Genomic DNA, 72089 nt, shown 5'->3' with positions numbered 1-72089 from the left:
ACAATTATGTTAAGTGGATTAGGCAGTTGGTAAGGCACTCACGAAAGAATCGCTTTAAAACTCGTAATGGGAAATTTATTAAAAATGGTGGAGCCGAGGGTACTCGAGTGACTTAAGAGAATCAGTAAGCGCAAAACGAGCATTAGAGTCTAATTTGGTTAAAGTATAGATTTACAAGTGACTTTGGTTTAATTCCAACTTACTTGTTTATAGGTTACCAGACTCGTCCCGAGCCATTGTAACCCCCAGTCGCTCAGGCAAGTTTTCTACCCGTTATACTGTTGTTGTGATGTATATATGTATATGCATTATCTTGTGATAGATGTATGTTGGTTAATTAGCAAATTTTGCGATATATTGAAGCATGCTGATATGGTATATATATGCATGTCTGTTTCGTAATCTTGACATATATCTGTTGATTCAGTTGATAATACATATGCTAGAGAATAGCGGTAATTTGCATATACCCTTAGTATAGGGACCCAAAGGTGAAAACATTTTCTAAAACCGGGAGTCGAGGATCCCGAGTAGATTATATATATATATATATATATTTATATATATATGGTTATAGTTTTCAAAACTATTAATCGAATAAGATTTATTCGATAACTTTATATTATTTAATGAATATTATTTCGAATATTCATTCGAGGGCTTATGACTCAGCTTATTTATTTATTGAATATTATTTCGAATATTCATTCGAGGGCTTATGACTCAGCTTATTTATTTATTGAATATTATTTCAAATATTCATTCGAGGGCTTATGACTCAGCTTATTTTATTTATTGAATATTATTTGAATATTCATTTGAGGATCTATGACTCCGATTATTTGCTGAGATATATTCTTTATTTTATTAAAGAGTAAGGTGTCGATAATCAAACTTATCTTTGATGATTCAATAAAGATAGTACTTTCGTATAAGTATATCTTTGGTTATTTAATACTCATTTCAAGTATAAGTTTTACAACATATACTTCAATTATTTTTATAAAGATTATTTTTTATGAGAATATTATTTAAATAATAATATTCAGATATTTCTTAATATATTTGGACTGATTTATTTTATTAAATCAGCATCACTCCAAACATTCTTAAAAATGTTTTGCGAGTCTTCAAAATAATTTTAAAAGTTAGAGCGGATCCCAAAACTCATTTTTATATTTAAGATCCTCCTTTCGAAGGGGATTTAAATACTCGCTCAAAACCTGAGGGATCCGGCTCTGTGGTGTATTGTATATTCGCAACAAGGTTGCTATTTTGATAAAAGAATTTTTGATTACTTACCCAACACTCGGGAAGTAAAATTCTTGGAACAAGTTAATCCATTAACAGGCATCACCTGGGAAATATCGGTGAGTTCTCCTTTCCAACTAGATATGACTTCTTGGTGGAGCCGTATCAACAAGTTTCTACTTGGGGAAAGGGGGAACGAGCTTTACGTTTCTGAGTCATGGATTTCATCTGAACTAGGCGTGGCGTAAGTGGTCGAGTGGCGTCGGCCCAGCCTTATTATATTGGCCCAAATGGCCCGGAAGTTCCGCTAAGACGGTCCATTCCTTAGGAGTCCAGTGTTCGGTTGATAAGTAAATCCGACAGGTTCTCCTCTACATGTAGAAAATGGTGGGGTTGCACTACTACGACTGATCATCGTAAGTGGTCTTCCTGGCGCGGCAAACTCCCGTAATGAGTTCATCATCCAATTGGATATTTCTGCAACACTACCCAGAGCACTTCGATAGAAAGGCTACGGTTGGGCGATTGTTGAGTGTTGGCAGGGTCAAGTTTTCAAAATGATGTTTGCATCAAATGAAGTTTCTCATAACTTCATTTTATTTTGATGATATTTTAAAGATTGAATCTATTCAAGTATTATCTTGTAGTCTCATCTATGTGATGAACTTTTGAAACTAATTATAACTTGAACGGTGGTAGTTCAAGTAGTATTTGGAAAAGATATAAGTATATTAGAGTATCTTGTAACTTCATCTTTTAAACTTATATCTAGTAAATGATTATCTTATGCATGACAAAGATTTTCAGAAAAATGTTGAGACAAGGTTAGATATATGAGATCACCTTGCAACGATATTTTTATACAGTTATACACTGGAACTCTGTGTGTATTATGCATGGAAGAGGGCTTCCAATATTTTGAAAAGTATATATGTATATATATATATACTGAATATTTTGCGACTTCATCGCATTAAGATATCAACTTGGTTCATTTCTTTTGACCAAGACTTTCATGAGTACTATGAGAAGGCTCATATATTGTTAATCATTATACATATTATTTTGGTGGGATTGCTGCTCACCCTTGCTTTCTTCTTTCATCACACAATAACAGATAGAAAAGATGAACAGGACCAAGCTCCCGATTCGCGAGCGGATAGGAAACGTTCCGCAGTTTCCTATAGGCGTTGATGTCGCTGTAGCTGAGGTAGGAACTACCAATAGGCTAGGCTTTCAACTTTCGATGTACCAGATTTATGTATATTTATGAATTGTAATAATGGCAAAGAAAATGTATATTTATTTAGAAAACCTTTTAAGGTGTATTGGCAGATAATTGTGGAATAAAATGACTTGTGATTATTTTTGGATGTTCATCTCTGAGACTATAACTTGTGGTGTGTGTGTTTATTGTGGGGTCACAGTACAGAGTAGTTGATTAATTATTAAGATTGGGTGTTATTAAGGGAAATGGAACTCGTGACAACCCGGATCCCCGAACCCGGATTTGGGGGTGTTACATCTGTTGTTGGTACAAAGTGGGTATTCAGAAACAAAACTGACAGTGATGGCATAATTACAAGGAATAAGGCAAGGCTGGTTGCAAAAGGATATTCTCAACAGGAGGAAATTGATTATGATGAAACATTTGCACCAGTTGCTAGGTTAGAAGCCATAAGGATATTTTTGGCTTATGTTGCTCACAAAAAGTTTACTGTCTTTCAAATGGATGTAAAAAGTGCTTTTCTCAATAGAGATTTGGAGGAGGAAGTATATGTTGAACAACCTCCAGGCTTTGTAGACTCCAAACATCCAGATTATGTCTACAGGCTTGATAAATCACTTTATGGACTTAAGCAAGCTCCTAGAGCATGGTATGAGACTTTAGCTCAGTTTCTTCTGGAAAGTGGATTCAACAGAGGAATAATAGACAAAACACTGTTCTACCTCAACCATGGAAAGGACTTACTTCTGGTCCAGATTTATGTTGATGATATCATTTTTGGGTCTACAAATGACAGACTTTGCAAGAAGTTTGCCAAACTGATGCAATCAAGGTATCAGATGAGTATGATGGGGGAACTTAGCTATTTTCTGGGCCTTCAAGTCAAGCAGAATGAAGAAGGCACTTTTATTTGTCAAACTAAGTACACCAGAAATTTGCTGAAGAAATTTGGAATGCAAGATTGTTCAAGTGCATCCACTCCCATGGCCATTGCAACAAAACTGGATAAGGATACTGGTAAATCAGTAGATATTACTGATTACATAGGTATGATTGGCTCTCTACTATATCTAACTTCTAGTAGACCTGATATCATGTATGCTACCTGTCTTTGTGCAAGATTTCAAGCAGATCCAAGAGAACCTCACTTAACAGCTGTGAAAAGAATTTTTAAGTATCTTAAAGGAACAGCTGATCTGGGATTGTGGTATCCTAGAGAATCAGATTTTAAACTAATAGGTTACTCAGATGCAGATTTTGCAGGTTGCAAAATTGATAGGAAAAGCACAAGTGGAAGCTGCCAATTTCTTGGAGGCAGATTGGTTTCTTGGTTCAGCAAGAAACAAAAGTCAATTTCCACATCAACTGCATAAGCAGAGTATATTGCTGCAGGAAGCTGTTGTGCACAGATTCTTTGGATGAAGAATCAGTTACTGGATTATGGGTTAACATATTTCAAAATCCCTATTTACTGTGATAATCAAAGTGCTATTGCTATGACAGGTAATCCAGTTCAACACTCTATGACAAAGCACATCAGCATCAGGTACCACTTCATAAGGGAACATGTGGATGAAGGTACAGTGGAATTGCACTTTGTTCCAACAGATCAACAACTAGCAGATATCTTCACAAAACCATTGTGTGAAGCCACTTTTACAAGATTGGTAAATGAACTTGGAATGGTTTCAGGTTCTTTCTCTAAATCTGCTTAGTCTTGTTCTGTTATATCATACTTTATGATCAGTATTTACAGAAATTAATCTCTTTGTGTATTCTGTGCTTAATTGATAAATGTGTTTAAGTACTGATTGTTGTCTGATATATGTTTCTAAACTCTGATAAGTGATATGTCTGTTTAAGTAACTATTCAATCCTATGAGGATAACTGTGCTAGATGTTGACCTAGTAGTCTTCAATAAACAAAGGATCCCATGTAAGAAGTAATTATTTCTGTGGACATTAAATGACACAAGCAAATTCTGATAATTGAGCTTAGTTAAGTTTACTTTGTCTATCTTATTACTAAGTCACAAACTAGAATAATGCTACTCATCTGTTCAGTTCTGATGCTAGTAAATCTGCTGAATGCACTAAGTGCTGATAAACCTCACTTATCAAAAGAAAAAGCAAAAGGATCAAAGAATAAAATCAGGTACTCCTTTGAGATCTAGAGTAAAAATGTGGAAGGGACGACCCAAGTGCATTGTTGGTATTAAGTAAATATGCATTAGAAAAGCAAAATATTTTCTTGGTGACTTTTCACACTCTATGATTACCGGAGAAATACTCTGATAATAGCATAAATTCTGATAAGCAGTCGTGACTCACTTACACTGAGAAGCCACTGTGTAATGGAATTTAAAAAGATACATAAAATTAGCACAAAATAGTTGAGGTGGACTCAAGCATGAACTCATTCAACAGTAGGTTTCAGAATAATGACAGCACTTTAGCAAAGTTTTAGTTATGCCTTATTTCTAAGATGTACTGAAGTGAATTAGACTTTACTCTTTATTTGACATTCAACTTAATGCACACACTAATCACTCCATATGAATGATGAAAATTACTGTGGTGATCTATGTTGTTTTAGATAAATAATCATTGTATCACATTACACAAATTCTGAGGACAAGTTCTGGTTGCATGCTCTGATGATTAAGTTCTGAAAAATATAACTCAGAACTTGTATGAGGACTTACTAAGATAGGCATTCCTTTTTTGAGTTAAGAAATTATGTTCTGATGACTGTTAAGTTCTGATATAAGTCTAAGTTCTGATATTACAGTCTAATTCTTTACTTGACTTATCTGTGGATAAAATTTGATAACAGTCTCGATTCAAACTAGAATATGTTGAAATGGAAGATTAATAGTCACTATGGTTAGGGTTAATGGTACTCGTACTTGAACAATCAACTTTTACTTGCTTCTTGTGCGCATTAAACCATGTTTTCTCTTTCCAATGAATGTTTTTCTTTTTCCAAGTCTGGGGAGACGAGGTAGAATTAATTCTACCTGTCAGCATTAAATTCCTTTGCGTCTCCTGGCATTCTCTTGCCTATATAAGCAACCACTTCACATCAGCCTTCCCATCAAATCTTTTCTCCCAACCTCACCTTACCTTCATACTTTTTCTTTCAAAAATACCATGGTCAGATACAACATGTTTTTGAACTACGAAACCTTCAATATGGAGCTAAGCTGTGCCGATTGGCAGCAGGAATGGCACGTCACTGCCATTCCTGATGAGATATGGGACTCTGTCCCACAGGAGGTACTCACCCACCTCCCGTTCTTCTATATAAACTACCATCGCCATCTGGAGCGATTGGAGGAGGAAAGGCTGGAAGCTCTCCGCCAGCAAGAGCGAATCATTCGACTCGCCATTCTGTTTGTCGAGAGTAGGAAGAAGAAATGATTTATTTTCTTCTTCCTGTTTTTCTTCATCATCAGCCTTGCCCTGCTTCTTGAGCTAGGACTAAGGCTGTTGATGTTAGGTTTAGCAGCTTAGGGAAATCTTGTATAAATTCTGATGTAATTTCAATTTCATGAATGTATTCTCTTGATATATTAATGAAATTTGTTTTTGTTTCAAGATTTTGTCTCTGAGATATTTTGTAATGCATTGATAAATCTAGATAAATTTTCTTATTCTGATGACCATATAAATTCTGTTTTAATTTAAGTTTTGATTTTCCTTTATCAGTACTTACTCATCTGATTTATCTTGGTCATTTTCACTTGATTTATTTTCAGAATATTAATGATGCAGTGAAAAATAATTAAATAAGTGGGAACGGTTTCAATTTTGAATTAAAACTGTTTCACCTTGATTAATGGAATATCTGGATAAGTGGAACGGTTTTTTCCTTGAAAAACGACAAGTGGGTAAGTAATGATTACTGTTTTCTCGAGCCCAGTAACTATCCGTTATTACTGCATGTCTGACAGGTTTCCAACGGTAACATTTTTTTCAGAGTATAAGTAAGAAAGAGGGAGGATTTTTTTTAATCTTTTATTTCCCTTCATATTTTTTTTCTCTCCTTGCTTTTACTCTCTTTCTTCTTCTCACGTTGGTTTTTCATACAGACATTTTACCAAACACCTAACAGGCACTCTTAAATCTCAATTTTGCACATGGCACCTAAGGATTTAATCATTGATGGAGCTAAATTTGTTCCAAACAACTATGCTGCAATTCTTGATCATGCTGAAGCTCCATCTAAATTGCATTTTGTGCAAGATCTTCTTGCACACAGTGAGATTGGGTATGCATTGACCCAGCCTTCAGTCTTTTCGAGCCAACAAGTTCTGACATTTTGGCGGACTGGGCACTTTGATAATGGTGGTACACATGACACTCCTAGTATTGTTTTTGAAGTGGGTGATTCTTCATATGCAGTTACTCCTGGTACAATACGCAGGGCTCTACATCTTCTAGAAGGATGTACCTTTTCAATTCCATAGGAATCAGCTCTTCAGGAGTTAATGGCCAATTTGGGGTATGAACAGAGTTTGGCAAAACTTGGGCAGTTGAAACGGGCTCATATCAGAAGAGAATGGAGCTTCTTCTTCGACTGCATCACTAAAGCTTTTGGAAACAAGTGTTCGAATTTTGATGTTATCCCAATTATGAGTCAGCACATCGGGTATGCTGTTATAAACCAAACTCATTTTGATTTTGCAACTGCAATAATTGGTTTTATTGGGGATAGGATGACAGAGGATAGGAATGTTGTTTACTTTGCTAGATTTTGTCAACTTATATATACTTTTTGTACTGATGAACCTCAATTAGTCAGTTCCTCAACTCCACCTTTTAAGGTTGCAAAACGCTACTTTAATGACCTGATAAATGCTGACACTAAGAAATCAGTGGTTAGACCTTTACAGATTCCTCAGTCTGTAAAACAGATCTTAGTAAATGCTGATCCTAATACTTATAGATCTGTTTATTCTGATGTTCAACCAACAACAACCTCCCAAACATCAGAACAACCATCAGCACCTACCACTCATTCTACTCAACCTACCCTCAGGAAATATCTCAAATCATATCTCTCCACTTCACAGACAGTTCAACCCTCATCCTCAGCACCTACTGCGAAGCCTTCATCTTCCACACCTAAGAGGACAAAGACTGTTCCTCAAACACTTCAGAAGAAAAGGAAGATTGCTTTGAGAGATGAATCTGATACTGAGGAATAGATTCCTTCTTCAGAACCTGTTGTTGATGAAGCTGAGAAAGAGACTTCTCAGAAGGATTCTGGAATTGGGGGATCTAGGCTTCTCAAGAGGCTTAGAAGAATGACAGTTCCTGAAACTCCCAAGGAATCCAAATCTACAAAGAGATACAAGAAACAGAGGGCAAATAGGCCAGTTTCAGATGATGAAGAGGAAGCAGCTAAGGAAGGGGATCAGGAATCTCTGATCTCACAAGAAAAGGAATTTGCTAAAGTTACTTCTTCTCCTTCAACTCCATCTAAGGAAGCTATTTCTGAAAAGGTCAACACACCATCTGTATCTCTTGTTGATCCAGGCATAAGTGCTGATATTGATGTTAAAAACTTGGTTGTGCCTGAAGTAATTCTCTTAGAAGCTCCAACAGCAACTAATCCTTCAACAACACCTGTTACTGATGCTGTTCAAACTCCAGAGTTATCTACAACACCTTCTCTGCATCTAGACACTGATGATCAGACTTTAGGTGAGCATCAGGATATGGCTGTTGATCAGAACTTAGAACCGGATCAGCAATTCGAGGATGCTGAAGCCTCCATTGCTACTCACACTGTTGTTTTATCAGAAGATACTAATTTTGTAAGTTCTGATGCTGCAAATGCTGGAGATACTGGTGATGCTGCTCCAAATGCAGATGCTGATGCAGCAGGTCCTTCAGGACATACTCCTCAACAAACTACTCTTAAGTCTGAACTTGTTAAGAAGTTTGTTATCAGAGAAGCACCAGTGCCTTGGAGTGAAACTCCTGCCGGACAGGAGTGGACTAAGGAATGGAATTCAGTTTCCTATGTTCCAACTGAAAAGCATCTTGCTGAGCACTTGACTAAAGCTGATGAAATGTTAAATTCTGATGATTTCAAAACCCATCTTAGAGTCACTGCATTGAGTACTAAACATCTACAAGGTCTTCATTCAACTACTCATGCAGAGCTACACAAGATTCAGGAAGCATTTATCAAACAGGAACACGTTCAAAAGATTGATAAGAAAAAGTTCTTCCAACCTACCTTTGACAGGATTGCTTATATTGAGAAGACTCAAGATAATCAACAAGCTCAGATTGATGATATTCTGAAAAATCAAGCTTCTCAGTAATCACAACTTAATGAAATCCAAGCCTCAGTGGAATTGCTTGTCTTTCTTCTACTACCTGCTGATGCTAAAAAGGGGGAGAAAGTAATTAAGTCCAAATGCAAGACTGACAAGACACTGAAAGGGAAGGATGATGAGAAGGATGATCTAGAAAACTCTGGAATGGGTAGAGGTCATAGTCCAGGTAGAGGTTTCACATCAAGAAAAGCTGAAATCACAAGTCACAGGACAAGTTCTGCTACTGGGAAAAGAATAAGTTCTGCTACTGGTAAAAGGATTAGTTCTGATGAACTTTTAGATCTTGATGAGGAAATGTCAAGACAGTTATTTCTTCAGGAAAATCCAGGAATGGACTTGGAGAGTTTAATGGAAGAAGAAGCCAGACTTAAATCAGAGAAAGTCACATCTAAATCTGAAGCTTCTGGTAAAAAGCCACTTCCAAAACTCAAAGGCATTGTGATCAAAGAAAGGACACTTACTGAAGCAACATTGGCTAAATCACAACCGCAGATAGATCCAAGATCCAAGGGTAAAGAAAAGGTTGGTGAACCTATCAAGGTTTATGTGCCTCCAGAGGATGAAGAAATTACTGATGAAAAGGATGATCTTGCTCTGACTTCAAGAAAAGTTCTTAAAACAACCTCTGATATGGCTCAAGTTGTTCAGAGTCAAGAAACTGTAAGTTCTGATATTCAGAAGAAGCAAGTAACCTCTGACATAGCTCAAGTTAACTTGATATCAGAAGATAGACCAAAGATACTCCTACCAGGATTCACTAAAGCAAAACAGACTCAACCTTTGAAGACTACTGCAAGTGGTTTTGAAGCTAGAGTAGTTACTGGAAAGGAAGCAAGAGATAAAACTGGATTGGGAAGTGCTGATGAAAGAAGAATACATAACACTACCAATGATCCAACTTCCTTGAATGAACCAGGTATTGGAGCAACTCCTGAGAGATTGAATCAACTGGAATCTGTACAAATGGTTTATCATACCTACTTGAAAGAATACATCTTGTTGTATTTCATGACAGATGGTAGGGTTTATCATATAAGGCAAAATGCCATTCCATTGAAGTATTTTGAAGAATTGAAGCATGTACTATTTGTACTTCAAGTGGATGACAGATTGACAGGAACTGCTGCAAACTATTTGAAGGATCAGATTCAGAGACAGAAAAGACTTTATTCTGTTAAGTCTGACAGCACATATGTTCCAAAGTACAGAGATCACAAGGGTGATATAGTTGAAATGAAGCCCAATTCTGCTCAAATTATAACTACCTTTCTAGGGTACAGGGCTGTGGAATTCAATCTTGAGTCTGATAAAGCTTATTTGATAAGACTGGATCAGGATATAAGAAAAGCAAAGATTAATGATCTCAGGGCTGCAATCTTTCAAATTGGTGAAGATACTGCAGAGCTTAAAGATGCCAAAAGGAGAATGATTGATGAACTTAGATATGCTGAGAGATGTTTGTTGAAGAACTATCTTAGAACAACTCCTGACATCAGAGAGATCAGAAGATGAAGCCAAGTCAAAGATCTACAACTGCTTAAATTCTGATATTTGTACAGACTGAAGTTGTTATCAGAAGTTAAATATTGGTAAAGCTTTAAGGACTGTAAGTTGTAGTTATCTAGTCTAATTCTCATGCATTTGTACTTAATGTTTTTGACATCATCAAATATCTGTTAAACTTGTATATTATGCTAATTTACAAGTTGGGGGAGATTGTTAGATATATTTGATAATGTCATGACTAATATGATTTATGTTTAGTTTTCAGATCTTACTTAACAGGACAAATCAGTACTTAACTGGGAATCGGTACTTATACTGGAAGTCAGGACTTAAGGATATCAGTACTTATATTATCAGGAGATAATCATCAGACGTTGGATATCAGAACTTAAGTGCTGAAGGACGATTAGATAAGGAAAGTAGCTGATTAAAGGAAAGAAGATCGAGATAAACATAAGAAGAGATATGCATGAAGAAGGAGTTCCGTGAAGAATGGAATACTTGGAAGAAAAGATATCTGATTGATATATTTTAGGAAGCAGAATTATATTCCATATCAATTAGCGATCATCTTGTAACTGTGTAGTATATAAACACAGACATAGGGTTTACACTATAAGTGTTATCATATTCGAGAAGATTATTTATTGTAACCCTAGCAGCTCTCGTGATATTTGTTCATCACTGAGAGGTAAAGTTCCATACTGTAACAGAGTTTATTGTTTCAATAAAGTTTATTTTCTGTTATTTAAGATATTAAAGTTCGATTTGATTGTATTATACACTGTATTCACCCCTCTACAGTGTGTGTGACCTAACATATAAGGAGAAAGTCAAGATGTGGCATGATAGGGGTCTAGTGCTTAAGTCATTTGTGTCGGGGCAACAGTTGAAGTCGAGATGGTCAGGGCCGTTTGTTGTCAAAACTGTGTTTCCACATGGAGCGGTGGAGATTTTTAAGAATGATCCAGGCCAAACATTCAAGGTGAATGGACATCGTTTGAAGCATTACTATGGAAATATGGCAAACCGTGAGGTGGTTAGTGTCGTTTTATTATCCACTTGATATCGGGATTTCACGTCAAGCTAACGACATAAACCAAGCACTTCGTGGGAGGCAACCCAAGTTTATGTATATTAGTAGAAGATAGAAGGAAGAAAAACCAGAAGAAGAAAAAAGAAAAACAGAAAAACAGGGTATTTTCTACAGAAGCACGGCACGCCCGCGCTGCCTGACGGGGCGGCCGCGCTAAAATTACAGAAACTGCATGCGCCCGCGCTGGGAAGCGGAGCGGCCGCGCTGAAACCCTGGACCCGAAAAAAATTTGAAAAAACCAAAAAAATCAAAACACAAAAAGAGTTCATCATCTGTTACTTTCCTCCCTTCATACCGGAATTCTACTCCTAAAAACACTTCCCATTATTCCCACTAATCCCATATTCATATCTCACTTCTATGCTAAAACAATTTCTAATTTCCTATATATACATACACTTGCATACATACATCTCCATCACTTTTCATATTCTCTCAAACCCTAATTCTCTATACACATCTTTCTTTTCTCACTTTATCAATTTCAATGGCAACAAGAGAGCTCGCACTCAAGTTAGCAGCAGCACTAACCCTTCCACTACTGATTATTCGAGTGTTGGTGGTACGAGGCCTAGGTTTGCTACTCCAGAGGCTGAAGCGGAGAACACAAGGCTGTTGACTAAGCAAATAGCGAAAGAGAGGGGTTTTCTACCTTTGGGTAAGGATGGTAAGCTTCTTGAGATGATTTTCGAGATGGGTTGGGTTTCTTTTTGTGAGGCACCCATTGCTGTGCCTATGAGTGTAGTTCGCGAGTTTTATGTGAATGCGAAGGCTGATAAGAATTGGTATACGGTGGTGCGGGGGTTGACGGTGGATTATTGCCCTGAGGCTATTCGTAGGGTTATCAACCAACCCGAGCGACAGCCAACTCAGGAGGAGTGGGTGAACAAGATGGGAGATAATTTTAACTTTGATTTAATTGTGGCTACGCTGTGTGTCCCGGATACACATTGGAAGTTCAAGAGGGGATCGAACGAGTATGCCACTTTCCCTGCCTCATGCATGAACAGGTTTGCTCGTGCTTAGAATGACTTTATTTGTGCGAACATAATGCCCTCTTCTCATTTGCATGATGTAACTGTAGATCATGCAAAGTTGTTATGGGGGATTTTGCAGAGAGATTATGTGGATCTCGATTCCATTATCTATCAGGGTATTTTGAGGTTTTTGTGTGGGAGCACTACAGGGTCTATTCCTTATGCCTCGATTGTGACCAAGCTTTGTATGGCGGTAAGAGTTTATTGGCCCGCACACGAGCAGCTTCAGTTATCGAGCGCCCCCATAGACAGTTCGACGATCTTGAGCATGCAGGAGTGGTATGGTGGGAAGGCTGATGAGAAGGGACTTGGCTACACCTATGACCATTTACCGGGTGGCCAGCCAGCCGATCAGACTTATGTCGGTGGTTCGACTCAGGCACGCAGAGCAGCGTGGAGACATCAGATGGGTGAGGCCGGTTCTTCGCAGCAGCAGGAGGTAGATGACAGTGCTGGTCTGGACTCGGCGCAATATAGGCGCTTGACGAGGTGAATGGATACGATGTATGACATCCATAGTAGGTTTGTACAGGATCTTACCCAAGCGTTGGGTACAGCTTTTAGAGCTAGAGGAGTTGACATTTAGTGGCCAGTTTTGGGAGAGGATTCTATGTACCCGCCTCCTGACACTCCACCCGCGGAGGGTGATGATCATTCTGAGTAGGTGTGCCTTGATTCCTTGATATTACCTTCACTGAGGACAGTGAAATTTTTAAGTTCGGGGGTGGTAGTTAAGGAATATTTGTGTTTGAGTCTATATAGATGCATATTTATGATAGTTTAGTTCATATAATTTGCATATTTATCATGTAGTTATTTATTTTGTTTTTGTTTTGTGTATTTGTTATCATGTTAATATGTTGCATTTAGTTGCATTTGCATTATATCATGATCCCTTAAGTTTGCTTTTTCGATTTATTTGTGATATTGATTTGAGTGTAGTGATGCAATATAGAGGAATGTTAAGTCCTAACGAATTGATTTGCATGCTAGAAACAAGAAAAAAAATTCACTAAGTCTTATAAGTTGCTTGAGTTCTAGATCATGATCATGACTTGTTTGTTTGTTGAGGTTTTATCACTTGCTTATGTCTAGAATTTATGATATTCTCTTAGTGGCGAAGTAACATGGATTTTTAAAATATGAGAAAAATATTGGATTTAAATGCTAGTTGTGGCTAGGCGTCAAATGGCTAGTAGCCGGCTCATATTTATATGAGTTGTCTAAGTTTGAGCGAGATGGAGCGAAACGCACTCGTTCAGAAATTGTGAAAAATAATAGAAAAAAAAGAGAAAAAATAATAGAAAAAAAAAGAAAAATATGTGTTATGCATAATTGATCACGAGTGGGCTCTTTAATACTTGAGTTATTAAGTTCTAGGGGACTTTGTGCCTAGTGACCTAAGGCTTTTATAGTCTGGGATCCACTAACCTAACGCTCGCTACATGGGTATTATTGCATAAGTCTTTTGTGGACCTCACTCATTACACGATCAGATAAGCATGTTTGTGTTTTGTTATGTGTTATCAATAAAAGCATGAATCCTTGTATAACTTCGATAAAATTGAAGTATTGTCAGTCATTTTGAGTTTATCGTTTGTTCAGTTTATAACCTTGTGATTGCCTTGGTGAGTGGTGAGTTATGATTATTTATCTAGTTCGAGAGTAAATTTGTTAAGCAATTGCACACACGCACATTTCTGGCTTGTGAGTTGATTTGTGGGATTTGATTGAACTTTGTGCGAATAATTGCATTCGTTGAGATGGTGCTCATTGGTTGGTTTAATTATTCTGAGGGGATCGTTGCATTCATGTTAGATGCATTCATGTATTTTTATTTCTTATTTTTAGTCTATTATGCTTGAGGATAAGCATCGATTCAAGTTTGGGGGTGTGTTAAGTGGCATTTATGTCCACTTAGAATGCTTCATAAAGGCTCAAATTGGTATTTTGTACTCAAGTTGTTTGTGTTTTTGTAGTGTTTTGCATTTCAGGGCATAATCGAAAGCAAAAATGATTTTACATTATTTTTATGCTAGAAGAGTGTTAGGATGGAGTCTCGGTTGATTGCGCGAAAGAAGTCAACAGTTGTAGTCAAGAAAAGAAGAAATTTCCAGTTTTTCCAGAAGCTCAGCGCGGCCGCGCTACACTTGGGAGCGGTCGCGCCATACTCAGAGCGGCTGCGCCGTATCCCAGGGCGGCCGTGCTAGGCCGATTTTGAAGAATCCTGAATCTATTGGAAGACTGATTTTCTGGACTTCTGATTGATTTTGGGCTGCTATTTAAAGACTCTTTAAAGACGTTTTTCAAATAGAGAGCAGGGAGAAGACAAAAAGAAGATATAATAGCACAAATTCAACGAAGGAGAAGAAGAACTTGTTTTACTTGTGATTCTTTGCTTAAGTTGTAATCTTGGATGCTCGTTTTCTTTGTTGTTGAACCTAATACTCTTGTTAACGTACTTTGATTATTTATTCAGTTTATAAGACTTAGTTTATTTACCATGCTTTCATCGGAACCCACAGTGATGATGAGTTCGGTTATGAACTAATCGTCATGGGGTTCTAACGGATTTACTTATGGATTTTAATGGTTAATTATTTTGATACCTAAGTGTGTGGTGATTGTATGATATCCTAGTATTGGTTGTGCTTATTTGTCTTATGAGCGTCGCGAAATTATAAGATAACGTGTTAATCTCTATTGAAGCGACATTGAATATAGAGGTTTAGAACTTGTCATGCTAGCATAGGTTCATGTAATTGTTATGCATGATTCGTAGGTAATTTTAACCATCTTACTTGTCCTATGTAATCACGATAAATAAATTGCACATTAAACCTTTATGTTGTCAAGTTCTATAGACATATAGGGTCTCAACATATTTAGTGTCTATTCAGCTTCTATCTCTTTTATGGATGTCTGGTAGTAGGGTATTCGTACAACGAAGGTTGGCGTTTACTAGTTTCGTGTTATCTGATTAATTGTCATCACCATTGCATGCTAAGGTTAAGAACAATGACTTTGAATGAAGTAGTAATGAAGTTGGAATCCCATGTTTGTCTCATATAAGTAATTTAACCTCAATTCTTTTAGTTAATGCTAGTTAGCATAATCTCTTAGTTTAATCAAAACCAATTTGTTATTGTCTTAGCATTGAGCGATAGCCATACCATTGTTGCATAAGTGCATAAATTGAACTTAACCTAAACCAGTCTCTGTGGGAATGAACTAGAAAGAATTCTATATTACTTGCGAACGCGTATACTTGCGTGTAATTTTAGCGCGTGTTTTCGTCCTAGCAGTACACTTGAGTTATCATTTGAGCAGTGAAAGGGTGAGGTAATGGCATAAAATGTGAGTATTTGCTTGATCTATCCACCACCACAAATATCACTTCTTTACCGTTAGATTTAGGTAGGCCAGTGATAAAATTCATAGAAATATCCACCCAAACCTCAGTTGGAACTGGTAAAGGCTGCAACAAACCAGGTGAGGCACTAGTATCATATTTTGAGGCTTGGAAAACTACACAGTTCCTGACTAAAGACCTGACATCTTGAGTCATACTATTCCAATAAAATAAACTTGTTACCCTTTGTAAAGTAATATACCTCCCTGCATGACCTCCTTCAGGTGTTTTATGGTGTCACTCCATAATTTTCTTCCTGAATATAACATTAGGACCCACCACAATCTTCCTTTTATTTCAAAAAAAAATCATGTTGCCATTGGAACTTATCATGAACAAATCCTTGTGGTAGTTTAACAAGAAGATCTGCCAACTCAGAATCAAGATTGTAGCTAGCATTAATCTATTGAACTAAATCTGAATTCACAACAGAGATGGCTAAGCATAAAATTTCGGATCCTTTTGCTCTGGATAAGGCATCTGCAACCTTGTTATCAACTCCTCCTTTATATTGAAACTCATAATCAAACCCCATCAACTTAGAAAGCCAGAAATGTTGAAATGAAGTAGAGATCCTCTGTTGTAAAAGCCATTTCAAATGTTTTTGATTAGTTTTGATAATAAAATGAGCTTCACTTAGGGATTGCTCCCATTTTTGAACTGTAGTAACAATAGCCAAGAGTTTTTTTTCATAAAGAGAAAGTTTCTGCCATCTAGGTCCCAAAGATTTTCTTAAAAATGTTAAAGGGTGATTGTCATGCATCAGAACTGCACCTATTCCATCCTTAGAGGCATCAGTTTCCAACACAAATATTTTAGTGAAGTAAGAAAGAGCTAAAACTGGAGCAACAACCAAGGCATTCTTTAATGTCTCAAATGCTACTTGTGCCTGCTCATTCCACTGAAAAATACCCTATTCAACATATCAGTCAAATATCTACTAATTCCAGCATAATTCCTGATAAATTTCCTATAATATCCTGCTAAGCCTAGAAAACTCCTCAAATCTTTACCACATTTTGGAGTTGTCCACCTAGCTACAGATTCCACCTTCCTAGGATCAGTCTTAACTCCCATAGCAGAGATAAAATGCCCCAAATACTCAATTGTGTCCATCATAAAGCAACACTTGTTCTCTTTTGCAAAAAATGAATGTTGCCTCATCAAATCAAATACTAAAGATAGATGATAACAATGATCAGTAACAGATTTACTATATATAAGGATGTCATAAAAAAATACTAACACACTCTTTCTGAGCAAGGGTTTGAAGATATCATTGATCCATCCTTGAAAAGAAGCTGGTGCATTAGTAAGCCCAAAAGGCATCACTAAAAACTCATAATAACCACTATGAGTCTTGAAAGCTGTTTTGAAAATATCCTCATCATACACTCTTAAATGATGGTACTCAGCTCTCAGATCAATTTTGCTGAAAACAGTTGCCCCTGCTAATTCGTCAATAAGTTCATCAACTACTGGAATATGATATTTATCTTTGACTATTTTCTTATTTAAATCCCTGTAATCCACACAAATTCTCCATGTACGATCCTTCTTTCCTACTAAAACAACAAGAGAAGCGAATGGACTAGCATTATTCTTGATAATACCTCTTTCCAGCATTTCCTTAATGAGTTGTTTTATCACATCTCTCTGTTTTAATGGGTATCTATAGGGCCTAATATTCACAAGATTAGCCCCTTCCAGCAGAGGAATCCTATGGTCTAATATCCCTCTTAGAGGAGGTAATACATCAAGTTCCTTAAATATATCAGCATTTTATTCCTTTAACTTGGAGAGTTCACTGAAAGGACCCTGATCTGTATTAATAGTGTCCACTTATTTTCCTTGAACTTCAGCATTAACAAATTTTTGTTGGACTCATCAGCAAGGGAAGAAATCTCATTGATTTGCAAGAAGCACAACTGAGCAACATTTTTCAATAATTCTGAAGAACAATCACCTGTCAATACTTTAAGTTTCTTTGGAGCAATCCCCCTTAGTTTAAACAAGTTCCCAGCTAACATAAATTCCATGATCAAATTTTTAAAATCCCATCTCATTGTACCCAATGTGCTAAGCCATTGTACACCTAATACCATATCACAATTGCCCAAATCTATCAACAACACATCAGCAAAAAACTCATGGCCATTTAATTTCCAACATAGATTCTTAACCACATGTTGACAAACCAGGTGATTACCCATCAGCTATAGTAACTGTTGATCCTGGATTTTCTCAATCTCACATCCTAAACTTGTAGCCAAATGTATATTCAAGAAGTATGAGTACTTCCTGAATCTATGAGAATATGTAATGCCTGATTTGTCACTATTCAATTGGTTACCATTCATTTAACCCTCATTATAGAAAAGGTTTGACTCTCAACCAATGCATTCACAGATATACATGGTTCGGATATATCAAAGACAACATCATCTAATTTACTGTCGACCTCAGCACAAACTGATACTTCCCCTAGAATTTCGACTGTAAACAGCTGAGACTCTTTAAACTGACATTTATGACATCTTTCATACTTCTCATCACAGTAATAACACGAACCCCTGGCTATATTTTCAGCTCTCACGTCAGCTGAAATAAATCTGAAAGGTTTGTTGTTACTCTTGAAACCAGAAGTTTGTATAGGTTTTGATCGAGGAATTGGTTGTAAATGTGGTTTATTAACATTGGAGTTGAAAATCGAAGGTAAAAAAGGTTTTTGAACAGATGATGAATGATTCATTTTAGGGACCTTTTGTGTGTTTGTTAGGATAGACTCTTCCTGTAATCTAGCATATGTGATAGATTCACTAACAATACATGTTTAAAGGCTTTAACGAAGGGCCTAACTGTTGATTTAAGTCCTCCAATGAAACTTTCCGGAAGATAGGCATCATGTAACACATGATTAAACTTTTCCATTAGAGATCGTAAATTCTCAAATTCATCAATGTATTCTTCAATGGAACCAGTTTGTTGTAGTTTATTAAATTGTTCCACAACACTGAGGCGTGATTCATCTCTAAACCTGACGCTCAAAATCTATCACAAACTCAGACCAATCCATATTTCGTTTAATTGGCAGGTAATTAGACACCCAAACTTCAGCCTTATCACACATATAGAGAGATGTTAAGTCAACCTTTTAATCCTCAGAAATTTGACATAAGAAAAAGTACTTCACACATTTTTTAACCCAATTTCTTGCACCACTGCCATCAAACTTAGGAAATTCAACTTTGGGAGTGAAACCTAGAGGTCTCTCGGAAAGTAATTACCTCCAATAGTATCATTTCTGGTTGTTTCGGCAGTTGAACGAGTAATATCATCTCATAGACCTTCCGTCGAACGGTTAACACTCATCTCACGCATCATCTTCATCATTTCATCAAACTTTTTATCATTTTCCTCCAAACGCTTCATTATTACACGCGACTGCTCCTCGATTTTACCATCAGTGGAAAATTAGTACGTCTTAAACTGTTCCTCCATATTCACGGCAGCCGAGTAAGTTTCTTGAGTAATATGAGCCATAATTGACAATTACGTAGATATGATGCGTTGTTTGAACTCTATATCATTGATGGAGGAAAGCTAGTTATACTAACAGATTTGCAGTGATTTAGTACAGAGAATTGAAGAGAATAATTAAAGATAGTAAAAAATAGAGATAAGAATATAGAGAGTGATAGAGAGAGAAAAGGATTTAGAAAATTGATTATATTTTCATAAAATGTGTTTGTCACAGCAACAACCCTCTTATATGAGTATCAAACTAGACAATAAATACCTAACATAATTTTTCGTTCTTTTATAATGTTTTAAATATTAGAGTGACTTTAATTATTTAACCGATTTTGACTATTCAGCATAGATGACAGACTCTATCATAATACAAAAACAATAAGCCATGATCTAAAATTCGGAGTATTAAGATAAATACTCAGGTAAAATAATTTTGTAATAGGTCGTAACTCAATTTTTTAACTGACGAAAAGTCAAGGATTTCAGAAGCAAAGCAAAAGTATTCCCGACAGGAGTAGTACATCTTACGGGGTTAACTAAACTTGAGGGAAGATTAGCGAAGTGTTGGCGCGTATTAAAAAGGACAGATTGTGTTGAATACAAAATCTGACAGCACCGTCCCTTCACTCAAATGAGACTCGTTCACTGTTCCTTCCACTCTAAAATTATTAAGTTAGAGAGGGAGAGTCAGAGAGAGAGAGAGGGTATCATATTCTCCTTCGCTTTTTCACCCTTATTAATCTCTCCCATCTCTCTTTACATCTCCCATTCTTCTCCACCCCACATCTTTATTCTTCAAAGTAAGTTCTGCAATTTGATTGTACTTTTATCATTTATTTGATTGTTGATGTAGAATTAATTTGGGTTATTGCAGGAAAGTAGAAAGATGGGTAAAGGTATGAAGAATGGGCATGAGCAGCAGAAAGAGGTGATGAAAGAAAGAGCAAAGAATAGAGTGGATGATCTACAGGGTATGTTCTGTGATCTTCAATCAGCTAGAAAAGAGAGTCGTACTAATGATGTTGCTTTATTAGAAGAACAAGTTAATCAGATGCTTAGAGAGTGGCAATCTGAACTTAATCACCCTTCTCCTGCTTCTTCTTTTCAGGTAATCACACCCCCTCTTATATATGTATGTTAGTGTTTGCTGATTATTTTGGTTTGTGATTGCGGAATAATTGTTTTTGGTGTTTGATCTGTGTGTGATTCGACAAATATGATAATATGGGGATTGAGTGCGGGATAGGATATTAATATGGATTTGATGTTTTGTATGATTGAACTTATAGTTGAATCAGATGCATAACCTTATTATCAAAATGGAAGAATTCAAGTCTTTTTTATATATATAAAAGTGTATTTAAACTTTAGTTCTTTTTCCCTTTGCCAGAGTAGTTACTTAATACCAATTTCGAGTGACCATTGTGAAACGGGATAGTGTGAATATTCGAGTATTTGTTACTAGGGATACAATGGGTAGCCCAAGTATCCCGGTTTGCTAGGACTGTGTTCAAACTTGTGGATATTACTTTTTTCTTGTATATTTATTAGACTTTTATATTTTAAAGATGCGATTGGTGGTGGATTGTTAAAGTTTGTGCTTGAAATTGTTGGCGAGAATGATATTTCATGTTAACATGTTTAGTTCTGCTTTGGATGCGTTGATCAGTGTAAATAATGGTGTGGATGTTGTATGTGCAGGGTGGTGGGAGTTTAGGGTCTTTTTCTACAGAAATTGGTAGGCTGTTGCAGCTTTGTGAGGAGGAAGATGATGCCACGAGTGGATTACCAGCCCCAAAGCCAGAGCCAGATATGCAGAAAGTTTGTAGCAACGTTGTACTTCAGCAGGTTAGAATTAATTTATATCTTTTCGACTGATCATGTGGAGGTTAGAACTTATTACGGGATTTGTTTGTGCTTTTAAATGTAGTTAAACCTTGCATCGTAATGAGCAACACCTGTTTTGGAAGACTCAGTAGTAGCAGTGTTATATTATCATAAGACTCCTCCCCTTCCCGTGATATCATTTTATTATGTACATCAAAGTCATGGTTTTGATATATCATGATCATGTCTTCAAATCAAAAATGTTCTAAATTTGATTTTTTGGGTTTTAGTTTTCGTTGGCTACTGCCTACTAGTAGTAGCAAATTAAATTAGCCTCGCCCCTGTAAGACCTGGTTTGGATTTTGAAACTGTTATGATGGCTGAGTCAGCTAACTGTCAAATGGTAAGATCCGGTGGCGCTTCTCCAGGAACACAGATCAAAATCCTCTTTCTAACAGGAACTAGTCAATTCTTAGTAATGGATAACTTTAGGACCATCTTGCACTATATAGGAATCTGTAGAATTTCCTTGCCACTAGCACTCTTACTTTTTCATATATATTTTGTATCATGTTTTTATTTATTTTTAAGAAATATATCAGTAAGCAATAATTCTTCTTTTATTATAAAATTTTATTGTTTAGTTAGGCTAAAAATAACCTTCAATATTAGCTAACTTGAATATATTAACTGTCTTTGACGGGTAGTGGAAATTACTGAGACAATATAACATTACTTTTTATATTCCCCTTGTCATATGGATTTTCCCATTCCCCTCATTTAGTTAATTTGCTATATATTCTCCTCATGTAGTTGTCATGCCACCGTCGTTTTCTTACAATGTGTCCCCCTTCATCAGTGTCTCACTGTCTTTTAAGTAAAATTTTAAGCTGTGTGTTTTGCCTTTCACTGGCAATGCTTATATTCATCTCATCTGATGTAGTTGATGTTTATCTATTATAATTATATCGTAGTATCTACACATTAGTATACAACTTATAAGGATACCACAAGCTTCCTGGTTATGCAATTGGTGTTTTAATTATCCCTATATTTTCTTTATGGTTATTATATATGTTGTAGTCTAATTATTCTTCTATCATGTTCGGACTTGTTTTCTAATTATTATGTTTAGTAAATATTACTCTCTTGTTAATCTAAAACATGCATAATCTATTTCAGGATTTCCGTGCTTCTCAAATGTCGCAACAGCATGGCTTTGCGTTGGTTGATGAATGCAAAGACTCCCCATCAGGAGCTACCAAAATGCTAATTAATAACATGGATGTCCCTACTCAGTTTGACTACCATTTGTTTGATATGCACAAAGGGTCGGAGCAGACTTTCTTTACTGGATATGATAACACAGGTTTCCACGGAGAGGATGCATTACCTCAGATAGCTAGCTTTCTTCCAAGTATCTGCCCCCCACCTTCAGCGTTCCTAGGACCAAAATGTGCACTTTGGGATTGTACTAGGCCTGAACAAGGGTGGAATCAAGACTACTGCAGTAGCTTTCATGGCGCTCTTGCACCAATTGAAGGTCGTCCTGGCATGACTCCAGTCCTACGTCCTGGGGGCATTGGTTTAAAGGACAACTTACTTTTTTCAGCTCTTAAAGCAAAGACAGAGGGAAAAGATGTTGGCGTTCCTAATTGTGAGGGGGCTGCAACTGCAAAAGCCCCGTGGAATGCTACTGGTATGCATGAAAGCTAGATCTGATAACTTGTTTTGTGTTTTCTCTTATTTTAGTTATTAAATCATCGATTCTCTTTCCCAATGCAGAGCTGTTTGATCTTTCAGTTCTTGAAGGAGAAACAATTAGAGAGTGGCTTTTCTTTGATAAACCTCGAAGAGCATTTGAGAGTGGAAACAGGAAGCAAAGGTCTCTTCCAGATTACGAGGGACGGGGTTGGCACGAATCAAGGAAGCAAGTGATGAATGAGTTTGGAGGGCTGAAGAGATCATACTACATGGATCCTCAACCGATGAAAAATCTTGAGTGGCACTTGTATGAATATGAAATTAGCAAGTGCGACGCTTTTGCCTTGTATAGGTTGGAACTTAAACTTGTAGATGGGAAGAAAACTCCAAAAGGGAAGGTTGGCAAAGATCCCGTTGCTCATCTCCAAAAGCAAATGAGAAAGCTATCTGCTGTTCCACCAAGTAAGCCTTCCATTGACGGAAACTCAAAATCCAGTCTAAAGGATGGTTCTTCGTATGTTTATTCAGCTTCGAACCATAGTGATGTGTTTGATTATGGAGCGAGTGAGCCTTACAATTATCTTATCGATGACCTATCTGGTTACTACCCGACTTGAATCAATTTCTACGTCCATCAATACATTCGACAGTGTTCTTTGTTATCGGTCCCTCTATATGGGATGAATTTAAACGGTATTATATAGATATGATATATTGCCAATAGGTCACTGTAAACCAATGCAATAATGCATGGTGATATGCTTCAAATGTTTTGTAGTGGGATCAATTCCTTGCTAATATACAGATTCAGATGTTGCTCAATCATCTTCTTGTAGTAAATCTTCCTATAAACAGTCATCACTTCATCTCTTTCATCTCTCTTATATTTCTACAAATCTGAGTTACAACACTGAACACTTTAGCTTATTTAATATTTTCTAGTCACACTGGTGTCCTCTCGTTCCTCAACTTCATCTGGGCGATCACTTGATCGGTGAAAGAGCGAAACATCGCGAAAGTGGGGTGACCAGTAGCACGTCCCAAGTTCATCAGATGTCCCTCAGCTAAGATAATGATGCCTCTGCCGGTGTCGGGAAATACTCCACCTGTCATTCTGGGGCTTAATTGTGAATCTCTTAACAACAGAAAATGTCTCAAGGCCGGGCATGTCAATCTCATAGTCAAAATGACCATAAGAGCACCCTGAATGGAGGGTCATTTGATACCTTGGGACTAGCAAAGTGAATATGGACATTTCAAAATGGGCCGAATCCATCTATGTAAATTGTCACGTTATATCAATATTTAATTCAAAACCTGTTTTTTTTTCATTTTTTATGGTATACCAAATGGGGCCACATAATCTTGTATAACAGTTTTTGTGTTGGATGATTTAATTAAGTTGATGCATGAATCCGGTTTTTCTTATTTGGCAAGTTAGTGGGACCCAATAAAATGGAAAATGGGCTCTCCCATTAAAGATGCTCTAAGTCCTAAGATCAGCTTCAATGTTGCCCCACTCATGCCTGTGACTAACAAAATGGCAAATGGACTAACAGAATTAATAAATTTACATTGGACGAACACTGAAATGACCAGGCCACTTCTGTTAATTTCATTATTTTTTAATATTTTAATGTATGACCTTGGCAATTCATCTCTACAAATGTAATATAATATAATTATAGAGGACCCAATAAATGTGACAAGTGGGCAGAAAGTCTTGGAGGTGCTTGCTCAATTCATCTCTCCTGCCATGTTTTACCACCTAGCTGACAGAATTGTTTAAAAAGCAAAAAAGTGACCCTGCGGCATTGCGCTGCTCTAAGAGCAACTCCAATGCTGCCCAACTCATTCCTTGGGACTAACAAAATGGCAAATGGGCTGACAAAAATGATAAATTTACATTAGACGAATACTGAAAACAAGGGCATGGCCACCGAAGTGATTATGGCAACTTCAGCTAATTTCATTACTTTTTAATATTTTAATGTATGACTTTGACAATTCATCTCTACAAATGTAATATAATATAAATATAGAGGACTCAATTAATGTGACAAGTGGGCAGAAAGTCTTGGATGTGCTTTCCCACTTCATCTCTTCTGCCATGTTTTGCCACCTGGCTTACAGAATTGTTTCAAAAGCAAAAAAGTGACTCTGCAGCATTGCAGTTGCTCTTAACATCCCTGCAAATTATCAAGTTTGGTCTTAGTAACATAATCATAAATTTTAACATTAATAGCAGGTAACAAAAGTGTCCCATTTTGCTGCATCTGACAATATCTCTCCTTTTCCAGGCAAGCACAACAAGAAAGTTCAAAATGAAAGAATGTTCTAACTAATCAAATAGTTTAAAGACACGGGTAAGAAATTAAGAACTATTAATAATTGAAATGGCTATTAGCTAGTGATGGATTGCCCATAGAAGCTCTAAAATGGATATGTAGCATTTTAAGTTTACTCAAATATCTTTATTTTTATCATCTTTTTTATTTTTCAATCATAGTATTTCTCTTTTTACTAATTAATTACACACGCACACGTTTTTGGGGTCGAAGTCGTGGTCTCCGGCAAAGGATACAAGAACTCAATCACAATAATATTTTGTTTACCAAAAGAAATGTTAATTTAGAAATATTAATTTAGGTAAATAGGGAGAGTTCACGTGTATGGAGGCCTCGTGAACTACAAATTCAAACGTAAAATAAAATTGGAGAAATGGGAAAATGGAAAGAAGATCGATGGTTTAATTTTTTCCAAAGAAGCATGGGATGAAATCTATTTTTCGGTAGAATAATAGTGCAAAATTATGGAAATATCAATTTTTGGTACTCAATAAATAATTTAATTGATTTAATCGTGTTAGATTCTATACAACTGCAAATTAATTTAATAATTATTCATTTTAATTCATCTTTTTTATTTTATCCGGTTATATTACCTATAACTATATAATTATATTATATAGAATTAAAATTTAACAAACGATCATGAGATTCTCGTGTTTCAGAAACATATAAAATACGAATTTTCTTTATTTCTGATATGGGGCGATTTTGTGAAATGCTGGTTCATTGAATTTGTAAGATTATGGGTTTTAAGCGAGATCGTTGTGACCCCTCACTACCTGGAAATCAAACCATTGACAAATATTGATTTGAAGTATTTTATTCAAGTAAAAATTGAGAATCTCTTTATGATAGGATCATGATCGTTTTCATATTAACAAAACCCTAAATTTATATAAAGTTGTTTAGATGCCTTCCAATATGTCCAACGTGCTAATCTCTATATATATTAGGAGTGGATTTGTCAAAGCGAAATAGTCACATTTATCGTGGGAGATGCGTTGAAGTATATTTGTAATAATCTCAATTTTTGTAATTATTTGAAACCCTGATGAACAGTGAATTTTGCTCATTGTGAAATATTATCGGGCGGCCATATATAAAAGTTCTTTTATGAAAATTTTGAGTGCATATTAGTGTTCAGTAATGAATTTGAGTGTATGTAAAAGTCGTCAGAATTCGAAAACGAGCATTTTGATTTTTCCCGAAAATTCACCAGACACCGAAGGAATTAAGTATAAAGCGTTAAGATTGAAAAATTAAATCTGAGGATTATAAAAGAGGATTAATAAAGGAATAAAATATATTAAAAAGGATTTAGGAAAACCCAAACAATAAGATCACATATATGTTCCCTCAAACGATCAACGAGAATGAGAGTTAAACGAGCTATAAAATAATTAAACGATCAAGGAACAAGCTTATGCAAGTGGCAAGGGAAAGTGACCCAGCTAGTTCAAGACTTAACCAACCAATTATCATCTAACCAAGTGGATTAGATTAGATGACATCATCACACCACAAGAAACCAACACTTGGCATGGAGATGAGGTTAGCTTGATGACCTAATCACTTTATTAAAGTGGAAGCATATAGATATTATACTAACCGAGCATTTTTAACACAAAACCCAAAACCATCCGAGCAAACAAGTCCTCTCCCCATTTCTTCATGCTCTCGGCCTAAGTAAAAAGAAAGAAGAAAAGAAAACTCAAATCCAAGCTTGACTCCACCATAAATCCTAAGGTAAGTTCCATGGCTTCTTCATGTAATAACTTAGTCCAAATAAATCATCAAAGATGATGATAAATAGTAATCATCAAGAACTAATGTTGTTTTTCTTAGGTTTTCTTGAAGATCCAAGCTTATTAATGATATATAAGGGCTTCTTGAGACTTCTAGTGACTACCCACACTCCAAAGAAGGTATAAGACCTTTGAACTCTTAGTATTCAAGTTGAGTTTAACGAGTTTTAAGTATATGTTTTGAGGATTGTTAATGGATGAAGGTATAAAGCATGTTTAAGGTTATGATTATCTAAGTTAATATAATGATGGTTATTGTTGGTTGATCCATGATTTATGCTAGTTATAAGTTGATATTCTTGAGAGGTCTTGACATATAAAAGTTATTGATGATGAGATCTTGAGTTGTTGGTTGGATTGGGGATGGTTTGGTGTGGTTTGAAATTTAGAAATCGTTAGTTTATAACCGTCGTAATGCCCGATTTTATAATACTTCTCTTTGTGTATAACTTTGTGTTGTAAAAGACATGCATGTACTTTAACAAGACTAAGATAATTTGCCAACCCTAAGTAAGTTGTATTGTTATCTTAATTTGTATTTTGTACTTGTAACACTTTAAAGTCTGTAAAAATGCAAAGGAGCAGACTGGAGTCTTTTTCCTGAAACAGTATCAAGCCTAAGGCTTCTATCTGGAAGAAGATCAAGAAGATCATGCCTTACAAGAATTTCGAAGAAGCTAGGAGTTGAATAAATCTGTTTGGATAAAAATACTCTAAGTCAAGATCTCTACAAGTCACAGATTTAGTGTTATAGAGAAGTCATTCAAGAACTCAAAATGACTTATCGAGAAGTTAGGAAAACTACTAGAGAACTCAGTGAGATATCGACAAGTCATTTATTCACTAGAGAACTCAGAGTTATCGACAAGTCTACATTCATTAGAGAACTCTGAGTTATCGATAAGTCAAAGTCCACTAGAGAACTCAAAGATATCGATAAGTCAAAATTCACTAGAGAACTCTAAGTTGTCGACAAGACAAAGTGAAGACATGATGCTGAGAGATCTCGACAAGCTAAAGTTTCATTCGAGAACTCAGAGACCTCTATAAGTCAAATTCACTAGAGCATTAGAGATCTCGATAAGTCCTTATACTTATCGAGATGTCAAGATCTCTATGTGCCTAATTGGAGATCTCGAGTAAAATTCTCAAAGTACAAAATCACAGACCAGTTCAATATTCAAGATAAACAATCAACAAACAATCCAACCAGCTGGATTTACTAGTCTACAAAAAGCAGCTTGAAGAATGTGCAAGATCAATGGTGAAGATTAACTGACAGAGGAAGATTAAAATTATCACAGGATGCTAAAGATATGCTAAGCCGGAATTGGAAGATCTACTTTTCTATAAATAGAAATGGCAAGTGACAGTTTAGAAAAGCTAATAGCATGTCTTATTGTACACTATGTAAACCAGCATTTTATCTGAATTATAAATTTAACACTGGTCATTCGGTCAGTTGTAACAATTTAGATAAAATTTCTTGTATCACTCTCAAGAAGAAGCTAAGCTTTTATCAACAAAGATCCTAGAAATTTTGTAGCAAAACAGTCTTAATTTTAATATAAAATTAAGTGAGTTTTGAAGATCTGTGTTCTTTATTTTCTGCAAGCTTAATTTCTGCATAAACACATTCTACTAAAAGATTTAATTTACTTTGTTCAACCATAAACATTCAAGAAAAGCCCAAAAACAGTAAAAACACATTCACCCCCCCTTCTGTGTGTTATTCATTTCCTAACAAGTGGTATCAGAGTAAAATATGAAAGTAAACAGATTCAAGATCTTGGAAGAATGAATACACATAAAATCAGTAGCATCAAAATTCCTACATTTGACAAAACTAACTACACTCTTTGGAAAAAGAAGATGATGTTGTTTATCAGGATGGCGAATCCACTCTACATTCAGATCCTCGAGAATGGGCCCTTCACTCCTGTGGTTAGAGTTGAGAAATCTGCAGATGGAGACATGGTTATCTCAGCTCATTATGCTCCAAAAGATCCTTCTGAGTATACTGAGCCTGAAAAGGAGAAAGTTTCCCTGGATAGTAGCTTGCAATTAATATTGATTGAGTCACTTGACAATGTGATGTACAACAACATTGTCAACTGTGACACTGCCAAGCAAATATGGGAAAAGATTGAGATACTCTGTGAGGAAACTGAAGAAGTTAGGTCAAACCAAAGAAGAATACTGATTTCACAGTATGAGGGTTTTATGGCAAAGCCAAAGGAAAGTATTACTGATGTATTTGAAAGTTTAACAAGCTGATAAATGATTTGTAGCTTCATGACAAATATTATGAAGCTGAATATGTGAACCTGAAGTTCTTGCTTACTCTCTCTGATCATTTGGAACAGAAAATCTCAGCAATCAGGGAAGGGAGAGACTTGAGTAGAATAACACTGGAAGTTTTGTATGGAATTCTTAAAACATATGAACTTGAAATAATTCAGATAAAATTATTGATATCTGGCCAAGGACATGTTGTAGATGGCTCAAGTGCTTTAATTGTCAATGAAAGCCAAATATCTACTGATGAGCCAAGATCTCAAATTTCAGTTGCCTCAACAAGTGAGCAAAGAACAAATGATTCACAAGAACAAGTCATTCTGGAATTGAAAAAAGATGAGTTCTACACTCTTGAAGAACTGATGAACTAGATTAGTCAATGGCCTATTTGGCTAGGAAATTCTCTAACATTAGAGTAAAGAAGCCAAGATACTTCAAGAGTAAAGGACAGTCTTTCAACAAAGACAGCAGCTGGAAAAAAAAGGGAAATACAGTTTTGTTAGTAAGAATGGCTATAAAACTGGATCTGTTGACATATCTAATATAAGGTGCTTCAATTGTGATGAACTAGGCCACTTTGCTACAGAATGTACGAAACCCAAGAAGGGAAATAAAAATAAAGCTTATCTTGAACTTGAAGCAAAGTATGAAGCTCTTCTGAAGAAACAACAAAGCAAAGCTTATATTACAGAAGGTAAAAGTTGGGATGACTCTGAAAATGATGAAGATGAAGAATTTGGAAACTATACACTCATGGCCTTGGAGCAAGGAGAATCATCCTCATCTAAATCACAGGTACCAACTCTTACCACCATTGATTTAAATGTAAATCAATATAAGAAAACCGTTGAAAAGATGAGCATATAAATATTTCACATTCATACAAGCATGGTGGATGAAAATGAAGAAGTGAGCAGACTGACAAAAATGAATGAGAAGCTTGAGAATGAAAAACAAGGAACTAAATTATTGACAGTGGAGCTTGAAGCTTTGATACAAGAAAATGGTTATCTGAAGAACAAACTCAAGTGTGCAAATGAGATTGAGGCTGTGCTAAGGGAAAAACTGGAGAAAAATGAAGTAAAGTTGAAGTCCTTCAGAAATGTATCTGAATTGGTTGGTCAGTACCATGAGAAAAACAAACCATGTGCAAACATTGATATTGGTCTTGATTATGATGCCTTGAACAACAAAAAGAAAAACATAAGTGACAAAGGAAAAGCAACAGAGAATAAAAATGTTCCAGCAATGCTGAAAAAGGTTGGGTCACTTGTGTTTAAGGCTTGTGAAGTAAACTTCAGTGAAGAAGAATTGATAATCAAGCAAGAAATTGCAGATGAGGATAATGAAAAGAAAAATGCAAACTCAACTCAATCTTCTAAGGCTGAAGAAAATCTCATGGACAATCAAAGCTGATGTGGATCGCACCACAAAGAAACAAAAATAAGAAAGAAAAGGGATAAGAGAAGAAAATGATATTTCAAAAAACACGATCAATCCAGAAATATGAACTTTGAATCTCAAATTGCTTAGATCAATCCAGAAACTAAGTAATTCGAATCTAATCTTCAAAACAATCCAGTAATTGAAGTTTAGAGAAAGAAAAACTACTCATAGTTTATCTCAAAACACAAGTTTTATATCATCCATTGTCTCCCTTAAAAGATTACATGAGAAGGGTATTTATAGGCTTAGACAATAACCCAAACCCAATAGGATTCCAAGAGAAATTCAATATCATCTTGAATTAGCCAATATCTGAATCCTTCCAGGAAACAAATTTAAAATCCAAACCCGAATAGGAAAAAGACAAAAATCAAATCCAAATAGGAAAATAAAATCCTAAGTGCTTAAAACAAGAAAAACCCTTTCAAGTGAAAGGTAAAAACTTGCAAGCAAAATTCTAATTAATAATTATATAATATCAGCTACTTGTCTAACTTCATGCATCGCTCCTTTATTCCTTGTTGTCCAAGTAAGCTTCATAGCCCATGTTTGCATCCTCTCCAATTGAACATCACCACAAGTACGCATAACCAAATCCAAAATAACATATTCATTCCTTGATCCTCATCAAAAGCACCAAGACTCCTATCAAAGAAATAAAGATTGAAGATACAAGAAAGAAGAAGAAAAATAGAGATGGGAAAATAGGGATAAACAAAAGCAATAATTTTGCTTATGTTGCAGATGCTCCTAGAAAGAAGTGTGAAAAATGTGGCTTTACAAATCATCTAACTCACCTTAGTAAAAAGGTTGTTAGCAAGCCAACTGAAGGAGTATGTAAATATAATGAAGCAAATTCAAATGATCCTTACTCATTATGTGACAAGTTTGACCGCTCCTAGTTTTTTATTCTATATCGACATCCCTTGCAACTTGAAAGTGATGATGAGTTGCCACAAACTGAGAGTAGACCTTAAAGAAACAAAAATTGGGTCTACATTAGATAGGAAAAATGCACAACAATCATTGAACTCTATTTTATCTGAAATAACTCACTCTACTTTTGCTAAATCAGTTAACAAGAAGAAAGTACCCAACACTGCTTGGATTACTAAACACACCTAAATCTCATTGTATGCAGGGCAAAGTGAAGGAAAGTTATATGGATCATTGACAGTGGATGTTCCAGATATATGACTGGTGATAAGGCCCTGCTATCACAGTTTGAGGAGAAAGTTGGCCCATTGGTGACCTTTGGAGACAACAGCAAAGGATTTACAATAAAAAGTGGCAAGATTGTTTCTGAAAATATTGCCATTGATGATGTAGCACTAGTAGCTGGTCTTGAAGTGAATCTTCTCAGTGTTATCCAATTTGCAGACAAAGGCTTTGAAGTTTTATTCAACAAAGAAGAATGCACTTTTATCAGCAAGAAAACTGGTGAAGTTGCTCTAAAAGGAGCAAAGAAAGGAAGTTTGTTTGTTCCAGACTTGGAATCAACAAATAAGGATGGTATTTGCTGCTTCTATACCAATGCATCAGAAGAACAAAGCAAGCTATGGCATAAGAAGCTGCCTCACTTGAATTTCAAGGCAATTAACACCTTGATCAAAAAGGAGTTAGTAAGTGACATGCCCAAACTGGAATTTGCTCAAGTTGAAGTTTGTGAATCTTGCCAGAAAGGAAAAATGAAAAGATCTAGTCACAAGTCAAAAACTGTGAATTTTATAAGTGCACCATTGCAACTTATTCACATGGACTTATTTGGGTCAGTGAATGTCTTATCAGTTTCAAGGAACAAATATGCACTTGTGATGGTGGATGATTTCTCAAGATACACTTGGGTATAGTTCATGTACTCTAAAGATGAAACTCCACATATCATAATTGAGCACATCAAGAAGACAGAAAAATAGGCTGCAGATTATAATTGTGTGAAAAGATTTAGAAGTGATAATGGAACATAATTCAGAAATGCTACATTGCGTGAATTTTGCAAAGGCAAAGACATTTTTCAAGAATTCTCAGCTGCTAGAACACCTCAAAAAAATGGAGTAGTTGAGAGAAAGAACAGAACATTAGTTGAAGCTGCCAGGACAATGTTGCAAGATGCCAAGTTGCCAACAAGTTTCTGGGAAGAGGCTGTTAGCACTACATGTTACACTCAGAACAGATATCTCATTAACAAGGCACATGGCAAGTCACCTTACTCAATCATGTCTAAAAGAAAGCCTATTGTAAAGCATCTTCATGTGTTTGGAAGCAAGTGTTACATTTTCAAAGACAACTCTGAATATGTGAGAAAATTTGACTCAAAGGTTTTTAAAGCAATTTTTCTGGGATATTCACTGGAAAGAACAGCCTACAAAGTTTATGTGATTGATCAAAAGAAGATTACGGAGAGCGCATATATGACCTTTGATGATGACAAGTGTCCAAACTTGGAATGCCTTGATGATAATGAAGCTGAAGTCCTTGCATTTGAAAACCTCAATATTGATAGTAATTCTGATGGGGAAGATAAAGTTGATGCATAACATATATTAAATGAAGAGACTACTCAACAGGAAAATCATGAAAATGGAAGCTCATCTCAAACACCTGAATTTGATAGCACAAACTCAGGGGGAGAAAGATAGGAAGGAACTGGCAGTCATACCAACAATGAAGTAGAGGATGAAGGCACAAGTCAATAAACTCATACAAGGAAGTGGGATAGAAGTCATACTAGAGAAGCAATTATTGGTGATCCTACTACTGGTGAAAAGCTGAATCAGTTTGAAAGAAGCAAAGTCTGGAAGTTAGTTCCTGCACCAAAGAATAGAAGCATTATTGGAACAAAATGGGTGTTCAGGAATAAAATGGATGAAAATGGTATAATCACCAGAAATAAAGTAAGGTTGGTTGTAAAAGGCTACTCACAAGAAGAAGGAATTGATTATGATAAAACTTTTGCTCCAGTTGCAAGACTTGAAGCAATAAGAATCTTTCTAATATTTGTTGCACATTCAAATTTTAAAGTGTATAAAATGGACGTCAAGAGTGCCTTTCTGAATGGTGAGCTAGAAGAAGAAGTTTATGTGCAACAGCCACCTGGCTTTGAAGATCCAGAATTTCCAAACTTTGTGTACAAGTTACTCAAGGCTCTATATGGACTAAAACAGGCACCTAGAGCTTGGTATGACACACTTTCAGATTTCCTACTGAAGCATGATTTTACTAGAGGTACCATAGACAAGACTCTCTTCTACAAGAAACATGGTGAAGATATGATTCTAGTTCAGATTTATATAGATGAAATCATCTTTGGTTCTACTGATGAGAAGTTTTGCCAAAGATTCTGCAAGTTTATGCAAAGTGAATATGAAATGAGTATGATGGGGGAACTGAGTTACTTCCTTGGACTTCAAGTCAGTCAAAGAAGTGATGGTATCTTCATCAGCCAAACTAAATATGTCAAGGATCTATTGAAAAAGTTTGAAATGGTTGATTGTTCACCTGCATCTACACTTATGTCTACTGCAACAAAGTTGGATGAAGATAAAAAGGGCAAGAGTGTAAATATCTCAAGCTATAGAGGGATGATTGGATCATTGCTTAATTTAACAGCAAGTAGACCAGACATCATGTTTGCAACATGTCTATGTGCAAGATTTCAAGCTAATCCAAAAGAATCACATTTGATGGATGTAAAGAGGATTTTCAGATACTTGAAGAAAACTCCAAACTTAGGATTATGGTATCCTAAGGGAACTGGTTTTGAAGCTGTTGGTTACATAGATGCAGATTTTGCTGGATACAGGGTTGACAGAAAGAGTACTAGTGGGAGCTGTCAATTTCTTGGACAAAGACTTGTATCTTGGTATAACAAGAAACAACAATCTGTATCAACTTCTACAGCTGAAGCTGAATACATAGCTGCAGGAAGTTATTGTGCTCAAGTGCTTTGGATTAGAAATCAACTAATGGATTATGGTCTAGTGTTACATAAAATTCCTATTATGTGTGACAATACTAGTGCTATATCTATAGTCCTGTTAATCATTCTAGGACCAAGCACATTGATGTGAGGTATCATTTCATCAGAGAACATGCTACAAATGGTACCATTGAGCTCATTTTTGTACCAACAGAAAAACAATTAGCTGATATTTTTACTAAACATTTGGATAAAGCAACTTTCACTAGACTTGTAGGTGAAATTGGAATGCTTAATTCTTCATCTTAAGGCAAGAACTCAGTTAATGTTTTGCAGCAGATTAATCTCCAGTAAATCAAAATTAATTTGATTTAATTGGAAATTAACTGAAATATGAATTATAAATATTTCAGAAATCTCTGCATATTTGTTTTTCAAATTCAAATTCAACTTGGGATTTTTCAAATTCTAAGTAAACTGCTCAGTTGTTAATTACATTCTTAATATGTAAAATTAACATAAGGCAGAATTACAAAAATCAAAAGTATATAGAGAACTGAGTTCTCGATAAGTCAAAATTGACTTCTCGACAAGTCATTTTAGGATTTCTCGAGTGAGTCCTTGATAAGTCAATTTACTGACTTCTCGAGTGACTTCTCGATAGGCTTAGAAATGACCTATCGATAAGTCCTTGAAGAGTTCTCTAGTACTGATAGTTCACAGAGTTCCCTACTAGTACAATTTTTGACTTATCAATAACTCAGAACTGAAATAATTTAAATTAATTAATTATTTTGGTAAAATACTCTTGGAAAATTTATTCTAATTTTTATTTTTAATTTATTCAAATAAAAGTTGGAATTAATTCAGTCCACTTTTTGGACAAATTGGATATTTATTTGACATCTCGATAAGTCAATTTTGAGTTCTCTAAAAGAATTACTTAAAATGACTTCTCAATATGTACCTCATTTCTTAAAATGACTTCTCGATAGACAAACTCCAAACGTCTATTTTTGAGTTCTCGACAAGTCATTTACTTTTTCTATAAATACCCAAACTTCTCAATACATATTTTAACTTGGAATTTCTTTTTCAAAATTCTAAGTAAACTGTATTTTTTATTAATTCATATCCTAAATATATGAAGTTAATAAATAACAGATCAAAAGAAGCAAAAAGTATGAAAAACTGGAATCATTTAATTCATCAATTATGTTCAGCAAAATAATTTTGACATACTTTATCTATAATTACTCATACTTATTGACACATTTACGTGCGTATGTGCATATTTTTATCAAATGTGGAATATGTTAGTCTAATGTAAGTAGACTAGTAATTATATGTGATGTTTTGAGAATACTGATAATAGTTGAATTTATTTGAATGTGTGTTAATTATATGTTTTTGAACTTATTCAAAATAAATCTTTCTCAGTACGGAGTATTTGATTTGATTAGTGAGCTAGTGGAATATCTTTTGTTGTTAGGAAGGGTTACCTTTTGTGTAAGTGTTCTTGAGTACTTGCATGGGGAATAGTTAAACTAGAAAGTTAAGTCACTTTTCAACTGCCTAGATACGCGTAGTGTGTGTGTGGTTAAAACACTTATTCATCGGGCAACTCAAGTGTCTCTTCAGTTTCTTTTTCTCAACAAACATCCTATATCCAAACCCTCATCTTGTTCAAATCTCTCCAATGGCTGCTCTTGTACTCGACAAGCTAAACAATGGCATTTATCTACCAACCCTTCATTTGGCTGATAACAAGGTCTACTACGACCCTTTTGGGCTTCGTGTCCGCATCAGAGGGATCGTTTGCAGCCCTTTTGATGTTCCCCTTGAAGTTTTTGACGAACTCTCTTGGGACCATCAGATAAATTTTCTATTTTCGAGGGTGAAGTCTCGCTCGAGCAGGAGAGGCGTGCTTTGGAGGCTGAGCAGGAACGTCTTGCTGCTCTGGAACTGCAAGAGAGAATCATTTCTCTTGCACACTTCATGTCCAGAGCGTATCAATGCAGGGCGAGGAGGATTGAAGTAGAGAAGAAGTAGAAACTAGAGTATTTAGGATTAGGGTTTAAATTGTTGGAATCTAAATCATCATGTACTCTATTTCTATATTAATGAAAATCTTTCATCTTCTCTATTTTAAAGCTGTTTGTGTCTTGTTTGCTATGTATTTACGATTTATCTGAGTATCATATTTCCTGTAATACTGCATGCAACTGAAAATCTCTCTGCATATGTCTAACTAAAAATCATAAAGTTACATATGTTCAATGCAGTATAGGGTAAAACACAATCTCTTCAAGACAACAATTGGAAACTCAGACAAATCACTCGAAGCAGAGATAACACATTTGGTTTCAACTGATGCATCAGACATATCAACGGATAAGTAAAGTTGAATATTACAAAAAATCATTCTTGATTTCTGTTTTAAATCTCTTAACTTTTGTATGTAAACATCTTTGAAAATTAAATTTGTGCAAAATTTTCGGAATTCGCCTAAAATTGCTAGAAACTTGTTAATTACAAGATTTCTGAAATCTATGGATCACTCAACATGCATTTGTGCTAAACTGCAGTTAATACATCTTTCACAACCAAACTGCAGTTCACCTAGGCACAGCAACACAAACACAAACTCAAACATAATCCCACTCAGGTTACTCTCGAAAGGAACCTGTTTTACAAAAGGACAGAAACCTCACAAAATGTTCTTCATTTGTTTTGTTGTTTGAGAAAAGAAGGATGTAATAAGCCAAGATCCTCATGCTTATATAAAATTTTCAGAATTCATGAAGGGGATACTTATGCTTACTAAATCAGAACTACTACAAGATATTCTGATTCCTCTCCAGAGAAAGTACCAGAACTTCATCTAATACTGGTCTTCTCAGAAGCTCATCAACCCTGTTATGTCAGACTTAAGGAAGATCTATTAAGGAAAACTGTCAGAAGTTCCTACAACAGCAAAGCTAAAAGAGAGTAAAAGATATTAATCTTGGATATGTAGATGAGACTATCAAAAGATTTTTACTTCCTGGATCATGCACACAAGAACCTGTCTTAATGGGGCATAACAACAACATCATTCTCTGATCCATGTTCCACAAGAACCTATACTTCACATAGTATAGAAAATAAGGAAGAATCTCTTAAAAAACATGACATAACTGCACAACAAATAGTGTTAACAGAAGCTCGAAATTCAGACAGTGGAATAGAGTACACAAGAACCTGGATATCAAAGTCATACAAAAACTCTTGAATCTCCAGCCACACAAGAACCATTACCTCAAAGTGGTTATGAAGGCAGAATCACCGAGAACACTGTGAGAACAGTTGAAACTGATGAAAGATGTAGCTGCATACTAATGTTAAATTAATCAGTTGCTTCTTCAGAATCTCACAAGGTGTAAAATGCATACCTAATCTTCTGATGAAATGAGTATGATTAGACCTATATGGATCACCCCTAATCATATGATCACAGACAACTCTTCTCAGCCACCTCTTATTTTTGTAGGTCAAACAACATTTGATCCTTTCATGTGAGGATGAGAGAAAAGATTGAGAGAAAAACAAAAAATAAGAGAGGTAGGATCCTTCCTGGCAAAAGAAGAGGTAGATGAGTATCTGGATTTAGTAATCCTTGTGAGAAAACTCTGACTCTTAAAAGTCATGAGACTGGTACAGTGAGAAGTAGCGAGACTACTTTAAAAGAGCAGAGAGTTTAGGACTTTTGTTACTGAAAGACTTTTTCTGCAGGTCTAAGTAAAGTTTCCTACCCTACCTGTTGAATTCATCAATACAGAGATTACTGAAGCTTGAAGCTGCAGATATTGTTCTACATGGACAATGACAAATGCTTGAACAACATGCATCTAGCTGAATCTTGTCACCTAGAGATAATGCCAAAAAGGGGGAGAATATATCTAAATGCAAAAACAGTTGTTGGATGTTGCCAAACACTAATACTCTCTTCTTGATAGAGGGAGGGAAGAGATGCACTGGTGGTACAAACTTTACAAGGGAAAATTGAGCAAATCTTCATGCAATGTTGATGCAGATAATATTGAAGGCATGTATAGAAGTAAAGTTTGTTAAACTCACAGAAGAAGACAAAATGGGGAGATTGACTTCTGCATTCAGTTAGAGTTTTGACATCATCAATCAGAACTTGTGCATAATTTTATAATGAACAAGTTGGGGGAGATTGTAATATATAAGTGATGATGTCAAAGATTACTGAAGATAACAATGTCATTGGTGTCACTGATCAAAGTATAAAGTAAAGCTAAATGGACATCTGATCTAAGGAGAATAATGAATTGTTACTTTTCATAATCTATTTTAAACTTGGGATTAGTCTTGTTAACATACATGAATTTGTCTTAAGCAATCTTCTCACAAATTGGGGGAGATTGTTGTAAAAGACATGCATGTACTTTAACAAGACTAAGACATTTTGTCAACCCTAAGTAAGTTGTATTGTTATCTTAATTTGTATTTTGTACTTGTAACACTTTAAAGTCTGTAAAAATGCAAAGGAGCAGACTTGGGTCTTTTTCCTGAAAAGGTATCAAACCTAAGGATTCTATCTGGAAGAAGATCAAGGTGATCATGCCTCAGAAGAATTTTGAAGAAGCTTGGAGTTGAATAAATCTGTTTGGATAAAAATACTCTAAGTCAGGATCTCTACAATTCACAGATTTAGTGTTATAGAGAAGTCATTTGAGAACTCCAAATGACTTATCGAGAAGTCAGGAAAGCTACTAGAGAACTCAGTGAGATATCGACAAGTCAAGAAGACATTAAGATTGGAGATATCGACGAGTCATTTCTTCACTAGAGAACTCAGAGTTATCGACAAGTCTACATTCATTAGAGAACTCTGAGTTATCGATAAGTCAAAGTCCACTAGAGAACTCAGAGATATCGATAATTCAAAATTCACTAGAGAACTTTAAGTTATCGACAAGACAAAGTGAAGACATGATGCTGAGAGATCTCGACAAGCTAAAGTTTCATTCGAGAACTCAGAGACCTCTATAAGTCAAATTCATTAGAGCATTAGAGATCTCGATAAGTAATTATACTTATCGAGATGTCAAGATCTCTATGTGCCTAATTGGAGATCTCAAGTAAAATTCTCAAAGTACAAAATCACATACCAGTTCAATATTCAAGATAAACAATCAAAAAACAATCCAACCAGCTGGATTGACAAGTCTACAAAAAGCAGCTTGAAGAATGTGTAAGATCAATGGTGAAGATTAACTGACAGAGGAAGATTAAAATTATCACATGATGCTAAAGATATGCTAAGCCAGAACTGGAAGATCTACTTTTCCATAAATAGAAATGACAAGTGACAGTTTAGAAAAGCTAATAGCATGTCTTATTGTACAGTGTGTAAACCAGCAGTTAACTGAATTATAAAGTTAACACTGGTACTTCGGTCAGTTGTAACAATTTAGATAAAATTTCTTGTATCACTCTCAAGAAGAAGCTAAGCTCTTTATCAACAAAGAGCCTAGAAAATTTGTAGCAAAACAGTCTTAATTTTAATATAAAATTAAGTGAGTTTTGAAGATCTGTGTTCCTTATTTTCTGCAAGCTTAATTTCTGCATGAACACATTCTACTGCAAGATTTAATTTACTTTGTTCAACCATAAACATTCAAGAAAAGCCCAAAAAACAGTAAAACATATTCACCCCCCTTCTGTGTTGTTAGGTCCCAATATGTTTGTAGAAGGGGGGTTGAATACAAACTACATCATTTAATCGAATAAAATGCAGAATAAAAAAGTGAAACAAAATTCAAGTTAAATAAAACTTTTATTAAACTTGAAAGGTGTTACAACAACGGTATCGTTTACAAGGGATTATCTCAAATAAATTATTCCAAATCTAGAATAAATTCGACACGAACTTTTTCTATTTTTGAAATAAATAGGATCAAATGCTAAATGCAATTTGAGATTAAGTTCTAGGGATTTTGATCCACTAGATAGTTACACAAGAACAAGAGAATGATTTCTAGTGGTTTAGATTTAACAATAAATACTAGAAATTAATGTCCTGAGAAATTGCAATAAGTTCTCTGCTTTTTCTTTGTTCTGTGTTCTTCAGTGTTTGTTGTGATATTCAATACTCTTTGTTGAACATCAGCTGCTGCTCTTTTATATTCAATCAACCTTTGATTTTAATTGGCAAGAAAATCCTGTTAGCTCAGCAAGACAATCCTTTTAACTGGTAGAACTTTCGGTAGGACTATTGATTGAACTGGTAGAACTTTCGGTAGGACTATTGATTGAACTGGTAGAACTTTCGGAAAGACAATCTAACAAGGCTTGGAAAGACTTTCGGTATGACAATCCAATTGTCATACCAGTTCAAATATTTGTCTTGCTGATTTAATTTTGAATATTAATTCAAAATCATTTCTGAAAAATGCATAATATTAATTCAGAATTAATTAACCAATTAATTCAATTAATCAATAAATTAATCTTTGCAGATATAATTTATTTTCTTAATTAAATTATATGACTTAATTAATTAATAGAAAATTAATACTAATCTTGAACATCAACCACTCTTCTGACAATCTTCTGAAAATCACTGAAACTTATGAATCCATTTCACCACTTCAATGTTGACACTCGATGTACTTTCTGGTTCATGAATGACTAACATCTGTGATATTTCTTCATGTCTTCATTTTTTTCAGATTAAATCCTTGTAATTAATTGATACCCTGACGAGATCTCTGTCACTTGATTAAATCCACAATCTTGATTTATATCACTGAGGCTTGATCAATTTCTTGAGCTTCTTCCAGTGAATGAAGTCCTCAAGACTGTAGATGAACAATGTTACTTAATCCTTTGACATATGTTACTTTGAGAGATCTTTCTGACGATAGAACCACTATTTACTTGTTACATCCTTATTTGAGTTGAGTTAAATCCTCGAATAAACAAATAGGCTATGACATATGCCTTTCATGTGTGTTATTCATTTCCTAACACTTTTTAATTGAAAAACCTCATGTTAAATATCACCACTTCCATGATGAGTTATTTCATGTTTTAAGCTTCGTTTTGATGTATAGATCGTGTTAAACGGATTTACGATTTAAGAGAAATGATTGTTTTAAGTAAGCGATGTTTCGGGAAACCATCCTTACCTTTTATGTAACTTTGAAACTGTTTTTGAGACCCTCAAAAGACTAGTTGGATCATGAAACTTTTAGCTAAAGTATTAAAGGCGGTTAGGAAGGCCTTCACGAATGTTTCTTATTAAAAAGATTATTTTTAGATTTTATAAAAATGATAAAATTGAGGGTATGCAAGCGAGAATGTTAATCAATGACTTGAAAAAGAATGCTAGAATATATGAGAGTTAAGGCTTAGTTTCATAAGCGATCAATGACTAGTCCCGAGTTATGTTATTGTTTATTGATTATCGGACCAACTCGAGACCCGCTATCACCCCCGGACAATCTGGCAAGCTTTTAAACCCTTTTTACTGTTGTTGTGATCAAAAACTTTATATTTTATAATGCGATACAAATGCATGCATGTTTTGAAATTATGCCTTACAATAATTGAAGTATGATTTAAATTTTGAGCTTGTAGGGCGGAGCAAAAAACCAAATTAAAACCGAAACCGTACCGAAATCGGAAAAGAACGGAGAAAATTGATCTGAATAAAACCGATCTGAAACCGAAACCGAAAATTAAAAAACCGATTTGATTTAGATAGTTGGGTTCCGGTTATACGTTCCAACCGAAGCGACAAAAACCGAACTGAGCCGGTTATCAATAAATAATGAAATTAGTATATTATATATGTAATCTATATAAATTTTTAAAAGTTAATAAAACATATCAGAATATTCGAAGAATACCGTATAGCCAATTAGTTTTTTAAGTTTTTACAAAGCCTTGGCCTTGGGCTCTTGCACTCCTGTGTTTAGCAACTTTTTTTTTCCTGTTGTTTGCAATGTCTACTACTTTACTGCAACACACCTAAATACAAACTGGGCCATGGAGTTCGTATATAATTGGCTCATATTTTTTGAAACTCAGATTGAAGAACAAAAATCATAATTAAAATTTTCATTTGTCTTGTTTATATTTTACTTTTTATTTTTATATTTGTCGGTTTAATAACCGACACCGAGCCGATTATAACCAAACCGGAATTTTTTAAAACTGAATCCGAATCCGAACCGGCAGTTGCAGTTTTTGATTTTAAAAATAAAAAATAAATGGTTGCGGTTCCGGTTTTATCCAAAAACCGAGTCGAACCGACCCATGCTCACCCCTAGCTAGAATACCCATGACAACTATAAGCTAGATTTTACGAATACCATGAATATAGGGCCTACAATTTAAACATTGTATTTTGAACCGGGAGACGATATTCTTGAGTATGTTACGTATGATTTTCGATAACTGATAATTGAATAAAATTTACTCGATAGTTTTAAATTCTAAAGTGAATATTATTTTGAATATTTGATTTTATTTACGAGTATTTAAAATTAAGTGAATATTATTTTTATTTATCAATTAAAGATTTTGGTTACAAATGTTTATGCTATTTATTAAATGAATATTATTTGTTTTGAATATTCATTTAAGATTTAACTCCAATTATTTTATTTAGAATAAATAATATAAAAGGGACCGATGTCTCAAAAGGACCGCGCTGCGCTTGCTCTTACATGTCAGGCTACTCTTTTCCAACTAAGCACCAAGTGACCTCGAAAAAAAAGTGATCACTCCTCCCAATGCACAAGCCCAATTTCACTTACAAATGGGTCCCATTTTTATCTTTATTTTATTTTCTTTTCAATACTTCTTAATTCTTATATAATAATTTAATTCAAATAAATAAAATATAATAATTTTATATTTATAGTAAATTAATATATTAAAACTCAATTTTAATTTAATTTAAAAATTTTTAAAAAAATAATCAAATCAACATGTACAAGTTGTAACATGTAAAGCGAGTAAGACAAAAGACAATCAAGATTAAAAGGCTGAAAAAGTTTCTTTACAAATGCTAGCTTCTACTCATATGCAAAATAATAATAATAAATTAGGAATGTCAGGAAATGGTCAAGGCCACCGAGGCGGTCACTCGTCTTCCTCTTACTCCAATGTAATTTAGATTAAAAAGTGGCTGGTCAAGTCATTTTACGTGATTCAAGTATGTTAAGTGGCGCGCTACTCTAAGAGAACCTCTAGTGAAACATCCAACTTTCCCTTATTTTTGGACCCCGCGACATGATAACACACAAGAAAGTGGGAAAATAAAAAAACGAACAATTTTGTCTAATGCAAAGCCCACTTGCCACTTTTTGTAAAACCCATTTATTCTTTTGAATTATATCTATAATAAAAATGATATTAAATAATTAATTTAAGTTTAGTTAAATAATGTTAAAATTGTAATAATCGAAATTAAAATGAATAATTTTTTAAATTGATTCTAAAATAACAGACATGTCCTGTAATTTAAATACGTTCTATTCTTAAAAGATAATTCCAATTATTAAAAGATAATTCCAAGAACATTAAAAATATCACACGAGAAAATGTTAAATTTAAAATATTACAATATAGAAAAAATAATGATTATTATGAAATTACGAGATATGCTCAACATATTCATCCAAGAACATACAAGAACATGAAGACTGCAGTGCACCAAACATAAAATGAAATGATAAAATGATAGATTAATATATTAAATATTAATGGTAATTGTTAGGTAATTGTTAGAAGTGGGCGTGGTCATTTTGCTGGTCGTGACCTATTTTGACCCTGATCATACAATGTAAAAACCACTTTTTGGCTTGCCCATTTCCCACTTTGCGACGTGGGAGAGTTGAAAAGATAAGGGTTTGCACTTTACACTTCCAGGATATAGATTATAGAGATGTGGTATAAAATATAAATAAGATACCCTTACTTTTGGTAGTATAAAGACGTGTATAAAAAAATATTATATTTTAATATTTTTTAAAAAATAATATATCATTAAAATTTTAAGAATATATAATAAATTTTATTTATTTATTTATTTATTTATTTCTGGATCCAGATATTTTCGGACACGGATGTGCCTATATCCGTATCCGAAATATTCGGATTCAGATACAGATAATATCCGTTTTATTTTGGATACAAATAATATCCACTTTCTCAGACACAAATGCGAATTATTCGAACGGATATCGGATTTTCCGAATTTTTTTGACAGTCCTACCAGAGAGAGCGAGAGACCACGACCTCTTTTCTTCCCGTTGGTGCAATGCAATTTAGACAAAAAAAATGTTTGCCGAAGTCACTTAACGTGGCCCAAATAGTGTTAAGTGGCTAGTGTTGTAAGACCATCTTTAAGAGGCAAGATCAACTGCATTGAAAAGCGTTTTAATGCCCACATTCCACCTTAGGAAGAGAAATCGGGGCTTGGACAAAAGATACTTGACCACTATTATTGGACACTTATAAACAGTTATTTGGGTACATAGTCACTTCGATGGTCATTGACTAGCTACTAGATACAGTTTTCAAGACACCATTTCATGCTTCTTTTGCTTTTATATATTAATCAAGAAATTGTAAACAAATTAAGTTTAATAGATATATGATTTTAATGAGACCCAGAATGTGAAAATATAATGTTAAAAATAAAAAAGATAGACATCACTGTTGGAAGAAATTGCCCAAATTTTGTTGGGGACAACTTCTCCTTACGTGAATTCCTTGTGGGCTCAAAAACCCGAAAAGAATGCCCAGAGCGCTGAAGATACTCTATTGCCTCTCCCTAACCCACTTGAATGTAGAGTTACCTTTTTGCCGACTAATCACCAAGTCTCCTTCTAAAAAAATAAGCACTTCTACTAATGCACTAACCCATTTTTACTTTGGGATGGTCCCGTTAAACTTTGTTTTATTTTTTCTTTCACAATACTTATTATAATATAATAATATAAATACATTAATATAATATATTTATATTTAATTTAAATAAACAAAATATTATAATAATATTACTAGTAAAATAATAATTAATAATTAGTTTAATTGAATAATAATAAAATTTATAATAATGCAAGACATGGAGTTGCAATAATAATGAATATGAGATCCGAGAAATAATTAAGTTTAAATTTATGTTAGATTTTATCAGCATAAATAAGCATATAAGATTTTTTCGGGATAAAATCTTTTAAATTTGTTTGCACGACTTTTTACAAGATAATTTGATATTAATATTCAAATAAATATATTACATATATTTGAGTGTAAAATATTTAAGACCAACACAATTTTAAATGAGTTTGACAGTTAAAACTCGTAAAAGCGGTATTTCAAAATTCCCGATTTTTGTGCGTTTAGCCGTTGCCTTTGTTTCGTCGACAAATATAATTTAGTATGAAATATATCATTAGCTTAATATTTTCATCCTAAACATATGTCAAGTAAATTTTGTCAAAAAAAATGTTTTAGGACTAGTTGTCTGGTTTGACCAGTATTGACTTAATTCCGGAAAAATGCCACAAATTAAGCATTAAGGGTGATTACTCTCTGATTTAGTAAACCTCCTATAATTCTAATTTAATTTCACCTTTAATTGTTTTAGACAAAATAATTAAAAAAGACCGTATCCCACACACATCACAAATTTATATATATGTCAATTATCCAAATAACTGAATAACTCATAAGTAATAATTTAACTGATATAAATGCCCATTTACAAAAGTAGCAAAAGTTTGGAATTAAAAAAAAGATTCTACATTTAGCTTATTGATAAAAATACATTTTTATATGAATGAATTGATAATACATAATTAAGTACACTTATTCACTCAATGAGTTGAATATGCATAAATATAAATAAAGTAATATTATATGTTGAATAACATAATGGTTTCATACTCGAAAGAAATTTTGAAAATTGCTGCTGCATGCCTGCAAGTTGTAAACGAATTTCGAAATTTTCTAAGTATTCCCAAGCCAGCTCATCGATCCGCCCCTGCCTTGTTTATAAAACGCACAGCCGTCGATAATACGCCCCCTCACAATCAAATCAACGGCCAGAATGATCTTTAAACCCTCAGAGCCCCATCCACGTCATCGATCCGCGCCTAGAACGCATCATTACCATCCCCTGAAACCCCAAAACCAACAGCCACGATTGACCCAACTCCCGCCACAACCCTGCCAACCTCCCTTATAAAAAACCCCCCAAATCATCCTCTGTTTTCACATCCACAAACCAAAATACAGAACAAATCAATACACACACATATCTCTACACAAGAAAGCTTCATTTCAATGGCACGAACCAAACAAACCGCCCGCAAATCAACCGGAGGAAAGGCACCACGAAAGCAGCTAGCAACAAAAGCAGCACGCAAGTCAGCACCTGCCACCGGAGGAGTGAAGAAGCCACACAGATTCAGGCCTGGAACCGTGGCTCTCCGAGAGATCCGCAAGTACCAGAAATCAACAGAGCTTCTCATCAGGAAGCTTCCATTCCAGCGCCTGGTTCGTGAAATAGCGCAGGATTTCAAGACAGACCTGCGTTTTCAGAGCTCAGCTGTTGCGGCGCTCCAGGAGGCAGCAGAGGCTTATCTGGTTGGATTGTTCGAGGACACCAATCTCTGTGCGATTCACGCCAAGAGAGTCACTATTATGCCCAAGGACATTCAGCTCGCCAGGCGTATCCGTGGAGAGCGCGCTTAATTTGATGGTTTAATTTGATGATTATGTTTAGAAGGATTCTTAGGTTTTGTTATGTAAAGTGATGTTGGTTGGTTAGGTCTTTTGTTGGTGGTCTAGCTTTTGATGTTCAAGTTGTAGCTCCTAATGCGTTTCAATTAATCATGAAATCTGCAACAATTGTTTTTCATTATCTCTTGAATTTATGAATTTTAGATTTAATTGTGCACAATTATCTGGTAAAATATGTTTGTTAACATAAATTTAACAGTTAGTTAAAAAATAACTCGGTGTCACCAATCTGAAATTTTATAGTACTACTAAAGTGTAAAACAGAGTGTCTTTGTTCTGAGGTGGGGGGGGGGTCCCTATCACGAACCTCTTTGCACTTTTGATAATGTTTAATTAAACCTGTAATATGTTGTGCAGCTAGTGCTATGTGATGTCGCAAAAAGAGTGATGAATTCAAGGATGATTTTAGCATTTTTGCATTGCGTTGAACCTCTTTGGGCATTTGATTATGTTGAATAAGATAACCTTTTATAGCATATTCTGGAGCCAAAATAACCAGATGTTCCTCTGAAACATTCAGTAGTGTTAGAATATGAAGATATGTAAAAGAGACTATAGAAATGTAAACTAAAGAAAATAAAGAATACTATATTTACAAAATGATTACATTGGGTAAGGTTAGTTATAAAAAAGAGTAAATTACATTTTGTACCCTTTATAAATATTCATTTTTTCGGTTTGATCTTAAACTTTTAATTTTGACAGAATGCATCCCTTAATTTTAAATTTCACTTCATATTGCACTCTTTTAATAATTTTTGTCTAAAATAATCATTATTGTCAGGGGTAAAGTCGGAATTTTTTTCAAAAGTTTATATAATGACGATATGCATCCCATGGTTTTAATATTTTGACGATATACACCTTATATAGTTTTATAGTTTATACTTTATTTTAAATTTTCATAACTTTGAAATCCACAAAATTATATATTATTAAATTAAATTAAAAAATAAAACATATAACAGACAATCAGGTTAGGGTCTAGTGTGATTTTTTTTAAATAAACAAAACTCCAAAATTAATGTTATAAAAACGATCCAAATCAAAACCAAATGCTATAAAATTAACGAAATCTTGAGCTCAGACATAAACATAAAATTCGATGGTTTTTAGTAGATTATTATATTATGAAATCCAAAGCAAACAGAATAAAATAGAAAATTTTGGTTTGTGTAGTGTAGTTTAGTGGATCACGAGAAAAAGAATGTCTAGTAACATTGCATGCATTTTACAAAATTTTAATTTGGTACATATTTTGTAGCTAATTTATTTTAAAAATAAACATAAGAACATGAATCAAAAGAAGTATTTACTATTTAGTAACACTAAAAAAATTGACAAATAAGGCAACTTATAGTTTTAATAGAGATTTATTATAAAAATATTAAAATAAAAATAAGAAATTATAAATTATAAAGATTGTGTCAAAAAATATATGTGCTATCAAAACCTAGGCACATATATTTGATAAAATAGATATCTTTTGATATTATTATTTAAAAATATATATGATTTAAAATTATTTGCATAGTATTTAAATTAAAATAATTTGGATAAAAGACTTATTTGTGATTTCAATTCAAATTTAATAGATAATATTTATATTTTAACAGAATATTTATATTTTAATTATTTTTAAGTAAAAAACTATTATGTTATATTATCATACAAATTTATATATTTTTTGAAACGAGTTGAATTTAAAATCGAGGTGTAATCTGTTACAATATTAAAAATACGGGGTGCACATTGTAATAATATATATATAAAAAAATTATTCCGATTTTACCCTTGAAAATTGTTAAAAGAGGTGCGATATAAAATGAAATTAAAAGTTGAGGGATGCATTCTGCCAAAATTAAAAGTTTAAGATCAAATCCAAAAAGTAAATATTTATAAGGTATGCAAAGTACAATTTACTCTACAAGAAATGAATAATGAACTTATATAGTGTATACATAGCTAGTTAATTAATTCACATATTGACTAAAATACCCTTAATACATCTAACAAGTAGACACATGGGTTCTTCCAAGTTCTGGTCCGTGTTTTGCTAATCCGAAACCAGAGAGCTTTGCATTGAATTCCTGTCCACAGTCTAAGTTTGTATTGAGGAATAAATAGAAGGTTAGTTTAGTCATTGTAGTGGAATAAATATTGGGCTCTATATAAAGCCCCACCTAGTTCATTATACAGGCAGGATTAGTTACAATGTAGTCATTAAAGAGTTTCTATTTCTTTCCCTTTTCTTTTTTCTTGTTTTGTTCTTCTTAAAACATCCATAGTTATATGGAGTAGTTATCAATATATAATAGTTATCATGGTATCAGAGCTCAGGCGGGTAGAGGACTCAGGTTCGATCCCTGCCACCCCCAATATTTCTCACAATTTATGAAGGACACGAAAGACAAAGTCATGCCCCAAAGATGGGCGCCCGTGATCCACTCTTCGACCCATAAATGGGTTTTCGAGTGAGGGGGAGTGTTAAAATAATATAAGATCCTGAAAATGGCCATTCTCTAACACGCTAAGGTTTTAGAGTAACTGGTTCCTTAACAGTTTATTTAGAAAAAAACAGAAAGTATAATGGGAAAATTGGATAACAGTAAATTTGAAGAATCCAATGTTACTTACATACAGAATCAAGTAATATATTATCTGTGTGGATATCACCATGAATAACATTTGCTTCGTGACTGTGAAGATATGCAAGACCCTTTGCTGCACCAAGGGCAATACTTACACGACGATTCCAGGAGAACGGTTGAAAGTAAGGAACCCTTATTTCAAGTGAATCAGGTAGCTACATCACAAACAAGTGTGGACCCTTGTTTAAATTTCATCACTTCCATACCTTCCGAAATCACATAATTAGTCATTCCTTTGCAACATTATATCATACTTCCAAATTCTTCACATAAATAATGATTATCTGGTAAGAGAGATTAGCTTATAAGATTGACAAACTCACACTTGAATAGATATTTTTTTAAAGCTTCTCTGAGGCATGAACTTATGATATACTAGAAGTCGATGCTTCCTTTTTAAGCAGTAGCCAATCAATTTAACAAGTTTCGGATGACAAAGTTTCCCCAGAATATTGATTTCTGTCTGTGGCAAAGAGTTATCCAGCCAGCTATCGCATTCCCTTGAATAGCCAATTCTGCTTCTTGATGTAGCCGGTAGTTTTTCTTCACAAAGTCTTTTTCTTGATGTTGTCCAAACTTATAAATCACATAATTCAATATAGTGATGAGATTTATCACAGTATTTACAATGATGTTTGTATATCCAGATACAAATTCCAAATTTTGTGTCATCGTAATTTGAATTACAATTGCAGTCTGATTAACTACTACAAGACACAATATCCTGTAATAAGAACAGAACCTTAAATCTAACCCCTCCATTCTTTAAAATTATTAGTATCTTTACAATTTCAACCTGTAGTTGACTGACTCCTTTATTTAATGGAGTTCAACAAAACACAAGAACTGAAATTTTTCTTGGCAAGACAAGTCAAATTTAAACTTACATAAATTTTCTAAATCTAGAACTAAGACAAGTCAAATTTGACGACTCTAGACCTATGGCAGGTTAAAATTTTACGCTAGATAATTATGCTTTGCATTGTTAAATCATTTTAGAACTATGAAATCTAACTATGTAAGGTTTAAGCGATAGAATGTGACTTTGAAATTGTTGTTTAAATTTGTGTTTAAGATATGCAGTACATTATTGTTGATTCTAACTTGGTAATTGCTTAATCTATAACGTTTTGCATTGGAACACTTCCATTAAAGCTGATTTAGAGCTCTCGCAAATTTGTATGATCCAATCTTCATCTAGCAGTACAATTCATTGAACCTTATTTACCAAAAATGCTATATGCGTAGGATCATATTATATTACCCTTCGGTATTTAATCAAAATAAAGAAGCATCCATAACACATACTTCATAATATTGAACAAGTTTACTTCATAAAACAGCATTAACGCTGCAGAGTTGTTGTATTTCTATGATGCCTGTTGGACTTGGGTGTGTAAGATTTGTTTTTCTTTGGATGAAGTAAAAGTACTATTTATAGTAACAAACCAAATTTAGGATGAACAAGTTGTAAAGGCTACATTTGTGACGAACCAGAAGTTCTGATTGTACCTATATATTATCTCCGATTTGTAATGGCAACCATGAGTTGTACCATTGGGGGTTTGACCCTTTTGGGGTGAGACACAGTTGTCTCGTGAATTTCGTGTGACAATTCGTTTTTTTTTTGTTTGACATTTCTACGCTCAAGTGCTGCACAGATACCTATTGGAAGCTTTGACGTGATTTAAAGTATTGTAAGAACAGTAGCAGACAGATCTTCTGCGCTTCAGATGGCTGGTACTGTGTTCCTGAGAACCAATCGGTTCGAGGTGAAACTTGAAGCTATTACCTTTAAAACAAAAGAATTTGATCAATTGTGCACCATGGATTTAATTTTCCCCAAGGGAAAAGTTTGGCAACACCCTCCTGTTGTTGGCTTGGATGTTATACGACACCCTCGGGACCCCAACATAGTGTTGATGTTATTGTGCTTTGGAGTTGGTTGTGTGATCCTTCGTTATCGTGCCGGAGATTGTTTATCGGAACCAGTCCTTAAATTTCTTACTGATAAGAGAATTCATTTTGTTGGTTTTGGTATTCCTGAAAAAGGTGATTTGCTTCCTTTTGATGAGCTGGGATTGACGATGAATAAAACGGATGTTGGTTACATGGCTGCTAAGCTTCGAAATAATGCCAAGTTTGCAAAATGTGATCTTGCTGAGATTGCAAGAAAGGTTCTTGGGATCAAGGAAATGGTGGCACTGACCGAGGCTTCCTCTTTTGAGAGACATGAGAAAATTAAATGTGCAATGTGCCAGCTCTTTTTATCAAGTGTGATTGGTATGGCGCTTCTACGTGCCGATAGCAAATATATTTTAAGAGGGAGCCCCAAGAAAATGTCGTTTCTGAAGAGATTCAATTCAATGCAGTTGTTGAATGAGGGATGGTCTAAAATAACCAAAGGCAAAAAGGATTTTGAAAATAAATTATCAGAAGTTGTGCATAGCTATTATGGCGTTCGCGGTGATGCCTTTCATGACACTTTAGCAGATGATTCTTTGGTAGCCAAAATGTGGGAAGGTTATGACAACAACAATTTCTTCCAAACCAAAATCAGTGAAGATGACTCAGGGGATGATTCTGTACGCGTAAGAGAGGGAGGTCGCTTAGGTTATGATTATGTTGATACTGCAGATAATGAAGGTGTTCAAGGTCCAGGCCAGGAGAAAGCATCTTCCTCAACAAAGCCCTTGAAAGGAATCTTGAAATGCCCACATTTAAATAAAGATCATAGCAGACCTTCCAGCCCTAGTTCTCCTCCAACTTTATCACCATCACCGTCAAAAAAAGGATCAACTTTAAAAAGAGCCAACTCCAAAGGCCACAATGTAACTTTCAAATGTGACATGGGTTCTTTATAGACCAGCAAGATTTTGCTATTGTATATGAATCCTCCTATAACAGGAAGGGATGAACACCCATCTAAATGGTAATGTTCAAACATATGTTCTCCTGTACGTATTATTTGATACTTAATAATACGTAGAGGAATAGCAGTAGAAGTGTTACAATTGATGCTATGCTACATTTTGGTACTGTTTTCTGATTATACTTATGTCTGCCATATCAATTTACCTGTGAAAGTTTAAAATTCAAGCCAATGAGTGCGGTTTCTACTCCAAACTAATTGAGTAAGTCATACTCATTGCTCACTGCACAAAGCTCCCGCATCAAAAGCTCACACACATCATAGACAAGGTACTTGAAATTTTAACCATTTGTTTCTGCAGAGCTTGTTAATTGAACTTCACCCTGTTTTCTTAATTGAGATTAACAACATAGTGCATCTAAGATATAACAATCCGTTGACTTTAAAATTTACATCTTTCTCACCTGTTTGCATGTGCCAACGAGGAAGGTGCTTTTACAATTGAGCTTCTTTTATAAGTTTTGGCCAGGCTGCAAAGGTTTTACGAGGGAGGAAACAGACGCTTCCATCATCAATACCTAATTCGTCCATCCTTGTTATATTTGACATATCATGCAATGCAATAATATTTTTGGTCCTGTAACAATAGATTGGGATATCCTATCTGAGATTAAATTAAAATCTGAATGGAAATCCATTTGGAAACAATCTGCCACCCAATGACTTGAGCTTTTTCAATTCTTTGGCCATCTTATGACCTTGATTTCTTTCTACCAGACTGATATCAGAGGCAAGCTTCAGAATTCCATTGTACATCTATTCACCACTTTAAAATTTATGTATCTGTCGAACAAACCACATACATTGAAGAACTTGTGAAGATCACACCAACATATGTTTTATTGTGTGAAAATCTATTCAGATCTGTTTGTTCCTTGAATCAAAACGGCATAATATATTTGCCATTAAGTTTGCTTGTTATGATGTGCAAACACATTTTGAATCATTCTTCTTTTTAAGTTGATAATGTAGCAGCCTTGAAAATTGTGGTCACAGTGCAGTGGATGCAGCATCATGCACTCATGGAAAATCTGCCGCATAAAAGAGTTTGCGTACAGGTGATTTTAGTTGATATATTTAATATTTATTAGATAAACTTTTTTAAAAGTATAAAATGAATTTGAATTTAAGAAGGGTAATATGAAGAAAATTCCCTCAGCTGAATGATATAATTTATTGGATATTCTTGACAAAGTTACCGTCAGCGTCAAGTAATAGTCTTCTAGAGACTGAATATTTGTTATAATTTCTAATGAGCAACAGAAAGGGGATTTGATTAATAAACCAGAACGATTCTCAATTACAATTGAATAGCACTCCAATTATAGATAAATTAACCACTTTTGAGAGGTGGCTGCTCTCCTACTCGATCCAAACTGCTATTACAATAATCAGATGAAAACCCTAGTTCCCTTTCTCATTCATTTAAATACCCCTTCGTCTAATTATGCCTTTTCCCTTCTTTCTTTACTTTAAAGATCCTTCTACCCTTTAGCCCTTTTTCTAGTATATTTTATCAGAGCTGCTTCTTCTTGTGGGGTCGTAGCAATACCGGGGCCCAAACAACCCCCTTGTCCTCAAGGTGGCCCAGGTAGCTTCCCACACCGGAAGTTCATGCCACTTGATTAATACCTCTTTCGAAGAGTTCTCCTTACTGCTCTTATTTCGTTCCTCCAGTAGTCTCTCAGGGACTGCCTCCATGACCATATCAGGAAAAATTTGTTGGGGGATTGAGTTTGTTTCCACTGCATGGCCCTCTGCTTTTCTGAGTTGTGAAATATGAAAAACATTATGAATTTTTGTTGAAGGTGGAAACTGCAGTCCGTAAGCCACCGTCCCAACTCGATCTAACACAGGAAAAGGCCCGTAGAAACGGGGAGCCAGCTTGTCATTCAGACGTATGGTCAGTGAGTTTTGACGGTAAGGCTGCAGCTTCACATACACCAAGTCACCCACACTGAATTCCAGTTCCCTATGATGTGTATCAGCATATGCCCGCATCTTTTGCTGAGTGCGAGTGAGGTTGATTTTTAATTCATCCAAAATGGCATCTCGTTTTACCATCTGTTCTTTCAAGGAAGCCACTGCTGTGTTATGTTCATTAAAACGTACCAAAGATGGTGGGGGCCTGCCATAAATTATTTCAAATGGTGAGTACTTGGTCGAAGCATGGGAACTCGTATTGTACCAAAACTCGGCCCATGGTAATCACTTGGCCCAATTTCTGGGTTTCCCTTGTATGAAACACCTTAAATAGCTTTCCAAAGTCTTGTTTGCTACCTCAGTTTGACCACCCGTTTGCGGATGTTAAGATGTACTGCGAAGCAGTGTTGTGCCCTACAATCTAAACAACTCTTGCCAGAATAAACTCATGAAGATATGATCCCGGTCTGACACTATTGTGGAGGGAAAATCGTGAAGACGCACTATCTCCTTGATGAAAGTCATGGCTACGGTTGGAGCCAAAAATGGATGTGAAAGTCCTATAAAGTGGGCATACTTGGATAGGCGGTCCACCATCACGAGAATCGTGTCCACTCTCTGTGATCTCGACAACCCTTCTACAAAATTAAGGGATATGTCTTCCCAAATCCTAGAAGGCACAAGTAGCGGTTGTAAGAGCCCAACCGACATCAGAGTTGACTGCTTCTGTTGTTGACAAGTCTGGCATTCAAAGATGTACTTAGCAATGTCCTTGCGCATTCCTGGCCAAAACCACTCGAGGGCCACCCGTTTGTACGTCTTCAATTCTCAAGAATGGCCCCTTATAGGCGAGTCATGGTACTCTTTAAGCAATTTGTTTACCCACTCCAATTTTGGAGATATTACCACCCTGCCTTTATACCTTGCGATCCCTTGCCATAGTTCAAAACCCTTGGTGTGGGGGCGATTTTGTTCCAAATCTGTTTTGAGTTGCTTTAAGAATTTATCTTTGTCAATGGCCTCTTTAATAAATTTCCAGGGCACACCCCCTGTTGAGATTAGGGTGCTCAACTCCATGGGCTCGGGACAAATTCTCGAAAGGGCGTTAGCTGCATTATCTGAGTGGCCTGGTTTATACACAATTATAAAATTATAGCCCAACAACTTACTAACCCAACGTTGATACTCCGATCCTATCTCCCGCTACTCCAATAAAAAACTTAAGGCTTTGTTGGTCGGTTCGTATCACAAATGGGTGTCCAACAAGGTAATGTCTCCATTTTTGCACGACCAATACGATCGCCATTAATTCTTTTTCATTTATCGATTTTAGCCGTGTTCTTTGCCCCAAAACTTTGCTGAAATACGCGATCGGATGCTCTTACTGCAACAACACAGCTCCAAGCTTATACCCAAACGCATCCGTCTCCACTACGAATGGTAACTTGAAATCTGGTAATCCCAGAACAGGGGATGTCATTAGATCCCGCTTCGATGCCTCAAAGGCGATAGTAGTTGCCTCTGTCCATCCGAAATAATCCCGCTTTACTTGATCAGTAAGGGGCCTGCTATGTGAGCATAATTCTTAATAAACTTGCGGTAGTACCCCGATAATCCCAAAAATCCGCGAAGGCTTTTCAAGCTGATGGGAATAGGACAATCCAACATTGACTGAATCTTTGATGGATCCACGAGCACTCCTTGATTTGAAATTAAGTGGCCCAAATAGGCGACCTCATATTTTCCAAAATCATAATTTTTTTATTGGCATACAACTGCTGATTCCGTAGTGTGGCCAAAACAGTGTCTACATGTTGTATGTGTTCATCATTATTCGAACTATATATCAAAATGTCGTCGAAGAACATGAGGACAAATTTTCTAAGAAAAGGCCTAAATACCTCATTCATGATAGCTTGAAAGGTTGCAGGCACATTTGTTAGTCCGAACAGCATCACTAGAAATTCATAGTGACCCTAATGAGTTCGAAACACAGGTTTTTGGATATCCTCCTTTTGCACGGGACTTGATAGTATCCTGATTTGACGTCGAGTTTTGTAAAAACGGCAGCTCCGTGAAGCTCATCCAACAACTCGTCTATCACTAGGATGGGAAACTTATTCGGGACAATAGCTTTATTTAACGCTCTGTAATCCACGCAGAACCTCCATGAACCATCCTTTTTCTTTACCAGTAAAACAGGGCTCGAAAAGGGGCTGTCAGAAAGTTGTATGATTCCTGCTGTGAGCATATCATGTATGAGCCGTTCGATCTCATCTTTCTGGGCCTGTGGGTACCTATAAGGCCTTACATTGATTGGGTTTGTTCCATCCTTTAGCACGATGTTGTGGTCTATATGCCTAGCCGGAGGTAGCCCATTAGGAAGGTGGAACACGTCCTCCTAGTGCTAGATCATTGGTGCTAAAAATTTAGGCACTTCTTCTGGCCTTTGGAACCCCTTCTCTTTTTCTTTGACTGCTCCCAAATATTTAAACTCGATGAGAAACCCATGTCCTTCTTTATGTAAAGTTTTCATCATGGCCTTAAGAGTGATACCTGATCTTCCTAAAGAAGCGTCCCCGGTTAACGTCACAATCTCATTCCCCATTTTAAAAAGAGATTTTCTGCAGTTTCCAATTGGCTATCATGGTACCCAGCTTCTCTAACCATTGAAGTCCCAGAATTAAATATGAGTTTTCCAATCCAATTGGATGGAAATCTTCAATTATTGTCAGCCCTTGCATCTCTAAGACCACTGATTTGCACTCTCCCTTACTGTGTACCAGTTCTCCCGTACCCAACGAAACTCCAAACTCCTTGGATGCTCTGCACTCTAATCCTAACTTCTCCATCACGTGCGAAGCAATAAAGTTATGTGTTGCACCTAGGTCAATCATGACAATCACAGGCTTCCAATTCACTTCCCCTTTTATCCTAAATGTCTTCGGACTAGTGATGCCAACAACCGAGTTTAACAAAATTTCTGGGCTTATTTCTCCTTCAGGTCCTTCTTCAACTTCATTTCCTTCTTCAACTTCATTTCCCCCGTCGTTTAGGTCATTTTCCTCTTCAGCTGACCCTTCCTCCTGTGTTAGCAATACGTTGAGCTCCTTTCTTTGACATTTATGCCCAATGCTCCATTTCCCATCACATCGAAAATATAGCCCCTTGGCTCTTCTTTCTTGAAGCTCCTTCCCATTTAACCTACGCACATCCCCCGCAGGCTTTGGGCTACTCGCTGTTGACATGCCGGACTGAGAGTAACCCGAATACGAGGACGGGCTGAAGGATTTAGGGCTGGAAACATAACTTCCCGTAGTAGAACGAGGTGATGTTAAAGATGATGGGTTAGGGGACACAACAGGCCTGGAAAACGGGCTAAGCCCAACTCTGAATTCTCCCTTTGGTTTATTGATTTTTAACTTCTCTTCAACCATATGGGCCAACTCCATTGCGTGATCAACTGTTAGCGGGCCTAAAAGCCTCACTTCCACCCTAATGTCCCCCCTCAATCCATTCAAAAATTATCCCAATGATAATTCTTCAGACACATTATCGAGTGGGGCCAACAATTTTTATGAATTTTAAATGATAGTCGGATACCGTACCTCCTTGCTTGTGTACTAACCATTTCTCCTATAATGTCCCGGTTCATTGAGAACAAAACTAACGCCTTAGTAAGGCCTTTGCCTGCTCCCAGCTTTCCATGGGTCGTCGCCTATGCTCCCATTAAAACCAGATTAAGTCTTGCCCCTCCAGGGCCACCACTGTAGTTTCAATCTTCTCCCCATCCGTCAAACCATATAAATTAAAGAATCTCTCTGCCCTAAGAATCCAGCCGTCCGGGTTAGACCCTTCAAACAAAGACATGTCTAGCTTCTTATGCCTCAAAGCATTTCTATTTTAAAACCCATTATTTCCACCATATCCCGGCCCATACCCGGGACCTGGCCCGTAACCAACATACCCAGGTCCTCTCCCTGAACCCGACCCGTTTCCAGCCACCCCACTGACTTTCTTCCCAACACCACTGCTACTTCCCTCTCCAAACCCTAATCCACCATCTTCTACCCGATGACTTGGCTTCAAACTCTTGCCTTGACCCATATGGAGGCTTGATAAGGTTGATCGCATCTCCAATTGAAACTTCACTTGATCATCCCTCATCGTATGTATCAATGATTCTTGTGTGTCCCTCGATCGATCGATTTTAACTTCCAAATGTGTAATGGTTGCTGCGAGTCTGTCATCTTGTTGTTTGGCAATTTTCTCAATCGAAACAACAAACCGATTGATTAGGGTTTGTTGCACCGCTGCCACCACCCCTTTGACCACCGCACCGACCTCAATAACGATGGTTTCTCTCATCGTTCCGTGACTAGACTCTAGCTGCTCTTCCACCTTGCTCAACCTTTCATTATCAATACTCTGCGGCGCTATGAATCGATAACTTGCTCAGATACCACTTTGCTAGAGACTGAATATTTGTAATAATTTCTATTGAATAACAGAAAGGGGATTTGATTAATAAACCAGAACGATTCTCAATTACAACTGAATAACACTCCAATTATATATAAATTAACCACTTTCGAGAGGTGGCTGCTCTCCTACCTGACCCAAACTGCTATTACAATAATCAAGTGAAAACCCCAGTTCCCTTTCTCATTCGTTTAAATACCCCTTCGTCTAATTACGCATTTTCCCTTCCTTCTTTACTATAAAGACCCTTATGCCCTTTAGCCCTTTTTCTAGTTTATTTTATCAGAGTTGCTTCTTCTTGCGGGGTCGTAGCATCTTCCCCGCTGAAACATCATAAGATCAAAGTAATAAATCCACTACAGATCTTTTTCCAGAGAGACAGAGCCATGATCTTAACATGAACTCCGGGGTCATATTCCATGACAATTAAAATATGTGTCCTTGAAGGGTAACTATAACTTCAAGGGCAACTATAATGCACACCGCTGCCTTTAATTGCCGCTTTGACTGCCTTAGTCTTTCTAGTAGCTGTAGGTACTTTCTTGGAATTATTTCTCCTTATATATCTCTTTCATCTCTTCATTTTCTCTCTGTTTCTCCCAGGTGTTTTTTCTGCTGCTTTGTCTACTTTTGTCTTTCCTGTAGGTACTTTCTTGTTTTCTCTATTTTTGCTTTGGCTTAAATCTCAAAGTAGTCACTCAAGTGAGTGGCATATATCAAAAAACTCATTCTAGTTATCGTGGACTCAATTGCACCACTCTAGTTGACAGTAATGACAGTGCCGTTAATTGAAACCTTTGACTTGACGAAAAATATTTTGATGTTAAAAAACTAACAACCTGGCAAGACGTGGAATGCTACGTGAAATCCAACTAACCCCGCGTAAAATATAAGTAACTCAACTAACACACCGTCATATATACAGATATACACATACACACACACACGTATTTATATATTAGAACTTTCCCCAATTTTTAAAATTATAAACCCAAAAATGAAGAACACAAACTCAGAATCAAATTAAACATATTCAACTATTGCAACAATTACACAATCACAAGTTTAAATTTTGAATACTCAAAGAAGATGATAGTCTGAAAAATGGGTTTGAAAGATGCATCTTGTGTTTGAAACATAAAGATATGACAGTGATGGGTGTTGTACATGTAATTATCAATTATGAGTTGCAAATATGTCCGTGGTGTTTTGCACTTGCATAAGTAGTATATAGTATTGGTAATCTGTGATTCTTTATTTTTTAAGATTCTATGAAATTAACTTTTTATTAAAAAATTTATTGATCTCCCATTACATAATCACATAAGTTAGTTATTATTGTTAGTCCTTAAATTGTCAAATCTAAAAAATTACACATAATTTTTTTGTTTCTTTTATAAAGTTTTAACTTTTTTTTGAATTTTTTATAAGTTGAAAAGAAACGATTGAAATTAAAAATTAAAAAAATGAATGTTCAAATTTTAAAAAGAATAATGCCTATTCTTTTATTACTAGTGTTTTTATATTTTAATTTACTTACTTTTTCCTTTAATTTTAAAACTTCACCAGTCCATAAATTATATTATAAATTTAAAAGATTTTAAGTTGAAATACATTTTTTTAACATTAGAAAGAAAATGTTTGAACTTAAAATTTATATCTTTACCGATTTTAAAATAAAATTTTAATTTTTTGTAAATTTTAAATAAGATTAAGATTTAAAAGTAAAGTTTTTCATTAAATATAAAATTTGAACCTCTTAAAAATATAAGATAAAGGCTTTTTATTTAATATTATAATTATTTTTAGAAAAAAATGGTGACTAATTTATAAAATTAAATCGAGAATTTTTAAAATTTTTAACATGTAATATAACTTTTACAAAATTAAATTGTAAGATTTTGATATTTAAATAAATATACTTGATTTAATTTTAAAAGTTTGAAAACAGTGATTGGACTTCTATGAATACTGTTAGGAATATGTTATGTACTTGATGATAAACTAAACAAAACACCTCAGTAGATTTAACTTAGTGAATTTTGTAGCACCCGACGAATGATCAATTATAGTCCCGACAGATGATTCAATATAGTCCCGACGGATGACAAATTGATATCCACCGGGTGAGTAGCTTATGTAATAATAAGTAATGTAGCACATTTCTGCAAACAACTTTGTGTAGATTCTGTAGTAGCATATGAGTCATGTTGACTGCTAGTAGATATGCAGAATAGGTTGATTAATTGTAAATATAAGATGTCTTGTAATTCTACATAAATGAAATAGAGTCAAGTATCAAATAGCTACCTGATAGATGATCAACAAAGTTACCCGACGGATAACAAAAATGTACCCGACGGATGATCAATTCAAATATCTGTTGACAGTGACAATACAGTCAAATGCGTCGAGTGTTTGCAAAAGGAATGTGGCAGCCTGTTTAGCAGGGTTTTCGAGAACAAAGAAGCATTACCATTTCCATGCTATTATGAAGATATTCAAAGATGACGGAATAGAGTAATGAAGCAGCATGGAGTTAGACTTGATATGATTTGTTTTATTATCCTGTCTTATTACCATGTAAACTTGGTGATATATAAACCAAGTGTAGCTAGTAGAACAAATAACTAAGCAAACACATTTTAGAAGAGAAATAGAAAAAGCCGTAACTGTTAAGAATTTCTCTGTAGTTTGTTTGTTCACTTGTAAAAGCAGCTATGAGCTATTCAAGCTTCACAGGGTTCTCTCGATATATATATATCTAGTGGATACATTCAAATCCACCAGAAAGTTTTAAAGACTTGTGTTTTTATTACTTGTGTTTTGATTTATATAATTCTTTTATTCCGCACTTTGCAAATCAAACACTTATATATTATTGAGTTAGAACAGTTTTTAAAAATCTCAAAAAGAAACCAGAATTACATTCAACCCCCCTTCTGTAATTCTTGTTGTATTGTTAGGGAATAACAATTGGTATCAGAGCAAGCTCTTGAAGTACAAAGAGTTTAAAGATCACAACAAACAACAAGATGAACAAGAAGGATGTTGGAGTTAAGATTCCATTTCTGGACAAAGACAATTATCACCACTGGAAGGTGAAGATGCACCTACATCTTCTTTCTCAAGATGAGGCCTATGTGGATTGCATAGAGAGAGGTCCTCATGTACCAATGAGAGCTGCAACAGGGAATGAACCATCTGTTCCCAAGCCTAGGCATGAATGGTCAGATCCTGATATTGAGCAAGTCAGGAAAGACAAGAAGGCCATGAATATATTGTTCAATGGAGTTGATGGTGATATGTTTGATAACATCATTAACTGCAAAACAACCAAGGAGGTTTGGGACACAATTCAGATTATCTGTGATGGTACTGAGCAAGTAAGGGAGAATAAGATGCAGCTACTAATTCAGCAATATGAGCACTTTCACTGTGAAGACAGTGAGTCTCTTACTGACATTTTTAGTAGATTTCAAAAACTACTAAATGCTCTGAAATTGCATGGAAGAGTCTATCAGACAAAAGACTCTAACCTCAAGTTCCTTAGATCTCTTCCAAAGGAGTGGAAGCCAATGATAGTCTCATTGAGAAATTCTCAAGATTATAAGGAGTTTACTTTGGAGAGACTGTATGGCATCCTGAAAACTTATGAGCTTGAAATAGAGCAAGATGAGAGGATGGAGAAAGGAAGGAAGAAAGGAGGGTCCATAGCACTGGTTGCTGAGTTAGAGAAAGAGAAAGAGATGAAGGTAGAAGCTGTTGAGTCTACTTCAAAGGCCTGTGAGAACAAGGGTAAAGGGCCGGTAGCTGAAAATGAAGACAATTTGAGCCAAGATGACATGGATGATATTGATGAGCATTTAGCTTTTCTTTCCAGAAAATTTTCCAAGCTCAAGTTCAAAAAGAACTTTGGAGCAGCCAAGCCAAATAGAAACATGGTGGATAAATCTAAATTCAAATGTTTCAAATATGGCTTGGCAGGGCATTTTGCCAGTGAGTGTAGAAAGTCAGATTCCAGCAAAAAGAAGTTTGACCCCGTTGATTACAAACAGAAATATTTTGAGTTGCTCAAGCAAAAGGAAAGGGCTTTCATTATACAGGAAAATGACTGGGCAACTGAAGGTTTGGATGAAGATGAGGATGTCAGCTATGTCAATCTAGCCCTAATGGCCAAGTCCGATGAAACAAAAACTAGTTCTTCAAGTAATCAGGTAATCACCACTAACCTAGCATATTTATCTAAAGTTGAGTGTAATGATGCAATTAATGACATGTCTACAGAATTATATCACTTACGTGTTACACTTAAGTCACTCACTAAAGAAAATGCTAAAATTAAAGAAAATAATTTGTTTTTAAGTGAGAGGAATAATGTGCTAGAATCTCAGTTTATTGAATTTGAAAAATTGAGAATTAAGTGTAAGATTGCTAAGGATGAATTAACTGAGTCCTTGAAGAAAGAAGAGATTTTGAAGAAGCAACCTGAATGAGAACAAGAGGTGATTAAGGCATGGAAATCATCCAGAGATGTTCATGCTCAAATCACTAAAGTTCAAGGTATTGAGTCCTTTTGTGATGCAGCCTGGAAAAAGAGTAAGGAGAAGCTGGAATCCAATTTGGTTGAAGGATTGCTAACAGATGTGGACTCGACAGATGATGAGAGTCATCCGTCGGATAATCAAAAGGATTATCCGTCGAGTGACACAAATCCTCATCCGTCGGCTGTAAGCAAACCTGTGAGCAAAGCCAAACTGAATGAGAAATATGGATCAGTTTCCAAAAACTTTGTTCCAGGAGAATCAAGTCAAGTGAAGAAGGAGAAGAAAGTTAATGTCGGTCATATGTCTATCAAGTAATTGAATGACAGATCGGAGAAGATTGAGATTAAAACAGAAATTAAAAAGAAAAATAATAGAAATGGGAAAGTAGGGATTAACAAACATAACAACTACACACCTGATAAATATGCTCCAAGAAAAATATGTGCTAAGTGTGGTAGTGTTAATCATTTGTGTGTTAATTGCAAACTTGCCATGCCAACTCCCATATCTGTACCCTCTTCTTTTCCCAACATGACTGCCATGCCTTCTATGCCTATGAATGCTATGTCTGCTCAGAATAGGAATGCACAATTTATTAATATGCCATTTGCACCTAATCCTTATTATGCTATATTTAGTATGCCTCAAATGCCATTTAGCATGCCTTACTGGAATAACATGCTTGCAAATAACATGCCTTTCCCTATTAATCAAAGTGTGCATGATAATTCTGTATTAATGACTGGTTTCAAAGGTCCAACTCAAATGACTAAGGATGAATTAGAATTTCCCAAGTCAAATAAGATCAAACCTAAGAAACCAAAGAAGAAAGCTAACAAGGCAGGACCCAAGGAAACTTGGGTACCAAAATCAACTTGATTTGGTTTTGATGTGTGCAGAGAAACAGAAAGAATCTTTGGTACCTGGATAGTGGTTGTTCAAGGCACATGACTGGAGATTCTACCCTGCTCACAGAGTTCAAGAAGAGAGCTGGTCCAAGTATTACTTTTGGAGATGACAACAAGGGTTATACTGTGGGATATGGCTTGATTTCAAAAGACAATGTCATCATTGAGAAGGTTGCCCTGGTGGATGGTCTCAAGCATAATTTGTTGAGTATCAGCCAGCTTTGTAATAAGGGAAATTCAGTAACCTTCAACTCAGAAGCCTGTGTTGTGACAAAAAAAAGAAGCAATAAAGTGGTTCTCACTGGTGTGAGAAGAGGAAATGTGTATCTAGCTGACTTTAACTCGTCTAATGCAGAATATGTCACTTGTCTTCTCAGTAAAGCAAGTCAAGATGAAAGTTGGCTATGGCACAAGAAGCTATCCCATCTAAACTTCAAGACCATGAATGAGCTTGTCAAGAAAGAACTGGTTAGAGGCATTTCTCAAGTGGAGTTTTCTAAGGATGGACTGTGTGATGCCTACCAAAAGGGAAAGCGGATTAAAGCATCATTCAGAAAGAAGCTCGATTCAACAATTGAAGAACCTTTGCAATTCCCACACATGGATCTGTTTGGACCAGTCAATGTGTTGTTCATCTCAAGGAAAAGTTTTTTCCTAGTAATTATAGATGATTTCTCAAAGTTCTCTTGGACATATTTCCTAAAGTCTAAAGATGAGGTTAGTGAAATCATCATCAATCACATAAGGCAAGTCAACAATCATCCTGATTTCAAAGTAAGAAAAATCAAGAGTGACAATGGAACCGAGTTCAAGAATTCTGTGATAAGATTATTTTGTGAAGAGAATGGAATAATGCATGAGTTTTCTGCAACAAGAACCCCACAACAAAATGGAGTGGTAGAAAGGAAAAACAGATCTCTTATTGAAGCTGCAAGGACAATGCTTGAAGAATCAAAGTTACCAATATACTTCTAGGCTGAAGCTATGAACACTGCCTGCTACACTCAGAATATTTCTTTGGTGAATCAAGCAAAGTTCATGACACCATATCAATTGAAGATTCTCATGAAAGACTCAAATTTGATAATGTGGAGATGGTTAGTGATGATAGTGATGATGAAAGTGATCAGGAAATATTGGCAAAGGATAATGCAGAAAAATCTACTACAAATGAAGCACAAAATTCAACATCTATCGAGTTGCAAAATATTTCATCCGTCAGGAGACAATCTGCTTTATTCGTCGGGAGACAATCAGCCTCATCCGTCGGAACTCAAAGTGCACCATCCGGCGGGTCATCAAAAGAAGCTGAAAGTCAGAATAGATCACTTGCAGAAAATTCTCCTTTCTCAAATCAAAGATTCACAAACTCAGGGGGAGTTTCTAATAATCAAAACTCAGTCACACATCAAGACAACAATGAGGCCTCTTCATCTAGAGCTAATCTACCTCAACAAAGAAAATGGACAAAAGATCACCCCTTTGAGCTCATCATTGGTGATGTGTCTTCTATAGTTCAAACAAGGAGAGCAACTCAAGAAGAATGTCTATATAATAGCTTTCTATCTAAGAAAGAACCAAAGAAGGTAGAAAAAAATTTGTTGGATCCTGATTGGATTTTAGCTATGCAGGAGGAGCTAAACCAATTTGAAAGGAATAAAGTATGGAAGCTGGTACCCAAGCCTAAAGGAAAGAATCCAATTGACACCAAATGGGTATTCAGAAACAAGATGAATGAAAATGGCATAGTAGTAAGGAACAAAGCTAGATTGGTTGCTAAGGGCTATTGTCAACAAGAAGGAATAGATTTTGATGAAACATTTGCTCCTGTTGCAAGACTTGAAGTCATCGGAATTTTCTTGGCCTATGCAGCTCATGGCAATTTCAAGGTCTATCAAATAGATGTCAAAAGTGCTTTTCTGAATGGAGATTTAGAGAAGGAAGTCTATGTTAGTCAGCCTCCTGGTTTTGAAGATCCAAATTTCCCAAATCATGTCTACTATCTTTTGAAAGCACTTTATGGACTGAAGCAAGCACCTAGAGCCTGGTATGACACTTTATCAAAGTTTCTTTTGGAAAATCACTTAACAAGAGGTACTGTTGATAAAACTTTATTCTTTAGAAATGTTAATGGCTCTAGTATACTTGTTCAAATTTATGTAGATGACATTATATTTGGCTCCACAGATGAAAAACTTTACAAAAAGTTTGCCAAATTGATGCAAAGTAAGTATGAAATGAGCATGATGGGAGAACTAACTTACTTTCTTGGTTTACAAGTTAAGCAAGTTAGTGATGGAATATTCATTAGTCAAACTAAATACATTCATGATCTTTTAAAGAAGTTTGAACTAATGGATTGCACATCTGCAAAAACTCCCATGGCCACTGCAACTAAGCTTGAATTAAACACTACTGAAAAGTCTGTGGATATTTCAAGGTATAGGGGCATGGTTGGCTCAATTCTGTACTTAACAGCTAGTAGGCCATATATAATGTTTGCTACTTGTCTTTGTGCTAGATTTCAGGCTGATCCTAGAGAATCTCATTTAGTAGCTATTAAGAGAATTTTCAGATATCTCAAGGGAATACCAAAACTTGGCATTTGGTACTCTAGAGATTCTGGTTTTGATCTAACTGGTTATTCAGATGCAGATTATGTAGGTTGTAAAATAGACAAAAAAGTACAACAGGAACTTGTCAATTTATAGGGAACAAGCTTGTGTCCTGGTTCAATAAAAAGCAAAATTAAGTTTCTACTTCTATAGTTGAAGCTAAATATATTGCTGCTGGTAGTTATTGTGCACAAATTTTATGGATGAAAAACCAATTGTTGGATTATGGTCTACAAGTGGATAGGATTCCTAGTTTCTGTGATAACACAAGCGCAATTGCCATCACTGAAAATCCAGTACAATATTCAAGAACAAAGCACATCGACATCAAGTACCACTTCATAAGGGAACATGTGATGAATGGTACTGTGGAACTGGATTTTGTTTTAAGTGAAAAGCAACTTGCAGATATATTTACCAAGCCACTTGATGAATCCACCTTTTCAAGGTTGGTAAGTGAGTTAGGTATGCCTAATTTTTCTTGAATCATTTCAGATATTTTTGCAAGTTGCAATGTAGCCAGAAATTTAATTGATTTTTCTGTTTTGGATGAAATTTTGGCTAAGTTAAAATTTACATCCCGACGGAGGATCATTATCCATCGAGTTTGATCATCCTTCGGAATACAATTTATCAATAAAAATCAATTATTTTTCCGGAATATTTTATAACTCGACGGATAACTGTTTTATCTTCATCCGTCGAATTGTCTCAATCCTAGCCGTTAATTCTCTGAACATTATCCATCGAGTATACTTACAGTTTGTAAGCATGACACGACAGATAAGTGATGGAATTTTTATATTTTATTTATTTTTAAACGGCTATTTTGGGCAATTTTTATTGGTCCTTTATTTCACTTTATTATTTTTGTCAGTTTAATTCTAAGATAATATAAAAGCTAAATTCTTTTTCATTCTTTTCTTTTATCATTCACAAGATTCAATTGCTCTAATTTCTTTCTTCTCAAAAGCAAACTATCTCTCTGCAAACTTTCAAATCTTTAGCAAAGGCACCTGTAGTGAAAATTATGTCTCAAACCGGTTACATCTATGAGAAAAACAACTTCTTAGCTTTAGTAAACAAGAAGATTCAACAGTCTGGTGACTACCACATAATGATGGATTTTGTGAAGAACTGCAAACTCAACTATGCCATGCTGGAATCACCTACCATTTACTGTGAGGTTGTAGAGGAGATGTGGACAACTGCAGTGTACAACTCAACAGACAAAACCATCTCTTTCACTCTAAAAGGTAAGCAGTTTTGTATAAATAGTGATATTGTCAAAGCATGCTTTAGGATTTTTGATAATACTGTAACTGCTTTACACACAGACACTGATATTGTTAACATGCTTAACTCTATGGGCTATACACTCACTACCATTAAGTTAAGTGAAATTAGAAGGTTGGGTCTTAGGAAATAATGGAGTTATCTGTGTGATGTGGTAACTAAAGTATTTTCTGGTAAGATTAGCAATTTTGATTCTATCAATATATCCATGCTTAACATACTTTACATGCTAGTTACTGATAAGTACTTTAATTTCAGTGACTTGGTTTTGTTTGAGTTAGGCTTTAAGTTAGGAGAACTTAATAAGAGAGGTAAAAGTGTCTATTATGCTAGATTCTTTATGATGCTTGCTAACCATCTTATTGAGAATATTGTGATTGAGAACCCAACCAACAAGCTGAATTATTGGGTTCAAGAAAGAAGAATAATTGCAGATCTTACTAGAGCAAATCATCACAAGGAGGTACCTTTATACTATTTTCCAGTAATGAAGGGACCTCAAGTAAGTGAGGTAATTTCGATTGTCTCTATTCTTCCAACCTCACACATTTCTTTGCCTTCTAGTGTAGCTATGACATCTGTGCCAATGACCAAACAGATGCCTACCCAAATTGCCAAAACTAAAATTCTAAAATCCAAAGCTAAGAAAGCCCCCTATAATTTCTTTCAAAAGAAATCAGTTATAAAATCTACTAAACCTAAAGAGGGGAGTGTGAAGGAGGGTAAGAAAGGTGAGGGACAGGGTGAAAATCAAAGAAGCCCTAAGAATAAGGTTGGAGAGGTGAGTGTTTCCCAGCCTAGCCACACTGCAGTTTCTCAACAAACTGCAGTGCTTAAAAATGATTTAAGCTCATTACTAGTTGCATCCTCCCAAAAGGATGTGACTATTGAACAAAGCTCTCAGCCAAGAGCACATGCCAAAAGGGTAAGGGACATAAGCGCACCCCAAAATTATACCAGAAAGAAGAAATCAAAAACCCTTGGGATGCACAAGGCACACATTTAGTGTAAACTGGTGCTAAAGACTCCGTCACTGCACCTTCTCAAAGTTAGGTTGATGTGGCTCCAATAAATGTGGAGTCACAGTCAAAATCTCTCATAATTGAAGCACCTGATACACCAAATTCTCCCACACACTCACTGGATGATGACATGATCAATACATCACTTCCAAATACTCCATCTTTAACTCTCTTGGAGAAGTCAAAAATCCAAGTAAGTGAGCATCATCTTTTAAATGATTTGTTGGCTCATTTACCATTCCTTTCTGAGACTGTTGAGACATCTATGCTAAATTTTTCATCAATCTGCACAGAGTCTAGAATAGTCTCCACTCCAAACTCTTTCATTTCTACTATCCCGATGGATATTCATCATCCGTCGAGTAGTGATTCTATCCCGGCGGATAAGCCTAACAACAGTCATCTGTCGGATAGCCATACTACTAACCCAATGGATATTCATCATCCATCGGGTGCCTCTGCATAACTTCAAATTTCTTCAATTCTTACAAGTGCAGAAGATTTAGTAGTAGTGCAATCACTCTTAGGACTGAGGGAAAGGAGTGATTTGAGTGAGAGTCTAGGTTGCTCCCAGGAAAAAGGAGAGAAAAAAGTGAACAATTGCAGTCCATTTCTTCAGGACTGGAAAAAGTGAGTGAGAAGAGTCCCACCTTAGATGGTGAAGGTGAGGGTGTGAGGGTGGGAAGCCAAGGGTAGCCCTTGATGCAAAAAGAAAGAGAAATTGAGAGAAATGCAGGTACATGAGGAATAAGGGTGGATATCATTGCTAGTAAGTCAATGAATGCCAATGATACAGACATTGAGAGACTATCTCAGCATAATCAAGCTGTTATAAGTTCCATCTTTTTGGATGCTGAGGCATTTACTCATCCTGTTCCAGCATATCAAATTTTGGCTGGATATGGCAATGAACATGCAGAAAGAATACTGAACTTGGTGCACACCACCCAGTCAATGCAAAGAGCTAAGGATGCCATCACAGCTATGCCACCTAGAGCTGATGATGATGTTGACTATGGGACTGGGGAATCTGCTGATTTCTTTGGTGATGCAAGTGAAGAGGGGTCACTGGACATAGGGGGAGAAGTAGGCCCTAGTTCCAGATCTGGAAAGCCTTCTTGGGCATTTTCAAAGTAATATGATGAACACTATTTCAAGACCACCCTCATTCAACTTATAAGTCAGACACACTCTGCTCTTCAATCTACAACAAATGCCAGCACAAGAAGCTCCTACAAGCACACCTGGCCACTCTGCAGTTACAACAAATCCAAGGTTTTCAACACAATCAAGATGTCACTTTTATCAAGACTGAGATTGATCAAATGAAAAAGGACATTTCTGAAAGGTTGGATTCTAAACTTCCAGAAGCTATAATGCTTAATATTAAGAGATAACTCAGGAAGAATTCCGATCTTGCCACAAAGATAGATTCCTTGGATACCAGAATGACTGCAATGGAAGCTTCTTTAACAACTATACATCTACATCAAGCTCAGCAAACTCAACTGCTACAACAACTAGTGGCTGCACAATCTTCATCCTCCACTCTACTTGATGATAACAAAAAGGGGGAAAAAAGCTCAAGTAAGGGGGAGGGGGAGAAAGGCTCAAGTAAAGGGGAGCTAGGCTCAAGTAAAGGGGAGCTACATCTAAACATACAAGTCAGCAAAGTGATTGTGTCAACAATTGCTTTCACAAAGCCACCAGTGTTGGATAACATTGATCTAATCCAAATAGCAGCTGAAAAGCTTGAGTCAAAGTCAAATCCTAAGATGCTTGATGTTACAGCTTTAGAGAAGGAACTAAAAGAAAAATGGAGAAAGATAGATGCAGATATTCAACAAAAGTTTGGGCCAATTCAGAAGCCAGACAAAACATTCATTCATCACTCTAAAGTCAAGAACATTACTGTAAATGAAGTGAGTATGAATTATCTGGAAAAAGGCCAAACATCTTGCATCAAATCTCCAAAAGCAGATTTCATCATGAAGCGTAAAAGAAACTATTCAAAGTTTTCAGAAAAAAATTCTATGAATACTGTGTATGAGACACCTAGGCCTGATGAGAAGAAGCTGCTGGCTAGGTTAATTGCCTTCTACAAAG

General features: G+C 35.5%; 3 protein-coding genes across 3 annotated transcripts; all 3 read left to right on the top strand.

Annotated features, from left to right (window-relative positions):
* Positions 1–20015: 20015 nt before the first annotated feature.
* On the top strand, positions 20016–24282 carry LOC141671432 (transcription factor VOZ1-like). Its single transcript, XM_074477681.1, has 5 exons — positions 20016–20220; positions 20295–20528; positions 21122–21268; positions 22430–22946; positions 23033–24282. The coding sequence occupies exons 2-5, from the start codon at positions 20307–20309 to the stop codon at positions 23566–23568; spliced, it is 1422 nt and encodes a 473-aa protein (XP_074333782.1). The 5' UTR covers positions 20016–20220; positions 20295–20306; the 3' UTR covers positions 23569–24282.
* Positions 24283–47065: 22783 nt separating this feature from the next.
* Positions 47066–47728, top strand: LOC141673072 (histone H3.2). The gene has a single exon (XM_074479806.1). The coding sequence runs from the start codon at positions 47149–47151 to the stop codon at positions 47557–47559; it is 411 nt and encodes a 136-aa protein (XP_074335907.1). The 5' UTR covers positions 47066–47148; the 3' UTR covers positions 47560–47728.
* A 4065-nt stretch (positions 47729–51793) lies between these two features.
* On the top strand, positions 51794–53925 carry LOC141670991 (uncharacterized). Its single transcript, XM_074477057.1, has 3 exons — positions 51794–53190; positions 53346–53459; positions 53620–53925. The coding sequence occupies exon 1, from the start codon at positions 51992–51994 to the stop codon at positions 53120–53122; it is 1131 nt and encodes a 376-aa protein (XP_074333158.1). The 5' UTR covers positions 51794–51991; the 3' UTR covers positions 53123–53190; positions 53346–53459; positions 53620–53925.
* Positions 53926–72089: the final 18164 nt, after the last annotated feature.

This window comes from Apium graveolens, chromosome 7 (assembly GCF_009905375.1).
Source record: "Apium graveolens cultivar Ventura chromosome 7, ASM990537v1, whole genome shotgun sequence".
NCBI classification, from domain to species: domain Eukaryota; kingdom Viridiplantae; phylum Streptophyta; class Magnoliopsida; order Apiales; family Apiaceae; genus Apium; species Apium graveolens.
This window is presented reverse-complemented; position numbering and strand designations above follow the sequence as displayed.

Bases quoted from the DNA above. Each gene is read 5' to 3' on its own strand.
- LOC141671432 (XM_074477681.1), top strand. From the start codon at position 20,307: ATGGGTAAAGGTATGAAGAATGGGCATGAGCAGCAGAAAGAGGTGATG. The intron at 21,269-22,429 runs GTTAGAATTAAT...AATCTATTTCAG, and splicing joins GCAACGTTGTACTTCAGCAG to GATTTCCGTGCTTCTCAAAT. The intron at 22,947-23,032 runs GTATGCATGAAA...TTCCCAATGCAG, and splicing joins AGCCCCGTGGAATGCTACTG to AGCTGTTTGATCTTTCAGTT.
- LOC141670991 (XM_074477057.1), top strand. From the start codon at position 51,992: ATGGCTGGTACTGTGTTCCTGAGAACCAATCGGTTCGAGGTGAAACTT.
- LOC141673072 (XM_074479806.1), top strand. From the start codon at position 47,149: ATGGCACGAACCAAACAAACCGCCCGCAAATCAACCGGAGGAAAGGCA.